At 41.8% G+C, this 72,089-nt stretch overlaps 1 protein-coding gene across 1 annotated transcript; it reads left to right on the forward strand.

The window, feature by feature from the left end:
- Positions 1 to 1,357: 1,357 nt before the first annotated feature.
- On the forward strand, positions 1,358 to 58,690 carry TM9SF2 (transmembrane 9 superfamily member 2). The gene is made up of 17 exons (XM_039532091.1): positions 1,358 to 1,648; positions 8,834 to 8,901; positions 9,919 to 10,012; positions 11,132 to 11,259; positions 20,833 to 20,962; positions 26,244 to 26,368; positions 27,502 to 27,613; positions 34,073 to 34,152; positions 34,262 to 34,370; positions 37,299 to 37,431; positions 37,710 to 37,829; positions 40,464 to 40,521; positions 41,165 to 41,324; positions 42,880 to 43,031; positions 43,340 to 43,451; positions 44,030 to 44,201; positions 57,382 to 58,690. The coding sequence occupies exons 1-17, from the start codon at positions 1,439 to 1,441 to the stop codon at positions 57,447 to 57,449; spliced, it is 2,031 nt and encodes a 676-aa protein (XP_039388025.1). The 5' UTR covers positions 1,358 to 1,438; the 3' UTR covers positions 57,450 to 58,690.
- The last annotated feature ends 13,399 nt before the right edge of the window (positions 58,691 to 72,089 follow it).

Raw genomic sequence — 72,089 nt, forward strand, 5'->3', positions numbered from 1 at the left:
CTGTAGAAGCAGCAAAAGAATGTGGCACACCCTATAGACTAACAGGCGTTTTGCAGCATGAGCTTTCGTGGGTGAATACCCACTTCTTCTTGCATCCGAGAAGAGTGGGTGTTCACCCACGAAAGCTCATGCTGCAGAACGTCTGTTAGTCTATAAGGTGCCACAGGATTCTTTGTTGCTTTTACAATGATCCAGACTAACTCATTGCTAGAAAATGTTTGTTTCTTTATTTTTTGTTGTTTGTTTTTGAAAAAAAAAAAAAAAGTCTCACTCTACAGTCAAGCAGGAATAAATTATATGTACTTAGACTTGTACTCTTGCAAATCCAATAAAGAAAATAACCTACCTACAATATTTTTTTTTTGAGCTAATCATTTTTCAATTTTTTTAAAATGTTTATGCACTGCAGAACCAAACAGCAGGACTTACTACTTGCTCACATGCTGAAGAAGCTTAGAAAAAAAATAATTAAACTATCTAACTATGAGAGATATTTCAATCAATAGCTCAGACAAAAGACAAAATTTCAGTTTTTTTTTTTTTGAAAATCTCAAACTGGCCTGGAACTGAAAAAAAAAAAAAAAAATGAGTAGTCAGTGTGCCCAGTAGGTAGTGCACGTTACTGGCTTTAGAGGATATATATGCTCATGACACATCCCAATATTAGGGGCTTATCTATGCAGCTGCACCCCTCCCCCTGAAAAGTGTCCTGACTGTTCACACTTGCTATCTGGTCACCCCAGTCGCTGCCTGTTGTTAATGCGCCACCAGCCAAATGTAGAGCAGGGGCCGGCAACCTTTCAGAAGTGGTGTACTGAGTCTTCATTTATTCACTCTGATTTAAGGTTTCATGTGCCAGTAATACACTTTAATGTTTTTAGAAGGTCTCTTTCTAGAAGTCTATAATGTATAACTAAACTAGTGTTGTATGTAAAATAAACAAGATTTTTAAAACATTTAAGAAGCTTCATTTAACATTAAATTAAAATGCAGAGCCCCCCCCGGAGCGGTGGCCAGGACCCAGGCAGCGTGAGCGCCACCATGCCTGTGGCACAGGAGCCATAGGTTGCCTACCCCTGAGGTACAGCCAGGAACATACAATTTCCCTACTCCAGCCTCTCACAGGGAAACAGCTGCAAGCTCGGGCAGCCGAGCCACTAACAAGCCGGGCAAGGCTACAACAAGCAACGCCGAGTAACCATCAGCGGCTGCCGCCCGGCCTCCCCCGCCCTTCCAGGGTGCGTTCCGCGCTCGCCCTCCCCCCAGGGCGGGCTAATCCTGTTTCTATAGTAACTGGGCCAGGAGGGGGTGTGACCCGGAAGTGGTCCCTCGGGCCCCCACCCTACTCTCGCGGAGGGAGGTGCCGTGAGGTCAGCGCAGGGTGACGTGTCTGAGCCGGAGAACCGGAAGTCGCGGCTGCGGAAGGAGCTGAGCTGCGATGCCGTTGAGAGACCCGGTACAGGCCGCCAGGCGCCCCCGCCCCGCCCGGTCGCCGCGGCGGGTCCCCGCGGCCATGGGCCTCCCGCAGCGGCTGCTGCTGCCTGTGGCGCTGCTGGCGGCCTGCGCGCCCCGCGGCGGAGCCTTCTACCTGCCGGGCCTGGCGCCCGTCAACTTCTGCGAGGAGGGGCGGGCGTCGGCTGAGTGCAAGGTGAGCCCGGGCCTGGGTCGCGCCTCCGCCTGAGGGCAGGTCCGGCCTGTCTGCGCCCCACACTGGGCAGCGGGGGTCGCTCCCCTGGCCTTGCCCCCTGCCTAGCGGGGCGAGGATCCTGCGGGAAACCTGCCCGGGCCCCATCCGTGTTTGGGGTGGGGCTAGGGTTGCCACCCCTCCAGGATTGTCCGGGAGTCTCCAGGATTAGAGATCAATCTTTAATTAAATATTGTCATGTGATGAAACCTCCAGGAATACGGCCAACCAAAATTGGTAATCCTAGGTCGGCCTGAGGTGGTCCCTTGCCAGGTACTTCTCCTCCTTAAGAGGGACCTTGATGAAGTGTCAGGCTGGTGCCTGGATATGTGCTGAGGGGGCTACTGCCAGGGCCCTTGGTGCCTCTGCGTCAGCCACATACGGGGTGGTAGTGCTTAGACCTGGACTCCTTGGTAATGGCCCCTTCTTGGAAAGTGTTAATTATTACTTTGCAGTTAAACTAAACAGTACAGTCTTTGAGATCTCCCCTCATTTCACTGCAGCTCCAGTGCTAGTGGACTGGCTGTGTACTATGAGCTTTCTGAATGATTGATCCTGGATACCCTGATGCTCCTGTTGTCAAAGCTCTGCTGGGGTGCGAGATTTCCCCCAAAAAGTTCCTGTGCTCCATGTCTTCTGTAGAATTTTTTTCTCCCTTTAATGTGCTGTCTCTGTTTCACTGTTATTTCTTAGACACTAACGTTGTGCTTTGCGCTCCGCAACATTGCCTTTAGGGTTGCTCTGGAGTTTGCACGAATACATCCAACCAAAACAAGCGACCCTACCTAAGTATCAGAGGGGTAGCCGTGTTAGTCTGGATCTGTAAAAGCAGCAAAGAGTCTTGTGGCACCTTATAGACTAACAGACGTTTTGGAGCATGAGCTTTCGTGGGTGAATACCCACTTTGTCAGATGACCCACGAAAGCTCATGCTCCAAAACGTCTGTTAGTCTATAAGGTGACACAAGACTCTTTGCTGCTTTTACAGACCCTACCTAAGAAGCTTACAGTCAGGTGCAATGGGAGACAGCATTTTACTGGCATGGATTTGCAGTATTTGTGAAATAATAAGCAAACATATGCAGTGATGCAGTGCAAAAGATGTACCTGTCACCACCTTGATCACTTTGATTGCATTGAATGAGCTGCAGAATTTAATTTTTTAACTGAAACCATTTTATAGCTGCTATGAGTTCAGCACATGTATTTAAAGATTTTTAACTGTCAAATATTAACACCACAATGGGGCTGTGATGGAAATGGTGGTACCATGATAAGAGTGAACAGATGGACTACTACTTTAGTGCGTTATTCAGGAATATATTTTCAGTTCTGCCTGGTAATTACTAATTTATAAGGGAGTTATGGAACACTTTTTTTTTTAACCATTTTGTTTTTCTTGATTTGTTTTCTCCAGCTGTCCTACAAACTTGCAACAAAATTAATGACATGCTGTATTATTATTCATTGAATTCTTTTATGCATTCCCTTCTAAACTAAATCTTAACAGAAATTAGTAAATTAAAGTGATTTTTTTTTTTACTGGAACTTTCTAAAATACATATACCTGCTTTGTCTCTTCAGCTCCAACTTCATACTAACATCTGTTATCAGTGATCCCCTTTTTGTAAAATTTTTGTTTAACCTATGTTCAACTGTAGGGGGGAGATCTATCTTTATTACAAGTTTATGTTGATATCATGAGTTGAAATTACACTGGTCTGTGTTTTGAGATTATAATAAGCAGACTGAGGAACAAGTATAGGCCTAACATAGTTTTAAAGTCCTGTATCTTACAAAATTTCAGAATTGGAAACTACTGTTTCTTACTAGCTGGGGTCTTGGCTTTCTTATGGTATAAAGCACTAGTCCATGGCCTACAAGGTAGTAAGACTGTTATTTACAACTGCAATTCTGATGAGCATCTTTTACATCAAAAATGTACATTTATTTGATCCAGTAGCTGCTGAGAGTCAGTGGGTCAGGGCGCAAACACATCCTAGCTGAAGTATTCTTGACATACCAAAATCGAATATAAAATTAAATTCAAATGGACTGAATAATTATCACAGAGGTGTAGTAATTTTATATTGTTGATATGCTGTAAAATACAAGCCATTAATAACCAGTTCATAAGGTCTAACAGGTACTTCAGTATGTATCTTTTGTAGCATATCTGTAGTTGTCAAAATATGGTAGGTCCTCTAAATATGTTGTAAAGCAGGACTGTGCCATGAAGAGTTTACCATCTAAGACCCCAAGCCTCTAAATAACTCTAGGCGGACCCCTTTGTCGTAATGTGGAGCCCTTTCCAGGAGGCTCCATGCAATTCAGGGGTCTGAGCACATAGAGTGATTTAGAAGATTGGGGTCAAAATCACTATTAAATGTTACCAGTCCAAACATAACCGACTTACCTATCAGAAAGATGAAATATTGCATAGTTGATCTAAATAACCAACATGCACCCTAAGGACTTGGGGAGAGAATTCATGGCCCCCAAAGATTTCTTTGCTTCCCCGCAGAAAAATGACTTTCTGACAGGGAAGCAAAGGGAAGCTGCAAGAGCAGTCATGTACCACTCCCTTGCAGTGCAGGTACATCATTTATGGCACTGGGAGCAGCTGGCGGAGAGGTAAATCACCGCGGGGCTGGAGGCACACCAGCCAGTGGCTCCGACCCTGAGCTGGGATCAGCTGCTCGTCCTGTCCGGGCTGGAAGTAGGAGAGAATGGGATTTCCTCTTCCCCTGCAAGGAGTGGCTGAGGCTGTGTCAGACCCACCCTCAGACACCTTCCCCAGCTGCAGGAAGCTCAACATCCTCCCCTACTTCCTGCCCCCATTGAGCCTCAGTTGGTGGGGGAGGGGTCACTTTATGGGGAGCTGCTTCCCCATCACCCAACCCCAAGGCATCTGGACCTCCCATACCCAGACACCTCTGCCAAGCCTCACTGAGTACATCCAGCATCCCCCTGGCCCTCCTTACCTGAACGTCAACCCCTGCCTCTGGACCCCCACCCCTGCACCAAGACCACCCTCCATTGAGCTCCCTGCACTCAAACCACCACCCCCTGCCCCATCCCGAGCCCATTCACCTAGACCTCCATGCCACTGACCCCCATCTAGCTTCATCCATACCTCCACCCCACCAAGCCCCACATCCAGACCCCTCCGCTGTGCCCCAACCACCTTCACCTGGAAGCCCCTGCAGATCCCATTGGCCCTGCACCTGGAACCCCACAATGAGCCTCTGTGCATCCAGATCCCTCCACACCAAGATCCCCAACTGAGCTGCCTGCACCCAGATTGTCCCACACAGAATCCTCTCATCCCACATTGCACACTGAGCCCCTCCACACTTGGATCCTGCATGGTTGAACCTGCCTGCCCCACACCTGGTGCAGAGGGGCAGGGCCACAGGGTGTTTCTGGGGCAAGCCCAGGCCTTGTGCTGTGTCAAGGTCAGGTGCAGCCTCCCAGCTGAGTCCGTGTCCAGGGGGTGACAGGGCTGCAGGATGATCTCCCACCTTAGTGAAGCTAGTGGCCTGTGCTCACCACTGCCATTCTGGAGCCTCTGCATTTATTTATTGACAAATAAAAACTTGCAGAATTTTAAAATATTGTTCGCAGAAGTTTTCATTTTTTTGGTGTAGAATGCCCTCAGAAGTAATTCTCCAGATGTGCTGCATTTGCAACACTATACTTGAAATTGCTAATAATTTTACTATAGATCTCTGTTAATACCCTACAGTAAAATTATAACATTATCTTTCATTTAGTTTTATATCTGTTTACCACACATTTTCCATTTGTTTATTCCCTTCATTCCATATTTATAAAAAAATTACACTGAAAACAGGTTAAGGTTGCAAAGTTAGCGATTAGCAAGTGCCAGAATTAAGGCCGTCTCTAACTTCAATTCTGCACCATGTATGTTTACTTTATGATGCAGTCTTCAGTTACAGAATTGTTGCTGTTTTTTTTTCCTCACAGGACTCCTGCTTCATTTAGTGAATTGATAGCTATTCAATATTTCTTTATTTTCCTCATTCAATGCCTGGTTCTAGGCCTAGTTTAATGCAAACCCTGCACTGAATACAAAATTATGAGTTTCCTCTAGAATGTTGATCTGGTGCTCTCACCACACTGTGCTTCACAAACAGTAATACAGTTATCTTCCTGTGAGATTTGATTGGAGTATTCCCATTGTCAAAAGTGTCTACTAATTTTGGGTGCCCAGCATGAGACACCTAGGGCATGGTTTTTCAGAGTACTTAGCATTTTTATAGCACTGCATATATTCAAGGCATAGCTCCAGTCGATTTCAGTTGCAGTTATGAGTGCTCAGCACTTGTGCATATCTAATGCTTGGTATCTCAAGGTGGGTATGCAGAAAATGAAGACCACGGAATTTTGGTTTGTGAGTTGTTCAACATCACATAGGACCTCTGCTTGTTGCAGGAATAGAATCCAGTTCTTCCTTAACCAGGAGGCCATCCTTTCACTTACTGTATTCCCCTGCCTCATTCACTACACATCTTCCAACTTCTGCAGCAAGTGAGGCTGACGTCCTACAAACAGCCTAATTGACTATCCAACTATTCATTCCCAGAGTGAATCTGTACACTGAATGAGGCAGGGATACAGGCTGGATGGATTATGTAATAAGACTGTATCATAATTCATACAAGGAAGTGGCATTAAGGATGCACAGACAACCTTAATTTTGGCACTTCCTAACTTTTTTGAGTTCTTGACTTTGCAACCTCAATATTCTTTTAACATTGCCCATCAACATACATTGCCCGTCAATTCAGATTACAGGGTGTGAATAGCAGCGTGCTAAGTGCTGTGCTGTAATTCTCCTGGGCGGACGCTGCTAGTGCAAACATAAAGGTCCCTTGTTCACACTAATGTAGTTGTATTTGAAGAGGCAAAGTTTACATGGGGGATTTACATCTCAGCACTTTGGTATGTGCCCCTGTAATCTGAACTGTAGAACAGTGTAGGCATACCTATAGTTTCTTGTTTATGTGAATTTCCTAATTTAAAAAACAAAACAAAACTCAAAAAAAGAAATTCTGTCTTGTGAATACGCCACTTGGGTCATCAGCAGGTTTCAGGTGTTCAGATCCACAGCATAGATCTCTAACTTCTAGCATTAGTAGGCTGCTATCATCTATGTGGATGAGCACTAGAGAGATGTGACCCACTTTGCCTGTGAACCTCACAGCTATTTGCTGATAGCAAAGAAATATTGAGACTCAAGTCTCCTGGGTTCAATTCTAGATTCTGTAGGGGGGAGTGTGATCTAGTGGCCACCCACCTTTCTGCTTCTACTCCTGTCTCCCCTCCCAGCTTCTGCCCATGCTCTCCCTCTATCTTTCTTCCCAGGCTTAAATTCTTGCCCCTTTGCATTCCAGTGTGGCTGCTTTCTTCTCATCTTCAATGCCTGGGTGCCAGCTGGGAGAGCATTTCGAGCATAGGGTAGAGCACGGATGGACAAACTATGGCCCGTGGGCTGGCTCCGGCCTGCCAGCCATCTTAATCCGGCCATTGAGCTCTCGCTGGGGAGTGGGGTCTGGGGCTTGACCCGCTCCGACACTCGGATTGGGGGCTGCTCCGTGCGGCTCCCAGAAGCAGCGGCATGTTCCCAGTCTGGCTCCTACATGTAGGGGCAGCCAGGGGGCTCTGCATGCTGCCGCCCCCTCCCCCAAGCACCTCCCCTGCATCTCCCATTGGCCAGGAACCACGGCAATGGGAGCTGCAGGGGCGGCGCCTGTGGATGGGGCAGTTTGCAGCAGACGTGCCTTGCTGCGCCTCCATGTAGGACCCAAAAGGGGGACATGCAGCTACTTCCAGGAGCCGCTTGAGGTAAGCACTGCCTGGAGCCTGCAGCCCTTAGCCTCCCCCCAGCCCTGATCCCCCTCCTGCCTTCGGTCCCAGCCTGGAGCACCCTCCTGCACCCCAAATCCCTCATCCCCAGAGCCTGCACCCCCCAGCTGGAGCCCTCACCCCCCTCTCGCACTCCACCCTCCTCTGCCGGAGCCCCCTCCTGCACCCTGAACTCCTCATTTCGGGCCCCACCCCAGAGTCCATACCCCCAACCAGAACCCTCACCCCCTCCCACACCCCAACTCCAATTTCATGAGCATTCATGGCCCGCCATACAATTTCTATACCCAGATGTGGCCCTCGGGCCACAAAGTTTGCCCACCCCTGGGGTAGAGTCTCTTTGGCATATGTGAAGTCTGCTCAGTGTGTAGGAGCTGTGAGGGGATGGAGCATACTCAATACAAATGGAATCTTCAGAGAATTTAGCTGCCACGTTCTAATAAATCTTTAGTGTGTGTGTGTGTGTTTCTCACTCGCCATCCCTCAGTGGCTTCTAGCTTGGCCAAACTTGGGGGGAGTTTTTATGGGAATGGCAAAAGGTGCAACCCTCCTACCAAATTTGATGTTCCTGCTGCAAACAGCTTTTCAGTGAAACTTTTTATAAGAATTTCTTTAACATGGGCAAAACAATGTACTTCTTCTGTGCCACATTCTTGGAAATGTCTGGTGTTAAGTTGAAACTTTAAACAAACAGGAAAAACAAAGCCCCAATCTCTGCTTCTTGTAGACACCTGGAATGGAAAATTTTAGCTCAAATGGTTAGTTTGGCAAAGTTTTATAAGTACGTGAAAACAGGGTCTTATAATGGAAAGTGTTGGGCAGCCTTAGCTATGGGTAGTGCTTCTAGTTCAGTCTATAATCATGCATGTTCTTTTAAGGGTTTATTCAGCAAAAGTTGTCTTTATGTTCGCAAATTGTACTTCTTCCTGTATGTTGAATGTAATTTGTTAGTGAGATTGGTTTAACTAAGCAGTTAAATCAACATGTACTTGTCATTCTAATTCAGAGGTACCATTCTTGATCATGATTTTCTGCTCCCTTGAACTTTGTGTAGTCACAGCTGTGCAGAGTGGATATGAAATGCTGTCTTTCTGTGATATTGGAGTGTTTTACATCCACTTTGGGCAGGTGTAATTAAATGCAAGGTTCAAGGCAACTTTTTTTTGTAACTTTGATAGTGGTCATTAAACTCAACCCCAAGTCATACCCAGTGACATAATTTAGTGTAACTTTGCTAATTGTCTCTTAACTTTTTCAGTCTGTGATAGAGCTGTTTGTGAACAGGCTTGACTCTGTGGAATCTGTTCTTCCCTATGAATATACTGCGTAAGTGTACTAAACTTTGTTATGTGTAACTTAATTTGCCAGCTCTTGCAAAAGGCAGTCTCTGAATGGTTTTCTGAAAACGCTATGAATAGAGATGTAATTTCTAGCATTTCTCCAGTGCATAGAAACCATTTATTCTGTTGGACAGGTTCCATTTGACTATTTTGTAACCTAAACTATATTTGTGAATACCATTTAGAAAAGAATTTTTACTTTCTAGTGCTAGTAGTCATTCTGTAGGTCAAAGCACTGCTGCTGTCTTGATTAGCCTGCAGCCAGATGAGTTTAAATTGTAGTTACAAATGATATGGGATGGGGATAGCCACAATTATTTTAACAAAGTATTAACTTTAAACACTTCCCTGCTATGTATCTTACTAGTACAGGATGGAAAATATGTGCAAAATGTGTTAATGCCATCACTTCAAAGAATGCAGCAGAGATTATTATCGAAGAGGTTAAGTGTTAGTTATCTTTGTATTTTAATGGATGCAAGTATGGTGCATTGTGATTCAGCCATGGCAATTCTGGGAATTTTCTAGCTAAATCTAGTGGTCAATAAAAGCATAACTTCAATTTTAATTGGTTACCATGTGACAGAGTCCTCCATATATATTTTCAAGTAGCAGTCCAGTGTTGTCCTTTCTTAAAGCAGTTATAGATTTCTAAACGTGTAGATTTCATTAATTCCTGGCTAAAATCCTAACGTGTACACTGACCTTCCAGTGCATTTAAGGAAATGTATTATTAAAGTATCTGTGTTTAATTGAAACTGAATTCTGAAATATTTGAAAAAGGCATTTTTAAAATCGCAGGTGTTGATTTTACTCCTAGAGTCACTCAGATTTTGGTAAGAAATCACTGAACTCTGACCTCCTGCCCTCCCCCCCAGAAAATATTAAATAAAAAAATTTGCAGGTGTTTGCCTTAGATTTGGCTGGCTGGGAAAATTAGTCTTTTTTTGTACTATGTTTACATTTCAATCCTTGATTAAAGCTTACATGTTTTCTAATTTAGGTTCGATTTTTGCCAAGCAGCAGGTGAGAAACGTCCATCTGAAAATCTTGGTCAAGTATTGTTTGGAGAGAGAATAGAACCATCACCATATAAGGTTTGTGCTCTGCTAAAGGGTTTTCTGCAAGATAAAACAGAAAATTCAAAAGTCAATAAATCAAACAGTTGTTCCTGATTTAAAGATATACAGTAGAAATTTGTGAACATAACAATTAAAATACATGCTTATCAGTCAGATTTTTGGATGGTTCTCTTCTGAATTTTTTTTTTTTAATAGCATCATGTGAAAGAAGGTATAACATATCTAGGGATGTAGATAAAATTGTATATGTGGGGATCTGTGTGTGACACAACTCCGTAGCTGTGGTATTCATTCCTTGTGCTCCTGAATCTGTATAATGAAATTTTTTAGCCCTTATGGTTGTAGAGAGAATCTTGAAAACTTGAATCAAGTGTAAACTGAAGAGATGTTCTCTTCCTGTATTTTCAGAGAGCCTGAAACAATAGCTCTGAGGGATGTGACGGTTCTGTTAATCTCTGGCAGGATCTTGTGGATGCCACTTTTGTTGAGCTGCAGAATTTGGCAAATATCTGAGAGATCCCGAGTTCAGGCTTTTTTAAGAATTTGTCATTTTCCTCCTTTTCCTGCTGGGACCTGCCTGCATCTGACTCTCTTGCTCTCCAGCTTTCCTCAAAGGAGGCGTTGCTCCATGGAGCTAGGCATTTGGGGGTCAGGAACCCAGAGCAGGAGTCCTGCTTGCAGCTGTAGAGTGGATAAACTATCAGTGTAGGTTCTGACCTACCTGATCAACATTGCCCCTGCTCAGATCCATGGAACATTAAATAAAAAGTCTACAATAATTGATGAAAACAGTCAACGAATCATACATCAGTGTATATTTTTCAGTATTGAGGGTGTGTGTCTGTCTCTGCAAGGAAGGTAGGAATAGAAAATATTATTGTAAGGAAGTCCAGGGATTCTTACGTAGAGTACACAAAACCCTGATTATATTATATTATATTTTTAAAATGGTATGTGACGAACACATAGACATACAAAATACCAGGATGTTAGGGTTGTCTGCTTGTGGGTTAACCACATAATTATAATACATTAAGGTTTTTATAGGATACATATTGTTTAGTATACTTTTAGTATAGAATGATACAGATTCTTTTGAAAGACTATTCAACTCAAATCCTGTCTTTTTTTTAGTTTACATTTAAGAAGGAAGAGAAATGTAAATCTGTTTGCACAAAAGTGTATGACACAAAAAACCCAGAGGATAAGCAAAAACTGGACTTTTTGAAAAAAAGCATGTTGTTGAACTATCAACATCATTGGTAAGTTAATTTTTTTTTAAGATACTAATTTAACCAATTTAATATTTGTATTAATGACTATTATAAAATGATGGTACAAATTCAGTACTTCATGTTAACTGGTGGAAATCGTAATTCTTCTGGTCTGTTCTCATGCGGGGGTGGAGTGGGGAATTAATTCTACTTTTATTGAAACATGCCACTCATAAATAGAATAGCTCAGCTGTAAAGCTTATGGTTCTCACTGTACTTTGTCTGAAATCTTCATGATAAAACAGCATGATTGTTAGATATGATTACAGGGGAGTCGCATCTTACGCGGGGTTAGGTTCTAAAGTCAGGGTGTAAGGCCAAAATCGTGTATAGTCAAAATCACCCTTAAAAATCCCTTAAATTGCCCATAAAGTACAGTATACTGTATATGTTTAATGTATACAGCAATGTGCAGCATATAATAGAGTACGTATGCAAAATATAATTTTACAGTATTTTTAATTACATGAGAGAGACAGCAGACTGAAAGAATAAAAAAGGAAAACAGTAAACCTAACCACTCACCATTCATCCTGGATATTCTTGCTAGTCTACGACGACGATGATAATGGTGATACGATGACTATGACAATTGTGATGCGACGACGATGAATGATGACGATGATTAGTACAGCGTCCGTATGATGAACGATGAGATGATGGAGATGGGTGCTTTACACACTCCGATGATTAGTCTTCCTCTTCCCCTGATAACACTATTTGGCGGGGGTGTTGTCAGGGCTTGATGTTGATCCAGGAGATGGAGGTGACGGAGAGCTTGGGTGACAGAGAGCAGGTCGTAGACAAAGTGATTGGCTCTGGTTCAGTTCCAGAAGTTGATTGCGTAGGCTCGTCTGCTGGTTGTTTTTTCTTGAAAAACATAGTGGTTGGCAACTGTTGCTGTTGTCTCTTGAGCTGCTCAAACGTTTCTTGATATGGTCTCAAGTCGTCAGTAAATTCACACGTAGTATTGAGGCTTCATTCCATAGAGGGATTGTATTCAGAAGTTAAATCATTCAAGTGTTTCGCTGCTTGGAACACTTCAGCAAATTTATGAGGATTCCAGCTTGCTGGCTCTTCCTGTTTGTCATCGTCATCTTTGTTTTCTGTAGACTATTTTCTCAGTTCCTCTAACTCTTTGTTAGTCAATGTTTCTCTATGGCCCTCAATTAATTCTTCAGTTTCTTCCTCAAGGATGTCGACTAAGCCATTACCACCCACTTGCCTGGCCACCTGAACAATGCCTTTCACTTCTTTGTCAATGGTCGGGAAACCCTTAAAATCATTCACACATTCTTTCCATAAGTTTTGCCAACATGCATTGACTGTTTCAGGCTTGATTGCATCCATTGCCTGCTTAATATAAGTGATGTAATCGGCAATGTTGAAGGACTTCCAACACTCCATCACATTAAGATTGGGATCCGCATCCATAGCGCTATGTATCCATGAGAACGTAAGCCTCGTGTACGTGGGCTTGAAACAGTGAATCATGCCTTGGTCAAGAGGTTGGAGGATGGAGGTGGTATTGGGGGGGAGAAAGACGACATCAGCGTTATGCGGAAACTGGAGTGCCTCAGAGTGGCCAGGAGTATTGTCTACGATCAGCAACACTTTAAAGTCAAGTCCATTCTCTTTGAGGTACCACTTGACCTCTGGAATGAAACACTAATTTCATGAATTAAACAATCCAGAAATAATGCTGCTGTCACCCAAGCCTTTTTATTTGATTGCCAGAACACAAGCAGGAGATTTTTGTTCTTTCCTTTTAGGGCATGGGGATTTGCAGCCCTGTAAAGCAAGCCCGGCTTTATTAAATGCCCAGTCGCATTGCCACAGAACAATACAGTCACATGGTCTTTAGCTGCTTTGAAGCCAGGGTCTTGTCTTTCTGATTTCGAAGTGTAAGTGCGTTTGGGCATTTTTTCCAGAATAGCCCAGTCTCATCAACATTTAAAAACTTTTGTTCCAGAAGATAGCCCTTTTCTTCTATGATTTTCTAATTATTCGGAGTAGGCTTTTGATGCAGCTTCACCAAAAGTCTGCACGTTTTTGAGGTTGAAGCGGTTCCTAAAACTGTTAAGCCAACCTTGGCTGGCTTTGAATTCCTTTTCATCAGAAGGCTGTCCGTCTTTGGCAGGAGGTTTGAACAGCGCTAGAGACTAAGAGCCTTTTCTTGCAACATGTTGCCATCGATAGGCACACGTTTATGGTTCATGTCTTCCAGCCATAAGTTTAATGCCTTTTCAGTCTTCATGAAAGTCCTAGCATGCACCTGGCTCATCACCTTAGCAGTTATTGGAGCACTTGATGCCACGGCTTGATGTATTTTTCTCTCTCTCTTTAATTGGCACGGACGCTAGATTTGTTGTGGCCATATTTACGTGCCACGTTGGAGACCGACATACCATCTCTCAATAAGTCCAACACAGCCAGTTTTTTTCCTTGGTTGAGCACCAGATGAAGTAGTTGGCTTGCGTTTAGGGGCCATGTTGTACGAAAAATACGTATCTTTAAACACTAGAGTCATGCTCAGCGCTGCGAGATGCTCACATTATGAGAGGCAGGCGGGGACTGAGGGAACAGCAGATTCACGTCTCCCATCTCACGCTCACTCCGGGGCATACGCTCATTGAGTGGAATGGTGGGCAGAATTGCCCGCACTTCTGTATTGCAATTTTTTTTTTTTTTTTTTGCGCTGAGCGCGTATAGTTGAACTCACGTAAGTTAAATGCGTGTATGATGCGACTCCACTGTATTGCTTTAAACCTGTAGTACTGTATGCTACTCTATGTAGAGGTCATATTTACTCTTTCTTGAGAAGGCCCTCCACGGTCTTCCTATGGCTCCCTTTTGTCCTGGTAGGGAATACTTGAGCTGGAATCCATGTGTTCTGGAAGGAGTGGATTCTGCTGAGGGGATGAACAGGCGGAAAATATAATTTGTAAACTTTTAATGCAGAGGTTCTCAAACTGTGGTCCGTGGAGCTATATTCAGGTGGTCCGCAGATAGTTCCCTCTAAAGTGAGCGCCTGGGCGACTGCACACGAGACAATGAAGGGCCACGCACCTAATTAGAGGAGCTACGCAGCCGTGGCTCCACTAATTAGGTGCCTGGCCCCTGGAGAAGATGCACATGTAAGGTGAGGTGTTGACCTTGGGGTAATAGGGGGCAGGTGGGAGGAGGTAGTGGGGTGAGAAGAGGGGGTGGAGGGAATTTGAGATATGCAGGGCTGCAGCGGCCAGAGAAAGAGGCGACTTTCCCCAGCTCCAGGGTTGCAGCTGCCGGGGAGAGACAGCCCTCCTTCCTAGCCTCAGCTTTGTGGCTGCTGTGGTTGGGGAGAGACCCTCCTCTTTCCCAGCCCCAGCTTTGGGGATGCTGCAGGGATAGAGAGAGGGTACAGCCATCACATTAGAAAGGTAAGATTATTGATATTAAAATGAGTTTTGTGCTTTTATTTGTAGAACAAAAAACGTTTAACTTTTTTTATATAGCACTTTTATCCAAAGCACTTTACAATAGTTAGCTAATGGTACAAACAACATTTGAAAAGATCATTAAGCGGTTTGCCGAGACCCTTAACAATTTTTAAGTGGTCCACAAAAAAAAAGTTTGAGAACCACTGCTTTAATGACAGGAAATATGTACAGCCATTAAAAGTTAAGTGACAAACAGTCAATGATACAGATTTATCTTTATATTCTATATCTTGGAGGAGGAAGGGGGATCTCTGACTTGGGACAATCACATGGTCTATGTAGCCAGTTGTTTCACCCTTCAGTTCCCTCTGTTTATCTATTTTTTTCTCATTGTGTGTATTTCCACAGGCTCTTAAATGATAGGACCACGATCCTAATGAAGGCCTCTTGGTGCAACTGTAATAATAATGAAACCCTATGCATTGCAGCTATCAAAACCCTTTTTTTTTCTTTAGGAAAAAGTACACTATAAAAGTAGTGCATGAACCTAATGGTTAAGGCTACAGTTTAGTTACAGAGGTCGCGGAAGTCATGGAATCCATTACTTCCAGCAACCTCCATGATTTCAACGATGGGGAGGTGCAGGGTTCCCTGCAGGGGTGAGAGCTGTGGGGGGCTGTCAGAGGTGGTGGGGGAACCCCTGCACAGCTGCCCCACCTCAGGTGGTGTGGGGATCCGCAGATCCCCATTTTGTCACGAATATTTTTAGTAAAAGTCACGGACATGTCATGGCTTCTGTGCATTTTTCTTTTTTGTCTGACCTGTCTGTGATTTTTACTAAAAATATCAGACACAAAATCTTAGCCTTGCTAATGATTACATACCGCTTACCTGGGTTCAACAGTGCCTCCCAGACTCAGAAATCCTTGTCTTGAGGAGCTTACAACTTACATGGACATATTAACAAAAGGGCAGATAGTGTCAAGAGTAAATGTTACAGCTGTGATAGTAAGCATGTTTCTTGTTCCTTTATTACCGTATCTTAAGGCTGAATCCAACTCATAATGAAGTGAACCAGAGTCTTTCATCTGTGTTCATGGGAACTGGGTAGGGCCCCTGTAGGGATGGAATAGGACTTACACAAGTTAGCTTTTAGGCAATATTTGAAGAAAAAAAAATAGGTCAGAACATGGTGGACCAACTCAAGGATGGGGTGCCACATGCTAGTGCAAATGAACTAGGAAGCATACGTAAACTGTGAAAGACAAATTAATGTTATGAAGACATTAAGGCTAGGACTATAACAATGTTTAAAAGGGGACTGGATAAATTCATGGTGGCTAAGTCCATAAATGGCTATTAGCTAGGATGGGTAAGAATGGTGTCCCTAGCCTCTGTTAGTCAGAGGACGGAGATGGATGGCAGGAGAGAGATAACTTGATCATTGCCTGTTAGGTTCACTCCCTCTGGGGCACCTGGCATTGGCCACTGTCGGTAGACAGATATTGGGCTAGATGGACCTTTGGTCTGACCCGGTATGGCCGTTCTTAAGACTGAAATTTTACATTTTTAAAGCAAGAGTACCAAGTAAAATTTGAGAGGGGCTTTAATGTGACTTGGTCCTTCTAAATCTGAGTGTAAAATAAATTATTAATTTGGTGTATAATATTTGCAGACTGGATCTTGCTTTCAAAACTTTATAGGTCTGAATTATGTTGATCTGGCACAATCAAAGATGCAACCTGAAAAAGTGCATTTTGTGTGTCTAAATGAGAGTTCATTTTCTATGGCTGTCATTCTGGCACTTTCTGAAACATTAAATTAACTTGTTGCTAAAACATTTTCAAGTGTTGTCATTTGAGCCATAAGAATGAAGAGCTGCTAAGTGTAATTGCAGACTTTCCTTTTTTCAACTTCAGAGTTTGTTAGCATAATTAGCTACTCGTTGTTCATGGAATCTGAAGTAGGATTGTTTAACAAACTATTTTTCAAGTTTGAATGCAATGGAATGCTTCCCCCTCAGATTAAATATTTGAGTAAATGAACTGTATTCTTCAACTGTAGTGCTGATATCACCAGCATGTTTGATGGTACAAATAACTTGATAGAATTATTTTTAGCCCAAACAAGATGCAGCTTCACTGTTCAATAAATTTTTTCCTTTATAATATTGTGCTCTTTTTAATTCTCAGTTTAGTCTATTGCATGCTATGAATTAATCTGCGGGCCTAGTTCAACCCTCTGTCACTATCTTAGAATTGCAGGGAAATCCACCTGGATATCTCTCATGGTAATGCAAGTTGCCCACAACTCCAACTCCTCAGAAATGGCTAGTACAGCTCCAAATGGCAGTGGCAAAATAAACTGGATTAACATCAACACTGTTACCTTTATCAAACAAACCTGTAATCTCATCAGAGAAAGACATTAAATTAGTATGATAGGATCTATTTTCCAGTTTGAGTTGCATTAATATTAATAGAGTCCCATTTCAGCCAGGCCATTTTTTTTGCATAGGACTGATGTCAGGCTGACAGGACTATAATTACCCCGGGTCACTATGTTTACCTTTTAAAAATATTGGCACAACACTAGCTGTCTTCTGGAACTTCTGCTGTGTTCCAAGAGTTATTGACAATCAGTGTTAACAGTCCAGCAAGCTCCTCAGCCAGCTCTTCTAAAAACTCTTAAATGCAAATTATTTGGACCTTGTGATTTAAGTGTCTAACTTTAGTAGCTGCTGTTTAACACTCCCCTGAGCTACTGTTGGAATGAAAAAGGGTATCATCATTATCATATGTTATGACTATATGGTCTGTCTTTTCCAAATACAGAGCAGAAATATTTACTGAACACTTTTTTGCCTTTCCTGCAGTACCAACAATTCTGATATCCATTTAATAATGGACCAGCACCACTGTTGAGTCGTCCTGTTTTTCGTATACTTAAACAACCTCCTTATTGTCATTACCTCTGCTAGTCATAGGTTTCTCCTTGTGCCCTTATGTTTCCCTGATCAGTTATCTACTTAAGCTCCTTCTGAACGCTTGGAGGTATACCATCCGGGCCTACTGTTTTTTGTGTGTGGGGTTTTTGGTATTTTGTTTTAAATAATTATCAGTTTGTTTCAGTATTGCTACTTCTGACACATCAGTCTTTGAGCCCTCATCTTTATTACCAGAAGAAAGCTAGACTACATCATCTGCAGGAAAAACTGATGTTTCACTTATCCTAGCCCTGTCATGTGAGGGGAGGAACAAACTAAAGCAAAATCTGATTTCTAGTATTCTGGGTTGTGAAGATAACCTAACCTGCCAAATGTGAACAAAATGTAGGAAGATACAGTATTGTCTTCTGAGGTCTGTAAATGGACAGCTTTTAATCATCTGCCACTCATAACTGCCCAGCAACAACATGGTGAAATGAATGGGACTCTGGTCAGTTTCACAGCTGCTATTCAGAGCCTTGTGGGAATCTGCGGAAACTGTCCACAATCCTGCCAAGTACATGTTGTTGCTGTCCCTCCGTCCCTTCCCCCCCGCCCCCAGTCCTGGCTTCCTACCTACTGCTGGAGGTTATTCTCCAAGCTACTAATGGTCTTGCAGGGGGGATGCTGGCTAGTAAGAGTCCTCTCTTGCTTCTGCTCTGTGTCAACAACAACGTGGAGCTGGGGGCTAGATCAGAGAGAACAGGCTGGGAAGAAGAACCTGCTTGGTCTGCTCTTAGGAATGGAGGACTGTGTAGCAGTAAAGAAGAACCTGCTAAGTGATACAGCAAGATAATTAAATTGATTTATTAAGGTGTGGTTTTGGGGAGGGCATGGTGATGAAGGAATTTTTCTCTAGGACTCTAAGGTTTAGTTGTTGGATGAGTAGGTGTTGGTGACCCGTCCTTTTTCCCCCCTCATACCCTGATTACCTTCCTTCTCAGGTTGGGGCAACCTGTTTCTGGTGCCTTGGGAGCAGCAAATTGAACCTCCTGATACAAGTCCATGGGTGAATTAAACCTCAAGTTCTTTTTTCTACCCAAAACAGTTTAATGTCACTAATACTACTACACCTTAATGTCTGTGTAATGCAAAGAAAATATATGGAAGATACTAAAGCAAATACCTGTCCTATTGCCTTTCCTGGGCTTCCTGGAGAACTGGTCCATGAAATCTTTCTTCCATAACTTTTGTTCTACTGGGTATCCTGGGACACTGTTTGTTAGCATTGCTGACCCACTAACAATAAGACACTTAATGGTAAAGGTGATTCAATAACTCAGTGCATTTTGTACCAATATGTAGCATTAAAACACAACAGGAAGTTTTATTTGTCCAATGATGCAAACAAAGTGACTGCAGCCTTGTGTCTTCAACCACTTAAGACATATTAATGGATCAGTAAAACATATCCTGGGGTGTTTTAATGCTGTTCTAATTACGTCTATTGAATTTTTTAAAATTCTTTTAAATGATTTTCTTTTTGGACATATCCTTCCACTATGGAAAAAAACTTCATAGTGGAAAGAGGGGTAGTGGTAGACAACTTCTTTTTTTTTCTTTTCTTAAATGTATATTTTAGTTGTTGACATTTTTCGTTTCCATTTATGTTAGCACTCCTGCCGTATCCTGCTGTCTTGTCATCTTCTCCTGCAGCTCCTCACAGGGGGCTGGGCTGCTTTCAAGATTTATCTATTAAGCCTAAATTGGAAACTTACTGTGCTCTTGATTTTTTAGCCTTTTTAACAATAAAAGAATCTTGTGAAGAGCTGCTGGAGAAGCAGCAGCTGAGCTGTGGAGGGAGGTGTGAAAGCAGCTGCTTTTCACCTAACTATAGTAGCTCTCAACTTTTTACCCCATGTAAACTCACTAGTTAAAATAGTTCGTACCATCAGGGAAGCGCAGCTGAGCATGATGGTCAGGAATGCACTTCAGTAAGGAAAAACACTGCCTACTCTGAGCTGCCATACTTTTTCCCATTTAACTCTAACAGGACTTCCTCATTTGTGGCAAGTTTTTTTACTAGAAAAGCTGAAGTGAGATTTCATCTGAAACACTCAACTCAGCTTTCTTTAGAAAGTAAAAGTTAAAATGTGCCCTATTGTAGACAGTGAGGAGGGGGGGAAAGATCCATGGGGAACAGAGTTAAGGTTGTGCATCATGTACTGTGGTTTGTATCTGAGGTGGAGAAGAGTGTATGTGTTGTAAGGTGACTTAATTTTTCACTCTTCTTTTGTGCGTGGAGGGGTTATCAGGTGTGTAACTGCTTCACTGCAAAGTTCTTTTGTGTACTACCTTCGTGGTACGTGTTAACGAGTAAGCACGATTGAAGAGGTCAGGCAAGGTAGAAGTGAAGCTGCTGCTACTTTTGCCCTTAGAAGCCTTCTTTGTATTTTTCTGTCAGATTTCATCTTACAGACTTCATTGGAGGATGTTATTATCAGATGGAGATGACTTCTGTGCATGCAGGAGGCTTCAACCGTAACTGATGTTTTATACACCAACAGTTATGATGAATACTAGCTAAAACTAACACACTTATTTTTTCCCAGAAACTTGCGTATTGCACCTGATCTACTCGGGATACACCTGTCTACCAAATTTTGTGGTGAAAGGCAACTAATGTCCTTGGCAATACAGCCAAATTTCATGAAGGTCCAATTTCATATGACATATTAATTTTACAAAGAGAAATAAACTAAATTACACAGAAAATTCAAAGGGCATAAAACTAATGCTGTGTGAAATTTCACAGCAGTAGGCTTTCTACTTCTAGAGAAACTGAAAGTTCCCCCTTTTTTAGGATCTGCTTTACCTGTACAGCTGCCACCAGGCATCTCCATTATCTGGAAATTGAGTTAACAGTCATTGGAACAATCCCAGCAATTAAAATCTTAAAGGAATTTTATTGCTACTTTCACACTCATAGAATTGCCAGGAGGAACACACAATAGTCATGTTAAACTTTTTTGCAAGGAATACCAAATCCTTCAGAATTCTAGGAATTTAAAGTAGCATTGAAGATGCAATCTGTGTTCCGCGACTTGTTTTTTTGCTCAAAATGCAAAGAATTACTGTGGGTTAAATTGATTTAGGACTTCTATTTTTATATTACTATTTGCTCTGTCTCTAATTCTATTAGTGTTTTGTTTATAGGATTGTGGACAACATGCCTGTAACTTGGTGCTATGATGTTGACAACAACCAGAAGTTTTGCAATCCTGGATTTCCTATTGGCTGTTTTACTACAGAAAAAGGTCATCCAAAGGATGCCTGTGTCATTAATGTAAGTTTAAAGTATTTTTTACTAATGTGTCAATTTCTGTATTGAGTGATTATCCATATTCATGTTCACCATTAATGGTGAATGTGCATCCCACGTGCTTGAGTTCTGAATCTTTTGGCTAGCGGGGTCCATATGGGGTGTATGAGTCCTCAGTCCTTGTGCTCTGTGCAAAGGATGTAAAAGGACAGAGCAGCTCAACTGCTGCACATATTTTCTCACTGCCTCTTGTTTTAGAGAGAGTGGCTTGTTGTCTGTGCTTTGACTGCTAACAATCTCTTGTTCTTACTACTACTTTTAACTAGTTGGCATTTCCTTTAAATTTTGAAACTTCTGATTTGCCCAAATTAGACTACAGGCTCCAGGGTGGCCTCTACTTTTGTCCTCCAGATTGAAATATTGCCCCTTGTGTGAGGAAGCAGTGCTCGTGAATGGTCACTTCAAATGACAAGACTGCCTGGGGAAGTCTCACATTTTGGAAAAATATGACCTCTGCAGGTCTCACTTCCAGAACCCAAAAAGACAGTGACTGCAGATATTCCTCATGAACCAATCCATGAAATCAGCATCTGACCCAGCTTCTCTGTATCCCCCCTGAACATGGCCCCAAAAGGTGCGAGCACTGGTTCAGTGACTCATAGAGCCTCTTCTTCAATCCTGGCAGTGAGATGGACCAAACCCATCAAGAGACCATCATCTGAGAAGGTACAGGGAGTGAGGGGTTGTAGTGGTAGATCCTCTACCACTAAAAATCTCACCTCCAGCACCACTTTTCCTCTGAGATATCACAGCCTTGTGTAGTTCCTGCCACAGCTCACTACCTCGCTACTGTGCCTCCTCAGTCAGGAACTTGACACCTTCAACTTCCTGCTCCACAGCATTGATGTCATGGAAAGCTATCCAGGCACCACAGCCTCTGGTACCACAGGCTGTGGCACTGTCCAAGTCTGGTGCTTGAATTGTCACCATTGCTTACTGAGGTTTTGTCACTGTTTTTGCTATCCATGTCACAACACTGGCTGGCACCGATGACATTCAAGGCACTGATGGACTTAATGGTTTTCCGGGAGCTTTGATAGTCACCTCCATTTCCCTAGCTGTAGTGGAACTTTCCTTTATCATGGCACCATATACTTCCGTAATCTTGCTGGTTACGTCAACATCTAATACACAACCTAATGCAAAGTCTAAAGCTCCTTTAATTCAGCCTCATCAGTAGCATCAAATAATAGCGGGGACTCGGAGCACCATCATACATACTCCCCAGAACATTTGCACCACCTGCTTCAACCTCATGAGACTGAGCCTCATTCTGAAACAGTTATTTGGATGTTTGCCAGACAGGACACAGACTTTCCTGACTTTATGGCCATCAGGACCATATTTATCCATGCAGATGTGAACCATGCTCCACTCAAAGTAGAGTCAATTACCAGGATAAATGTCACCATCTTAGAGTACCTCTCCTGATGGCCTCAGCTACCCAGGCTGTCCCCAAACCTCCACAATAGTACAGGGATAAACCAGAAGATGTTTCACCTCTGTCGAGACTTTCTAGGGCCTGTGGCACTCTCATCATCCTCTCCTGAGGAGGTAGTCATCCTATTGTCCCCTAGTTGGACAACTTTAGAGGTTTCCAAGAGCTCCTCAGAAGAGTTGTAGAGGCCCTACAGGTTCGAGTGGACGAGGTCCAGAAATAGACCCACAAATTGGTGGATGTCTTACAATTCACCTCACCAACTACCAGGCCTTAATGGCCAGTTACGACTTTCAGATTGACAAAAACTCACCTTTCACCAACAGTCTCCTACCTCTTATTTCCAAGGACTGATTAATGGCATAAACTGGCTTCCAGCCTGCACCAGATGTGGCAGACTGTCTGTATTTTGATGGTCATAAGGCAATCACTGTGGCTACAGAGTTCAGGCTTCCTTCAAAGTACATTCGATGGTAGAGGCCGTGCCCTTTGAGGGGTGGTAGTTATAGCTCAAAAATGGATGAGTCCCTTTGCACACTGAAGGACTCCAGCACAACTGTTCTATACCTTGGGATCTACATGATGCATTTCCTTTTAGGAGCTATCAGTAGTCATATGACCCACATAGGTCAAGTCCATCACTGTTTTTCTGTGAAAGCCCCACTGAGCTTTGGAGAAAAGAGGCAACGCTTGCGCAACTGGAGACAGTCCACCTCTGTTGCCCACTCTTCTCAATTTTCATCAGTCCAGTAACACTCTTCTAATGGTACTCTGAGGCAGTTCAGCCTGACTCCTGTGACTTCATACCTAACAATCTGTTCCATTTGGAAACTGTTTAACTGTTTTCAGGCATTCATGAGCCTCTATCACCATGGGCCAGTTGGTCATAAACATCATAACTTCAAGATATTCCATCCAGTTTCACACAGTGCCTGCACCCAACTGACTTTTCCCATCCTCTTCTGGGACCCTTCTCACGAGAATCAACTATGTCAAGCAATCCTCATTTTTTTTCCGAGCAATAAAGAGAGTCCCTGCTCTATATCATGGTAACTGGTTTTAGAGCAAGTACAGTAGGACTCCATTTATCTGACTTTCCCTCAACCAGCTCTTCATGTTTACCGAACAGCTGGGACTCCAGGCCCAGAAGTAGGCAATCTTTCCTGTGGCTGCTAGATAGCACTGCAGCATCACATTTTTCCATTCTCCAGTTTATCAGGAGGTTTGATTATCTGATCTGGCCCTGGTCCTAATTAGACTGTAAAATGGAGTTTTACTGTACTTCCATATCCCTAAAAAGAAATGAGGTTGGTGATCCATCCTGAAACTGAGGAAACTGAACATTCATATGACATTGAAGTTCAAGATGGTCACCCTCACATTAATTCCCTTTCTGAATTCAAGAGACTGGTTACATCTCTGGCCCTCAAGATGCATACTTCCACATATATTGATGGTTCCACCCTACAGGAAGTACCTTAGGTTCATGGTAGGCCACGACCATTACCCTGAAGAGTAGAGCCCAGTACTGGTATCAGCTGCACTGAGGATATTCACTAACGTGCATGTAGTAGTGGTAGAACACTTAAGGAAATCTTGGTGTGTACCCTTACATGGAAAATTAACTGGACGAAATATTGTCCACTCTTAAAATCTGTTCATCACATGCTTGGTCTGTTCCCTAAGCCTCAAAGTCACTAGACAGAAATCCAACTTGACTTCTGTCCATAGACTCAAATTGATTGGAATGATTCTGGACTCCACCAAGTCTATGGCTTATCTTCCTTAGGATAGTTTTAAGAATGCTATAGCTCTTATTATGCCGTTGGAGTCAAGTCCAAGCATCACAGTAAGGACTTTTTCTTGCTCTGCAAGGACGTGAGGCTTCATGCACCTTTATCATGCTTCATGCCAGACTACACCTTCAGTGCGTACAAGGCTGGCTAAGGCTGGTGTACACCCTGATTTAAGTATCATGTGGACGTGCCCCTCGAGATGCCTCCATTAGTACTGTTACCTCTGAAGTGGTGGAAGGACTCTGCAGACACCTAAAGCGATGTGCGAAAGGAACTCCTCTGCTGTATAAAACTATAGTGACAGATGCCTTGCTCTTGGAGTGGGAAGCTCACATGGAGGGTCTTCAGGTGCAAAGCCTTTAAACAACATGAGAAGCATGGACGCATATCAGTCTCCCAGAATGCAGAGCTGTGTGCAAATAGCATGACCAGACATCCTGATTTTATCGGGACTGTCCCGATATTTGCTTGTTTGTCCCGACCGGTGTTTGTTTTTTGTGTTTTTCTGCCGCCGGCTTTTTTTTTCCCCTCCCTTGCCATTGGGTACTCTTCGGGGGTCTCACGCTTTCATGGAACTGTAAAAACCCTCTGCTCCATCCCATCCATCCAGTTTAGTGATGTCATACTTAACTACATATTGAGAGACTCTCAATGGCTGATAAATTACACTTCTCTATAGCTGGGTAGCAGCAAGTCCTAAAGAGAATTTTAAGGACAATCAGTTTCAGCTTTTGCTTTAGTATAATTAACTTGTTAATTTTTCATTTCACTTCATCTATTAAAGAAATTCTTATAAATAAGGCTTTTTACTTCATAGCCAGCCCACTTCTTGAATGAAATAAAAATGTTATTCTTTAAAGATGCCATATTGCTTGGATTTTAAAATTCTGCAGTGTAGACATCGCCTAAACCCCTGGTAAATGGTCTCCGAATGAGTCTGGCCTGACACTGTCTCTCAAAGGGCCAAAAATCTTTGACAGCTAGGGGAGTCTCAGTCTCTTGCCTGGGGAGTCCCAATCTCTTGCCTAGAGAGTGGAGATCCAATAGTAGAAATCCAGTCATGGAAATGTTCAGAGAAGCAGAACTACAGGAGAATATAAGTATCCCTTTCTGACTTGCATTCTTTTCCAGTAGCACACAAATAGCTATGATATCAGCACAGTGGTATTACTGCGTCAGTCAAACAGGAGGAGAAATGGTGTGGCTGGATAAGAGAGTTAAAACACAAATGTTTTCAGAATACTACAGAGGAAATAGAGCTGTTTGTTTAAATTTTCATGTATTAACACACCACTTCTTGCCAATCTTTGCAGTTGACACATATGGACAGCAGTAAAACCTGATATTAACTAAATAAGTTTGTTACCCTGTTGAAATACAACTGGCAGTTTGAGGCAGCTGTATACAGTCATATGACCTCTGAGAGCAAACAGCTCTTTTAAAGAGACATTTTGAAACCAACTGAAAATGGACCAGTCAAGGTTTCTCTCTAACAGTTGAACCAGGCATAACATTCAGTTCCATCATAATCTCTGGGAGGGATGCACAACTGATATTGAGTTGAGGTGGTGTTTGTGAAGCATTTGTTTAAAAATAGTTTGGTTTTGTGTTCTAAATTGCTGTCACAGGAGTTTGTCTATCTAGTTTATTTGCTCCTATATAAAACCTCTTTGTAAAATTGGTCCACTTGGAAGTCCCCAATAGTCCAATATTTTTTTCTTCAGTTAAGATTCATTTGAGAGTGGTGATCTGGATACTTTGTGTAAAGTTCACATACTCTTGAAGTGTCTCCATTAAAAGGGTAACGCAGGAAAAAGTGTTTGCTTGTGCATTCCCAGAACCCTCAATACACCTTGTAAGAGAATTTGGGGGCTTTTAACTTCGGCAGTATATCCCTTTAAAAAAACAGTGAATACAAGTCTGTCTGACATTCAGTTTTGAGCTTCTGTTTTCTAAATTGTAGAATAATCTTATATCTTTGGTTTCTTTAATCTTGTATTTTGGTCCACAGGCAGAGTTTCGTGAAGAAGATACCTTTTACATATTCAACCATGTAGATATTAAGATATTCTACCATGTTGTAGAAAAGGAGGCGGTAGGAGCAAGACTAGTAGCTGCTAAACTTGAACCAAAAAGGTGAGTGCATTTAAAATGGATTTTTAAAATTACTTGTTAAACAAATGCTTTAGGGCCTATAACAAGAACTAAGTCAGTGCTCTAGTGCAGTTTGTGTTTAAAACTGGGCTTGTTAAACTTGGAAATCCATAGCAACCTGAGTATCAACCACAGGAAACTTATTCCACATCATGGACCTGTCATAGGTGCAGGGCATATATATACGAAGTTCAAATTGGCTTTCCTGGTAACCAGGGTTACCTGCCCTCGTGTGCTCTAACGCAGTAGGTCATTCTACTGATGAGGAACCTTAATCTGCTATTTCTGCCTCCAGCGCATTGAAAACATCTCATGGTAGTGGTATACTCCCAGCGTGGGATTCTCCATTTGCCAGTTGGGAGGGGGTGGAGCGAAGTTGCATTTTATTGTATGATTGAACACATTACCCCTGCTCTGGACACTGGTGAATCAGTATAGTTCAACTTTTGACATCTTAAGTGTTAGTCTAATACAGTGGTGCCTTCTTGCCTCCTCTACACTAGTTTAATTTTCCTGTTTTCTACGAACAGCAGTATGAAGAAACATGTATTTCAATTCTATGACCCTCCCACAACTTAGTGTTCTCTTCTCCTTCTTCCCCTGGTTTATTTTTGTTGCTTTCCTTTTCCCTGTTAATATAATGGAGCTTGCTGCCTTGCAGATTAAATACTTATATATAATATTTTGTTCTGGGCCACCTAACTGTTTTGACAGCAAAGTTAGGAAGTCCTATCTTGTACAACATAACTTTTCTTTCTATTTTCTATTCAGAAAAACAGAATGTTTTGTAAACCTTAACCTCCGTGTGAAAGAGTAAAGAAATGATAGCATGTAATCTTCAAACTTTTGAGTCAGTTTAGCAAAACAGTTTTTAGGTAGTAAAAAGTACTACGCTTGTGTATGTATATACTCGTTCCTTGCAACTGCTGTAACTTATTTATTGTTAGTTTTGGTTTAAAATCTGATTTGAAAGAAGAATCCTAAATGTAGTTGATAATTAAAGGTCTTTAAAATTACAAAATATGTAACATTAAATTAATGTTCTTGTAAGATTGATAATTGGATAAATTTATAAGATATTATGTAAATATCTGTATATATTTTTCTTCCCACAGCTTCAAACATACACATATAGATAACCCTGACTGCTCAGGACCACCCATGGGTATAAGTAACAAGGCTAATGGGGAGATCAAAATTGCTTACACGTACTCAGTTAGCTTTCAGGTGAGTGTTTTTCTGTTTTGGAGGCCTCACTCTATCAGATTGCTTGCATTGATATTTTAGGAGCTCTAAAAGAGGAGTGGCTAAAATTACTCCAAAATATTATCAGGCTCTCTTCAAAAGAATGGTTCAAAAATAAAACTCCTTTCAGATTAGGATCTTGTGGTCTTATTGAGATTTTCATAGCTGACTAGGGGATTTAGCTACCCAACTCCCATTAATTTAAATGGGGATTGAGAACTAAATTCCCTAGTTGGCTTTGAAAAACTCTCATGTCTGCTTAGCTTCACTGTGCAGAAACGTAATCTGCCAAACACTAAATCAGACCAGTCATGCATTTTCAAGAAAGAACTAAAAGTGTGGCAGATATGTCAGGATAGATGGTTCTCTTCTCCAGCTGGCTCTTAGGGCAGGTCTACACTGCAGGGTTAAGTCGACCTAAGTTATGCAACTCCAGAAACGTGAATAGTGTAGCTGGAGTCGATGTAGCTACAGTTGACTTACTGCAGTGTCTACACCACGCTGGGTTGCCGGGAGAGCTATCGGCGGTCGATTTTAGCAGTTCTTCACTAGACCCGCTAAATTGACCCCCGGTGGATCGATTGCCACAGCATCAATCCACGGTAAGTGTAGATAAGTCCTTAGTTTTCTTTCCTCCCAGGCCTTCTCCCACATCTTTAACTGCAAAGAATCAGGCAACTATTTTACGTTACCTCTGCGCTCCTTTGAGAGCACAAGCACAGCCACAGGAATGCCCTTGAGGGGGACAGGGTGATGGCACAAGATGTGGCTTTCAATGTAACCTATTGAAGGAAGGTTCCGCAAAGTATTGGAATGTTAAGGATTTCTAAGGTCCCTCTTACTGTGGTGTGTAAGAGCTAATAAAATAGAGAGAGATTGCGGGGAAGACTAGAGATCATCCTTATCTTCACATATTAATCATCTTAAGTAGGCATTTGTCAAGTTTCATTTTTCTAGCCTTAAATGCCTCTGTTTGGAGTCTGCCCAAATGCACGCACGTTTATGCATTGAAATGGGCAACTATTACTATGTCATGCTGTGGATATCTATTTTAGAATCTTGGAAAAATAAGAGGAAACTTTTTTTTAATTTTTGTATTTTCAGCTATTTATTTTTTTAAAAAACTAGTTATACCAAATTTTTCCTAAGAGCAGCATAATACCTTGGTATATTATACCACTGCCTGATTGAACAAATGTGCTTAAACAAATCTGAGTTCCTTTAAAATTTACACAGCTTGTTGCAGGGTTAGTTCAAATATGGTGAAATGAAGCTGTATATGGAAGTGAGTCCTTGTTCTTTAAAATTTAGTTGAAACGTGGTTTCTCTACCCATTACACATACCATTTTCCACGAGCTTCATGGAGATACATATATAATTAATATATATTAATAATATTCTAATAATAAAGTAGAAATACATGCTCTCTTAAATGGCCAGGTTGGAAATAAAACCCACAAGAACTTTGAAGATGAGGACGAACACTTGGTTTGTCAGAGTACAATATAAACAAATGTATTGGATCACTCTCACCATATATGTAAACATTCTGATGTTCACTTGGTACAGGCTATAAATCAGTAGTTCTCAAACTTTTGTACTAGTGACCCCTTTCACATAGCAAGCCTCTGAGTGCGACCCCCTTATAAATTAAACACTTTTTAATATATTTAGCACCATTATAAATGCTGAATACAAAGCGGGGTTTGGGGTGGAGGCTGACAGCTCGTGACCCCCCCGTAATAACCTCGTGACCCCCTGAGGGGTCTCGACCCCCAGTTTGAGAACCCCTGCTATAAATGGACATTCAAATTGAACTTGAAGTACATTTTATGCTTATTTTAAAAAAGCTGAAAAACACATTTTCTGCTCTGTTCCTAAGAGTTTTAAACATTTTGGCCAGGAATGCTTGATCAGGGCTGAAACTTAATGTCTAGAATTGTCAATGAGGCATTCTCAAACTTTTGCCGTTAGTATGGCTTCCCTGGTTTTGTGTGTGTGTGTGTTTTTTTTTTTTTAAACAGGTTTTTTTAGTGTCAAGAGGCACATGTTTTGCACTCGTTACAAATGGATAGTTTTAAGTTTTGTAGGATTAGTCCATAATACTGTTTTTGAAATGGCTCAGGTCATTGTTGAAAAGCTAACTGAGAGTCTAATTACTTTGAAATTTGTATTTGAGACAGGTAGATTTACCTGGTGTATTTTAAATATGTGCCATGTGTTTAAATAAGATTGGTCCTAAAACCAATCCCTGAGGAACTCCACTACTAACCTGCTTCTAGCCTGACAGGTCACCTTTCAGCATGACCAGTTATAGTATAACCAGTTCCTTATCCACCTTTCAATTAATCCCCATCTTCTCCAGTTAAATTAAAATTTCCCATGTGGAACTGTATCAGATGCTAACTGAAATCCAGGTAGATTAGATCTACTGCATTTCCTTTGTCTAAAAAAATCAATTATCTTCTCATAGTAGGGAGATCAGGTTGGTCTGGCACGATCCACCTTTTGTAAAACCATGTTGTACTTTATCCCAATTACCATTCACTTCTATGTCCTTAACTACTGTCTCTTTCAAAATTTGTTCTAAGACCTTGCATGCAGTTGAGGTCAAACTAACTGGCCTGTAGTTTCCTGGGTCACATTTTTCCCTTTCTTAAACATAGGAACTATATTAGCAATTCTCCATTCATGGGGTATGACCCCCAAGTGTATAGATTCATTAAAAATCCTTGCTAGGGTTTGCAATTTCATGTGCCAGTTCCTTTAAATATTCTTGATGGAGATTATCCAAGCCCCCTGAGTTAGTCCCATTAAGATGTTTGAGCTTGACTTCCACTTCAGATGTGGTAATTTCTACAACCATATCCTCATTTCCATTAGCCACTCTGCCACTACCTCTAAGATCTTCATTAATCTTACTGAAAACTGAGGCAAAATATTTGTTTAGGTATTGGGCCATGATTAGATTATCTTTAATCATAGAGTATCAGGGTTGGAAGGGACCTCAGGAGGTCATCTAGTGCAACCCCCTGCTCAAAGCAGGACCAGTTCCCAACTAAATCATCCCAGCCAGGGCTTTGTCAAGCCTGACTTTAAAAACCTCTAAGGATGGAGATTCCATGACCTCCTTAGGTAACCCATGCCAGTGCTTCACCACTCTGAGTGAAAAAGTTTTTCCTAATAGCCAACCTAAACCTCCCCCACTGCAACTCCTTGTTCTGTCATCAGGTACCACTAAGAACAGCCTAGATCCATCCTCTTTGGAATCCCCTTTAGGTAGTTGAAAGCAGCTATCAAATCCCCTCCCCATATTCTTCTCTTCTGCAGACTAAACAATCCCAGTTCCCTCAGCCTCTCCTCATAAGTCATGTGATCCAGCCCACTAATCATTTTTGTTGCCCTCCGCTGGACTCTTTCCAATTTTTCCACGTCCTTCTTGTAGTGTGGGGCCCAAAACTGGACGCAGTACTCCGGATGATGCCTCACCAATGTCAAATAGAGGGGAATGATCAATCTGCTGGCAATGCCTCTGCTTATACATCCCAAAATGCCGTTAGCCTTCTTGGCAACAAGGGCACACTGTTGACTCATATCCTTAGGTCCTTTTCTGCAGAACTGCTTCCTAGCCATTCGGTCTCTAGTCTGTAACAGTGCATGGGATTCTTCCGTCCTAAGTGCAGGACTCTGCACTTGTCCTTGCTGAACCTCATCAGGTTTCTTTTGGCCCAGTCCTAATTTGTCTAGGTCCCTCTGTATCCTATCTCTACCCTCCAGCGTATCTACCACTCCTCCCAGTTTAGTGTCAGCATGTGTCAGTTTTATCAATTTTGCAACAAAAAACTTCAAAAACAGACTCCAAAAAGAGACTGCTGAACTCAAATTAATATGCAAATTAGATACTATTAACTTCCACCCTCTCCTCAGTGTTTAGCAGTCCCACTTCTTGTTTTCTTTTTATTTATATGGCTATAGAACCTTTTACTATTGGTTTTAATTTCCTTTGCAGGGTCCAACTCTGCTTGGCTTTTGATCATCATAATCTCACCTTCATTCTCCCTCTCTAGGACCAGGCAGAATCCCACTGAAGATCACTTGAGCATCCATTTCCTTAAGTGTTTTCCCCAGCTTGGCATAGTCTCGCTTGATATGTTCCAGTGAGAATTTAGCTGTATCACTTGTTCTCACATGAAGGATAATCAGTGGATTCTTTCCTGCTCCCATTAGGATCCTCTTCAGCCTCAGGTCCACATCCTGTATCTTAGGTCCTAGCAGACAGCACACCCTTCTGTTCTCCAGATCAGCTCTGGTGACAGGCCTGTCTGTTCTTAGGGAGTCTCCAATCATGTAGACCTGCCTTTTCCTGGTGATGGTGTGATTCTCCAGCCTTCCTCCTGTTCTTTCTGGCTGCAAGTTCTCTTGTCTTTTATTCTCCCTTGCAAGCTTCTGCGAGTTGTCCTGCATCCTCCTAGGGTTCTGAGCTCTGGGTATTTCCATTGTCTCTTCCCCTCTTCTTATAGAATTAGCCACTTGTGATAGGTTTCCCCCAGCTCCCCCCCAGCTCTGAGGTAACACCTGGGGCTGGGATACCACTGAACCTGCTTGACCCACCAGCCTGGGCTCCCTTTCACCCTGTAAAGCTGTGGCAAGCAAATGGGAAGGCTCAGCTAAGGATTTGCCCAGTACTCAAGTGCGCACATCCCTCTAGAGAATAAACCCAAAATTATACCATCTTGCACTGCACAGAGAACTACACAGCGCAAGCTCATGAAATTCACCACCTCCCTCAGTGAGGGGAATATACACAGCTTTCTGCCCCAAGTTAGAATTTCCACACACACTAGTTTAAGACAAAACAAAAACAGGTTTAACAACTACAAAAGAGAGATTTTTTTTTTTAAGTGATTATAAGGGATAGCAAACAGATCAAAGATTACACAGCAAATAAAACCAAAACACAATCTAAAATTAATATTCTAAAGGAATTGGTTACAAGTAGCAAATTTGCACCCTAAATGATGTTTTAGGCAGATTGCAGAGACTTACTTGCAGCTTAAAACGCCAGATACTCCTTTCACAGACCAGACACCACCTAGCCTGGGCTCAGTCTCTTTGTTCCTCAAGTGTTTCCAGAAACCTTCTCTCTTGGACAGGGAGTTAGTGAAGAACGAACCACGGTGATGTCACTTCACTGCCTTAAATAATTCTTCCATATGGCGGCACTCCTTTGTATCCCAGTTTCGTCCTCACCCCCGGTCAGTGGAAAAATAGTAGTATTATCATGGAGTCCAGTGCCAGGTGAATTGGTTACATGACCCTGCAGCCATAACTCAAAGGCTGTTTATAGCATCCCCAGGAAGACTTCTCAGTGAGTGATTAGTATCTTCAACGGCCTATTGTTTTCACTAATGGCTCTTCCTAGCCAGACATCTAGACTGATTGCATTCTGCCTAGTGGGTGTTCTCCAGTTGTAAACAAATTTGTAATAGATGCCTAGACAATATTCCTAATATTCCAAATACCAAAATGATACATGCATACAAATAGGATAATCATATTCAGTAAATCATAACTTTTCCAATGATATCAGATGCCTTATTTTGTATAAAATACATCATAGTTATGCTATAATCATAACAATATCTCTCTGAAAAATATGGGGACATAATACCACCACGCTCTTCTCTTCTTTGTCTTCCCACTTTCTGTTACTGCCTGCTGTGCCCCTTCTTTATTCTCCAACTCAGAACACCTATTCCTGAGCTCTATTTCTCCTTCACTTTGCTTGGTTCTCATAGTCATATGCTTGCACTAGCCACTTTCCTTACCCAGCAGTCTCCCCTCAGAGTTCTTCAGTTCAGCTTGCATCTGCAAGTCTTGACTTTTTTTTTTCCTTCAGCCTTCTTCCTCACCTCGAATTCCCTTCGGAACTCAACCATAGTTTCCACCTGCATCTTTGAAACTCAGATTTTCTCTTCCATCAGCTCTGTCAGGAGGCACTTCATACAAATGAAGCTTTTTTCAGGTAACCGCTCTAGGATCATGTACATCCCGCAGCTTCCACGTCTGGTCATCTTCATTTTCTCTTCCATTGCTTGGGTCACAACCACTGTCTGTCATAGCCTTCCCACTTAAAGTCCTCTCAGGGGTTAAAAAAGAAAACCCAAACAAAACCCAAACAACAAAACCTTGAATAGGAAAACAGGTGACTTTGTACTCTGAGCTATAAATTGAAGGTTTTATTAGTTATGGCTTGTTAGATAATTTATATAGCAACCTATGTTTTATATAGTTCTTTTCAAAAAGTGAAACTCTTGTGAAAAAAGATCCTCTGAGGACCTTATGGTGCCAGAACATTCAATCTAAAAATGTTCAGATGAAGTTTGTTAGGAAACACATTTGTTTTCTGTGTACAAACTTACATAATGTTTCATTTTCAGGAAGAAGAAAAGATAAAATGGGCATCCAGATGGGATTATATTTTGGAATCCATGCCACACACCCATATTCAGTGGTTTAGGTGAGAAGAAAGCTTTAGCCTTCAAATGTTACATACTAGACCTTTTTTTTTTTTTTTGAGCAATAGATGTTGGTTTTTTGACAGAGGATTTTTTTTTTCCTTTATGTAGCATCATGAATTCCTTGGTGATTGTCCTTTTCCTATCTGGGATGGTAGCTATGATCATGTTAAGGACACTACATAAAGACATTGCAAGATATAATCAGATGGATTCCACTGTAAGTGTGGCCTTTCTAAAAATCACTATTCTGTGGCGGGGGGTAGGATATAAATTTGTACAGCTTAAATTTCTTCTATCGAATGGGTAACTGCTGTGTTAATACCTGTCATTCTTGAATTCACGTGTTAGCTAGTGGTCTTCTAGGTTTCGTGTGTGTATATAAGACTTTAAATAACACAGGATCAGACGTCTTGAGCAGTGTTTCTCAAACTGGGGTTGCTGCTTTTGTAGGGAAAGCCCCTGACGGGCTGGGCCGGCTTGTTTCCCTCCCTATCCGCAGGTCCGGCCAATCGCGGCTCCCACTGGCTGCGGTTTGCTGCTCCAGGCCAATGGGAGCTGCTGGAAGCGGCACAGGCCGAGGGCTGTACCTGCGGAATGGGCAGGTAAACAAACCAGCCCAGCCCACCAGTGGCTTTCCCTACACAAGCGGCCACCCCAGTTTGAGAAACACTGTTCTTGAGGAATCATTTGCTGTTATAGCATTTTGAGATTGGGGTTGGAACTTTCATCTACAAGATTGTATCTTGGAGCAGTGGAAGTTAGGCCCTTCTCTGAGGGTACGTCCATACTACCCGCCCAGGTCAGCGGGTAGCGATTGACTTCTCAGAGTTCGATATATCGCGTCTCATCTAGACGCGATATATCGAACTCCGAACGCGCTCCCGTCGACTCCGGAACTCCTCCACCGCGAACGGCGGTGGCGGAGTCGACGGGGGAGCTGCGGACTTAGATCCCGCGCTGTGAGGACGGGTAAGTACTTCGAACTAAGGTACTTCGAGTTCAGCTACGCTATTCGCGTAGACCAGGCCTAAGAGACTGCAACTTGTTTGAGCCATGTTGCCTTCCTTGTAAATCTTATTTCTTCTTTGAGTGCTATTCCCTATGTATATTTCACGCATGGGTATGCCTGCACGATATGTGCCTGAGTCTGGAAGTTTTTTCCAAGCAGTATCCATTGACCCACACAAGCCATATTCTCATGGAGAGTTTCTAAGTGGGTTTTGGACTCAGGCGCATGATCTGCATGTATACCCACCCAGATAAGGACCACACATCTCACAGGACCTTCTTGTGAGTAACCTCAAGTAACCTCCTCTTGTAGGTAGGTGTAGGATGACTCTTATCTTTTTAATTATAAATTTTTCTCTTCATGTTGCTGTGCACAACTTTCAAAAATCATATTTCCAGTCCAAATAATTCAGTAACTCTATGGAAAACCATTAATTGGTAAAAACATTACTATGAAAAATATTTACTACCAAAAAAGTACAGAAACTAAATCTCTTTTGAGATGCTTATATTTAAGATTAATTTACATCATTTGCCCTTGTTTTTAGGAATTTGCCTATTTAAAACATTGAGATTCATTTTTAATCAAGGAGACATTTTTCCCAACTTTGAAAGAAAAAAATACAAGATGCAACCCTTAAAATAGACAGCAAGATTTAAAACTTTTAATTCTCCAGTCATCGAGGGCCAGAGTCTAATATTAAATATGACACTAGTGCATGTCTTCAAAAGCATGATGACACTTTATCAGATTGAAATCTAAATTATATACCAGTTTGCTACATTGGCAATGGAATTTTTTAAACAGACTAATAACCTTTCTGTAATTTCAGATACGATAGCCAGCTCACTGAACTCATTTCAGTTGAGATGGATCAACCTTGACTCCTTCCACCCTCATTAATGAATAAAATAACTGAACTATTTAAAAAGGAGAGGTCCTAGAAAATAAACTTTAGTAAAGCATAAATATTTAGAAAATCTTGCCCTCTTGTGTCCTTGTCTGTTTTTGCTGAAACTGAAATTTCTTGGTTTTATATGATTTTGCCAGATTTCTAACTTTTTTTTTTCAATATTGCTGCTGAAAATCTGGCTGAGACATTCCACTGTTGTAAATTATGTAAAGTGTTGTCTCATTGGGGTTTAACATACTTGAAGTTTATATGCAGAATTGCTGCCTCTTATTACAATATTGCAAGTTTAGGGGAACTGTATTTCAAAGCCTCTCATGATTTGGACCAAACTTGTAAAATTTGCCTTTTTCAAAATGGCTGATCATTTTCCATTACTCATAAGGGCTGGAGTAACAATGGGTCTTCAGTCCATGTTGCAGCAAGGATGCCTCTGGTATTGATGGCTGCTGTCTACCATTATTTCCAGTGGAACTGATGCTAGACTGCCTTCAGCAAAGATGGCTGCTTTTCTGCTCTATTTTGGAAATTGGTATTGGGGAATGTAAAGGAACACAATGTAAAAATTGTAGGTAGGGGAAGGAAGTGGTAATAATGGGGGCAAGTGAATGCAGAGTGAAGAATAAAAGCTGAAACCTGCAGGGAGAATGTGAATGGGGATGGAGACTAGGGCCCCAGTCCTGCAGTTTGGCTACAATCAGTTGGTATGTGTGAATGCAGTTGTGAGATTGGGGCCTCAGTGGAGCAGGAAAAAGACACAATATTGATGTGTGGGTTTGGAAATAGGGTAGAATGTCATCTGTCCCCAACCCAGTGGTAGGAAAAGTTTCCTTCCAAGTAACTAAGAGGAAGGAGAACATTTTTTTAATGTTGAGTTTTGAACCTGAAATGATGCATACAGTTTAGTTAGGGATGAATGATTTCCACCTAAATAGTCAAATCAAAGGGCAGATGGAAAAACTATATAATCTTTTTTCATCTTTCTTTTTTAGGTTGCACTTGACTTTTTGAGGGGGGTCTGACCTATGATTTTTGAATGCCTGAACATGTTAATACTGTATTTGTTATTTTTTGTGTTAGTAAATTTGTACTGGTTAGTGCTATGTATTAGTGGCTTATGTTTCTTAGGTATCAAATATGATTTAGACAACTAAATATCGTTTTTTTCCAAATAATATTTTTGAAAGGAGATTTACTGCATTAAACTGGCTATATTTCCTTTTCAGGAAGATGCCCAGGAGGAATTTGGCTGGAAACTGGTTCATGGAGACATATTCCGGCCCCCAAGAAAAGGAATGCTACTCTCTGTTTTTCTAGGCTCTGGCACACAGATCTTAATTATGACTTTTGTTACTCTGTGTAAGTGGTGTGGAGCTGGGGGAAAAGTAAATTTTCAAAAGAAAAATAGCCTTAACTTCTAATTGCATAAAACTAAATGGAGATGAAAGAAACATTTCTAGATAACATTTAAACTGGAATTGGAAAAATATCTGTATTTCCTGGTTGGTGTATACAGTCGATATGTTTCAGAGTAGCACTAAGCTGTATAAAGTTACAGGAGATAAATTATACATTAGCTGTAGAAAACTCAGATATAATTTTAAGAATCTTCTAAAATTGTGCATCTGTGCTTGTAGTTTTCGCTTGCCTGGGATTTTTGTCGCCTGCTAACCGAGGAGCATTGATGACCTGTGCCGTGGTCTTGTGGGTGCTGCTTGGAACTCCAGCAGGTTACGTTGCTGCCAGATTCTACAAATGTAAGTAAAAGTTATTTAAGATGACAGGTCTTAAGTTCATTAGTCTAAATTATCATCACAGTAGTGGCTTTTTTCCCCCCTGTTGTTTGGTATCTGTTTCCCCTCAGGACAAAACAAAAAACAGAACAGGTACATGGTTAGATTGTTCAGTGTTTTGAAGCCTGAGAGTAAGCTGCTTAAAAATATTCTCAAAACAGGTATCCTATGAGTCTTTTCATAACGTGAATTAATTTCGTATAGGAAGGAACACATTACTTTTCAGTTAATACTCAGGTAGTGATTTCTGACAGTTTCATAATTTCATTGTTTTCCTACATTACAGAATTACTGTAGTTGCTTTAATTTTTGGCAGGGGGGGTGATATGTATTTAAAAATACAGAGTTTAGCTTTTACCCCTTTTCAGTTAATACCTGCCCTCTTCGTCAGGGTGTTGCTGTAGTCAGGGAAATAGATGTCATAGACTCTTTGCTGACTCTGGAGATCTTCCCTCTGGTGTTTTGGTGCCTTATGATGATGAACTGGCCCTCTATCTCTCAACTGGCCCTGACTGGCCCATTCAAAGTGCTGAAGGAAAGTACGTGGTTCTTCCTCTGCCTCAGGGGAGACTTGCTGCAGGGCCAAGAATGCCATTCCATCCAAAGCTTTTCCTTACCTGCCTTATTTAGTTTAAGATATGACTTGCTTATGGCTGACTGGTGCTGAGTCTTTACAGGCACACTTTGGATATTAACACTGGTTTTAGGAAGGCATTTCCCCTGTTAGAGAATGGCCTTGAACTTCTTTCATCTTCCAGAAACTCTTTTGGAGTTTGTATTGTGGAAATAGGGTTTCTCTTGTCTCATTTTGTTACAGTTTGTAGGGTGTGTGTTTACTAATGGTGATGGTAAAATAGTCATTAACTAATCCCATTCCTGACTACAGGGTTGCAAGTTGGTTTGAAAGGGACCTGCAGAGACCGTGGGGCTGGTGCTTCATAGTTGAAAACAAATTGAGGAATCTTTTGTCCAAGTCCTGATTCCCCCTTCAAGAGAAGTTATTTGAGGGGTTATGGCATCAAACCTAATACCATGTACCTAGGGAGGTAGACGGTTAATGGTAGTATCCCCTAATGGGTTTAGTGATGATGAGAGTAACTTGTCAGCCAGTATTTGGATACTCTACTGGACTAGCAAACTGCCAGGTGACTATTTGCTAATTCCAATTTATTCTGTCTGCAGTTCTCATCAAATGATGCGATCAGCAGTGTTTCACATGAACTAAAAGCTGTACATTTATTACAGTATTTGTGTGTGCATATATATTGCTGTAAATATGCAGAAATATAAAGCTATATACAGTTTAAAATGTTTATGAACGAAACATTAATTTAAACAATTTATTAGAAGACATGAGCCCAAGCTGAGACTAGTTAGAGTTAATAGACACTACCAATTCCTACCAAGATGCTAAATAAGAATGGAAACTTAAATTAGCCCAATCTAATCGTAATGGTACGTGACTCTTGAAAGAAAAAAAAAATTATTATGACAGAGCTCAGATGAAATTGCCAGCTTTGCTGAATTCAGGCAAGACGTTTGTCCTACTGACTCATATGACTAGAATTCTTATCAATTTGGCACACCTTTAAAAGTCCTTCTAAACTAAGCTGATTTAGTATTTGAATATCACTCTTTTCTTAATATTTCTAGGATTCGTAGGGAGCACTGATGTTGGCTCTTTAATCATTATTGGTAAACTCTATCTAAAATTTTAAACTGATCATTCATTTTTTAAAAGATTACTAGCTATAAATTTTGTTTGCATCAGTATGGTTGCGAATATGTAAAAATATCTTGTGGCACCTTGTAGACTACCAGACATATTGGAGCATAAGCTTTCATGGATGAATACTCACTTCGTCATCACTACATGCATTTGACGAAGTGCATGTAGTGATGCACTTTCACCCATGAAAGCTTATGCTCCAATATGTCTGTTAGTCTGTAAGGTGCCACAGGACTCTTTGTCACTTTTTACAGATCCAGACTAATGCAGCTACCCCTCTGATACCTAAAAATATCTTGAATCTTAACTTATAATGCTAGTTTATTCTAATCAAACCTTCATCTGAATGTTAAATAAGCTAGTGTAAGCCTCGAGTGATCAAAAAGTTTAATTCTCTAAGATGATTTGAGTATGCCCTAAATCAAGTTCCTTTTTTAATGCACTAAGTTAAATACACTGTGGATGACTAAGCACCTAATTCTGCTTACCTTACTTATGCAAGTGTTTCTACTTCACATGGAGTTTGGCCCTTATCCTTAATGCATTTAGCTTTGTAGGGAGGAGGGGGAAAATGTGTATATATAATAAAATAACAATGTTGACACCTTTATTTATTTTCCATTTCATGATTGTAGTATTAAATGTTTCTTTTGATAGGAAGGTGTGTAATTGAGGAACAAAGGAATAAAGCAAAATTATTTTTCCATAACTAAATATTTTAGTGTAATGCTTTGATCTTAATTTACTAGTGTTCAAATAGTGTTCTGCTGGCCTGCCTAGGTATAACTGTTAAATAATATACTATTAAAATAAACTGTAATCTGTGCACTTAATGCACATTTTGATAGCTATCAAATATTTTAATACAGCTTTTGGTGGTGAGAAATGGAAAACAAATGTCCTGCTGACATCATTCCTTTGTCCTGGGTAAGTGAAATCTCTAAATGACTATTCATACTTGTTACATTTCTGACATAGCTAATTTTTAAAGCTTCAGTTATACCTATAAACCTACTACATCTTCTTTTCATTCTAGAAGCCATGTGAACAGCAAGGTGCATTTGACAAAGACAAATGTGCTAATTGCATACACTATCTTTTTCTGTAAATTTTGTTTACTCTCACCATGTGAAAAGGTTGATTATGTAGTAGTAGCATGACGGTAGTAAGTTTTTTGACCAGGCACACTTTTTTTCATGTATTTGTTTTACTCTCTAGGCTGTTTCTCAGACCACACTGTAGTAGGTCTTATATGGTGTCATATACTGTACAACCTTTGTGTTTAAATTTTTCTGCTTAATCACAGCAAGCAGTCTTCCCCTGAAGTGCAGTTGTGACAGGCATATATTTGAAACTGCTTAGTTGGAATGTCAGCTCCTGCTGGAGTTGAATCCCACTAGGCTAAGAAAGAGAGACTAGCTTGACCTCTTCATTTGATATTTTCTGTTTCAGTTGGTCTTAATGCATATTACACTAAGATATTAATACAGTAATATAGTTTCAGTAATGTTAATATAAATATTATTGGGCATTCCTGTTTCTTTTTTTAAGCATGTTGTATATTTTTCAGAATTGTATTTGCGGATTTCTTTATCATGAACCTCATTCTTTGGGGAGAAGGATCTTCAGCAGCTATTCCCTTTGGAACTTTGGTTGCTATTTTGGCACTTTGGTTTTGCATATCTGTGCCACTGACATTTATTGGTGCCTACTTTGGTTTTAAGAAAAATGTAAGTGATTATGTGGGTGTAAACTGCATGTACTGTGGCTATTGTATTGGCGGGATAGAAAACATGATCCACCTCCAGCCCAGCTCAGTTCCATTAGCATTCAATTGATCTTGGGATTCCACTGACAGTTTCTCAAGTCCCTTTAGAGATTTGATAATGAATAGGTCTCTTTTAGTTTACTGTTAGGTCTTAGTGTTACTTACTCTGATCAGTGGATTTGACTCCTGAGGCTTCTTTAGATTAAGCAGTGGTTTGGAACATTCTGGTTGTTGATGGACCTCTCTTTAATTCCTAGTGAGTTTTGTTGATTGAATCAGATATGAGGGTAACCACTTACTGGATTCCTTAATTATTCCTTCCTTGGTTTTTTTCCATGGTTCTTATTTCCATTTCAGAATCTCTGAGGAAGGGATGAGTCCTATGGTGGAATCTTTTGGTATTCCACTTCCCTAAGTGAGACACTCTGGAAGGCCATTTCTCTTGTGGCAAAGATAGATTTCTTAAAAAGGAAGACTTCATGGGCCATAGAGTGTAATCATTCGTGTTCCCTTTATTTTTATGTGGACTTATGCAAAAATAAAAAATGGACTCCTATCCAAAGCTGTTGGTGCCCTTGATGAGTTAATTACAAGAACAAAAATTATATTAAATACCACTCACCCACCCTGCAAAACTGCCCTCCCCCTACGCAGACCTAATTCCTACAGGCCTTATTCACAGCAGATCACACTACTATATTCTCCTTGCAGCATGCCCTGAAAATTGACTGAACAGGGCTATTTTAGATTGGGAAGAACAGTTTATTCCGAAGCTAAGAGTTCCTCCCTCAAATCAAGGGGGTTCTCTTTCAGTGCCTGAGCTGATTAAAAACTGGCAGTCTGACGCAAGGAGAGTAGCAAGAGATCAGTTGCTACATCTTGATTAACAGTAATCTTTCAAGAAATCTATTACCTATTTTTTAGGGCTGTCGATTAATTGCAGTTAACTCATGCGATTAACTCTAAATTAATCAAGTATAAAAAACTAATCGTGATTAATCACTGTTAAACAATAGACTACCAATTAAAATGTATTAAATATTTTCGGACGTTTTCTACATTTTCAAATATGTCAGTTACAACACAGAATACAAAGTGTACAGTGCTCACATTATATTTTTATTACAAATATTTGCAGTGTAAAAATGAGATTTCTTTTGGCGTGTTTACAGTGCAAATATTTGTAATAAAAAATAAATATAAAGTGAGCACCGTATTGTGTTGTAATTAAAATCAATGTATGAAAATGTAGAAAACATCCAAAAATATTTAAATAAATGGTATTCTATTGTTGTTTAGCAGCGTGATTAATCGCTATTAATTTTTTTTTAATCTCTTGACAACCCTACTATTTTTGTTTGCTCTGAGGCTGTTGGCAATTGGGCTGCTAGAAACAATGACAGTGTGGTACTAGGTGGCCACCAGTTTGTTAATAAAATTTAAGTAGATTTTTGCTACTGCTAGTGTCAAATGTATTTAATTGTTACGTATTTAGGAATCTTTTCTTCTCTTTGAAGGCTATTGAACACCCAGTTCGTACCAATCAGATTCCTCGTCAGATTCCTGAACAATCATTCTACACAAAACCATTACCTGGCATTATCATGGGAGGGATTTTGCCCTTTGGGTGCATCTTTATACAACTTTTCTTCATTCTAAATAGTATTTGGTAAGTTAACTTATTTGAACACCCACAACATATAAACCTTAATTTTTCTCTTTGAACCTTTTCTTCTCTAGAGAGCTTGACCCTGCTGCTGAATCATGCATTCCCAGTTTGAAAAACCAAAGGACGAGTTAACTTCCACTTGTGTCCGCACCAATGACACTCCACCCTTGGATAAGGAGAAAATATTGTTTAAGCTTCAGGCTATACTAAAAATGAACATCTTGTGCTAGTGCTGCTTTTTCATATTGAGAGATGCCATTTTCCTCCAAAATGCATTTTCTTATTTTAATCCTCTGTTTTAATTGTAGGTCCCATCAGATGTATTATATGTTTGGCTTCCTATTTCTTGTGTTCATTATTTTGGTTATTACATGTTCTGAGGCCACTATACTGCTTTGCTATTTCCATCTGTGTGCAGAGGTAAGAAATATTCTTCACTATTATACAATATCCAGGACACTTTCACAAAATCCAACTTCTATAACTGGAAATATCATAATTCCAGAATTTAACACTACTAGGATAACTAAGATCCTATTAAGATCAGCTTAAAATGTGATTGGACACTTACTGCTCCTTTCTGATAAGAGTTCTCATTACAAATTATTTTTTTGAATGAGTTTGTACCCAGATTCAGTACAAGTGAGATATAGCTTATCTTCAGTTATCCATCTCACTATTTTCGGTAGAAGTCAGTTGACTAGACAGAAGCCTTTGCTTTGTCAAAAGTGTTTCCTTTTTGGTGCATGTGCTTGACCGGCACAAGTTGATGTTTACATGCACCCTTTAAAATCTGGCTCTTGTTATTTGGGCTTGTAGATTTTTGACTTTCTGATTCATACTATGAACTGTGATTAGGTGATCCAAAGTAATAACATTTTATCTTCAACTTTTTAATTTTAAATAACTTTTCCTACTGGGTAACTTGTAATTTTGCATCTAGTAATTGGTCAAGTTCAGATTTCAGAAAATATTACTTAGTTTTTCTTTTCTTCTAGGATTATCACTGGCAGTGGCGTTCCTTCCTTACCAGTGGTTTTACTGCAGTTTATTTTCTGATATATGCAATACACTATTTCTTTTCTAAACTGCAAATCACAGGGACAGCAAGCACCATTTTGTACTTTGGTTACACCATGATAATGGTTTTGATCTTCTTTCTTTTCACAGGTAAGTATATTGAAACCTTGGTTCTTGATATTGCTAGCTCTAATTTTAGTTGAGTGTGCAGTGGAACACTAAAAATATTATAAATAGAAATATCTGAATCTTTATGTGAAACCATAGCTGAACGTTAAACCCTTGATTTCAGGTCAGCTATTATTATGCTAATATATTTTGCTATAAACTGTGTCGGAAATCTCAGCCTCTGACTTCAAAGGATTAAAATTAGTAACTGAAGAATCATAGTTATACCTAGTACAATACACTAACAAATATTTGTATTTACCTAATACTGCTATTGGTAAATCCTGCTGTTGAAATTAAGATGCATTTAAGCACGTGCCTGAAATTGTCTTCCAAACATTCAGTGTTAGCTATAGTTGTGCAAATTGTTTAGTGTGATATTACATCCCACTTACAGAATGATGTGTACATATTTAACAGGGTTTAAATGGAAGGACATAAGCTGGAAGCTATTAAAGGGTCCATGATCACATGAGTTCTAAAACATGCCTTTATGCAGAGGATAATTGTGAGACATGGAACTATCAAATGTAGTTAAAAACTGTGATTGTGGGCTTAAATTCCAGCAAGGGTGGTTTAGGTTGGACATTAGGAAAAACTTCCTAACTGTCAGGTTAGTTAAGCACTGGAATAAATTGCCTGGGGAGGTTGTGGAATCTCTGTCAATGGAGATTTTTAAGAACAGGTTAGACAACACTTTTCAGAGATGATCTGGATAATACTTAGTCCTGCCTTGAGTGCAGGGGACTGGATTAGAAGACCTCTTGAGGTTCCTTCCAGTCTTGTGATTCTACGATACAAGCATATTTTAAAAAGTTAAACAGGGAGGAGGGATGCATTGCAAGGTATAAATGTTACACGTGTCAGCAGCTGGTCCTAGATTGAGCTGCAGAGCAGCATTTTTATCCTGAAATGTTACTGGACTACAGGGGATGGTATGTTCTAGAAATAAAGGTAAGGTAATGGTGTAGTGGGTTTTGGTTTTTGAAGTGTGATGTTCTTGCAAAATTTGAAGTTTTAAGTATTGAATATCCTGCAGATAGTTCTGTTGCCTGAGTGTTACCTTATTTCTTGGAGATGTGGGCTTTTCAGAGCAGTGTTACGATGAAGTCATATTAATAACTCCCTTGTAAGACTATGTCAATTATAAGCTTTCCAAAATTGACCTTTTTACCTGTTAGGCTTCAGTAAGAACTAAAAACAAGGGTGTGGGTATTTTTTATTTATTTATTTATTGTTCATTTGTTTTACAAAGGTGGAGTTTAATCTTTGTGTTAACTTCCATGAGGTTTGATGCTCATTGAAATGGATCTTTCTGTGTGTCTGTCTGTCTTGTTGCAAAGGTACCCTTCAAAATCTAAACTGACCACTAGACTTGAAGTTCCCATGGTTATTTAAAGGTGGTGCTTTTAGGAAAAAGCTGTCAGCTGCCAGAGCTCTTACCTAAATATCTTGTTACTGGGATCTTTCATCTCCTTTCCCAGTTACTGAGGACAAATAATGGAATGTTTCCCCCCTATGTACTCATTCACTCCCCTCAGATCCCTGCTTTCTCTGTCCACAGTACTACCTCTGGTTCCTGAGCTCCTGCTGCTTTCTACCTCTATTGCTCTGGGAATGAAGTCCAGTAGCAAGGCGTGGTGGCAGAAAGCTTCCTCTATCTTCTTGCACACTGAAAAGCGGGCCTTTACTGACACGTGCTGCTCAGACATGGGGGTGGCTCTTTGGCACCCCCCAGTTCCGTACTGATAGGTACCACCACTGCCTGCTCCCAGAAAGCTTAAAAACTCTGGGCACCAGGCCAGCAGCATTTGTAACTGAATCCTCGTGAACTTCGCAGTCTATAATGGTGACATTTCTAAGCCCTGGTCTATACTACAAACTTACGTTGGTATAACTGTCACTCAGGGGTGTGGAAAATCTACACCCCTAGGCAACGTAGTTATACCGACCTCACCGCTGGGGTAGACAATGCTATTTCAGTGGGAGTGCTTCTCCTGTCAGCATAGCTACCACTTCTTGGGGAGGTAGAGTACGTACACTGATGGGAGACGCTCTTCCATTGTTGTAGGTAGTGTCTTCACTAAGTGCTACAGCAGTGTAAGTGTAGACATACCCTAAGGCTTGAAATGTGGAGGCCTTCCCAAGGTTACAAGCACCAGAAGTTGTGTTGGAGAGGCTTGTCATGGCCTGTGACGTGGGTCTGCTTTTGGTGGATACAAGTTTATAGCCCAAGGGCTTCACAGAAATTAAAGTCCCGGCCATCAGACCTTTAAACTTTTTTAACAAAACTTTCACTAAAGTTGTGAGCAAAGTCATTTCAGCTGTATTTGACTTAAGTAGTATTATTTATTTATTTTGGGGGGGGAATGTTTTTTGCATTTTCAAAAGAAAACTCCTAGGGAAAACAAGAACCAAAGTTTGAGAATATTGTCCTTTTAAAATAACAGAATATTAGTTACAAAAAATTAAAAACCTTCTTCTATTAACTGTACATTACCTGCATTTGTAACCTGATACTCCCTGCCACCTGTAAATTAAATACCTTTGCCTAATCCATATGTATTTCTGTAAATCACAATTTACTACTTCCCTATTCCTATTCTGTATACTAATAGGTTAATCAGTCCCAACATACAGGCTAGCAGTTCTGCTCTCCTTTAGTCTACCATCCTGCTTCTAGACCATACATGAGAGTAGAGACAAGCAGCATCTCAGTCTGAAATAGAACACTCTGGGCTTGGTTATATTAGAAAAATTGCATTGCTCTAACTAGATCAGTTTTAAATAGATTTAATTACATTGATTTAAAATCCTAGTGTAGATGCATTTACACCTGTTTAAGCCTTCCTTAGATACATTGATTTTAAATTGAGTTAGTTGCATTAATTACCATATACACTCGTTCACTAGCCCGTTCGTTTATAAGCCGACCCACCCCAAGATGATTAGGTAAAAATAGCAAAAACTGTATAACCCTTTCATAAGCCGACCCTATATTTTAGGGGTTGGCAAACTTTGGCTCCTGGCCCATCAGGGTAAGCCGCTGGCAGGTTGGGACATTTTGTTTACCTGGAGTATCTGCAGGCATGGAGTGGCGCCACTTCCTGCAGTACCCATTGGCTGGGAATGGCGAACCGTGGCCACAGGGACCTGAGAGGCTCCATGCCTGCAGACAATCCAGGTAAACAAAACGACAATGTATTAGATATTCAATTCAATGATTCCATAGAGTTTAAAATCATCAAATTTTGGTGTAGACCCGTTTATAAGCCATTGATTAGTCACTTTTTTACAAAAAATATTTGGCTTATGACAAGTATATACGGTAACTCTTTTTTAGTACAAACCAGACCTCTGTCTGCCTTGACGATATTGTAATATTGGCCAGAAACCAAAGTGTATCAGCCTCACTGATGGTCTAAAGAAGTTTTTTAACCAGTCCATTCTAGTCATGCTGGCTATAAACCTCAGAATACTGCATACAGTCAGGTAGGGACTTTACTCAGCTCTCTTCTCCATGGAGGGAAGAGGATTTAGTGTGGTAGGTCCAGCATGACAGCCTCTTTGCACCTCAGGCAACATGCATCTGCCAGCTTCCACTTGCCCTCCTTCCCTCAGGTCAGTTAACATGTCATAAACTGTAATCTGAGGGCATCGATATATCCAGTGCATCTCCTGTTCCCTTGCCCACTCAGCCTGGGTCATGAATGTTGCACCAGCAGCTGACTATCAGCAATCAGCTGTGCACTGTCTGATGATAATTATGGGCTCAGGATAGAAGTTACAAGTATCTTACCCTTTATCTGCCATGACACTGTCCCCACTAGCCCTTTGTACCTGGTACTGGGCTCAAGGGTATGCAAAGTATATTAGACAACTAAAATATACTTCTGGAGTTCATGTGCTTAGTTTTATGTGGTACTTGGACAATGTCTCAAACTTCAAGTTCTGTGAGGATACAGGCAGGATTAAAGTTGGTATTGAAACTTTAACTGAACATTTCCTGTTTACAATATTTAGCTTTTCTGAAACTATATAATCCTCGAATGTTGTAAAAGGACATCAAACAAGTCAGCCATATTTCTCAATTCACTCTTTTGGTCTCAAAATAATGTCCCTACTATAATAGATTACAGTTTGCTGTTTCTTCCAAAAATCAGATGCACTCTAAAATCTATGGAGTTACTGAAATATTTTAGGGATAAGTGTTTATGTAAAGAGGGAGAGTTAAGGGATATGTTCCTCTCAGAACTCTTAAATGAAACAGCTATTTACCAAAGTCTGCTCCTAAAGGCAAGTTGCTTCCTGTGCCAAGATGATATACAAGCCAAAAAGAAAAAATTGTAATTGTTGTATCAAAACTGTTCTGCTGCTGCTTACTCATCTGTTAAAAATTGTCAGTATCAGGAAGGGTTTTGACGGTGCCCTGCTGCTATGTCAGTGTAACACATGCTTCAGGCACTTGCTTCCATACTGCATTCCAGGTCATTGATCAAACTCAGCAGGCAGGACACTGGGAGCTACATGACAAATCTTGGTGATTCACAGCTGGGCCCACAACTACGTATCATAGTAAATGAGTCAGTTAAACATCACTAGTTTAGCAAGCGTGAAAAAAATTACCATGATATCTTTCATGATTCTTCACAGGATTTTACAGCATATGAGTTATTGCTGAATTTCCATCATGCTCCTTGTCAAAACTTAAATCAAAACATGTTGTCTTAAATAGTTAATTGGCCCTTACACAAGTTAAAGCTACAATAATACTAGGTATGCTAAGGCAAAATCAGCTATCTGAACGGCTTTTGTCCTGGCCTAATTTTTCTGGGAAACAAAGGTTCTCATAACAGATGCTATGAAAGCCATCTATGTCAACCATTTTTCTGATTTTTAGTTGTAGTTTGAAGGAATAATGTTAAGGTGGTCAGTGTAACTTCATCAGCATAGCTTTTGTGCCCAACAGTATATTTTTGGTATATCTATCACACCTCTCCGAAAAAGGATGGGCAGAACTAGTCTCAATTTCAAATGAAAGAGCTGTCTCCAAGAAATCAAGGAAGTAATCTTTGTCTTTAAACTTCAGTTCAAATGTGTTTTGAGAATTAAACCTCTTTGACTGTATGATTAAACTATCTTTAAAAAACTATATTTGTTAAAGCATGGTGCATGAAAATATTTTTACCATAGCAACTTTGGCAAATACTGAAATTATATAAACTTGTAACTTGCTTAAACAGGACTATACCTGTGACTTTTGGGTGCCTTTTTAGTCTTCAGTGTCTCTGAACATTTTAAACATTATAAACTTAACAGAACAGCAGTTAAACTTAAATTCTGAACTATAGTATCGAAAAATCCAAGCCTCCTTTTTGAACTACAGACGTTAAACAATCAGCTATGAAATCCTTAAGTGCACTCAAGAAGTAGGTGTCAGTTAAGTTTTTCGTAAATAATCTTTATTTATATTAGATCAGTAGTGAAAAAATCCATCCTACTTGATGTTCGTGTCCTGCATGGCATATTTAAATTCTGCATAATCTAAGCTGATGCTTCAAGTGGAATGCCCAGAGGGATACTACTTCAGGCACACATGCACCCTGTGTCTTTTGACTGGAGATTTTTGGTAGCAGTGCCCATTCAGACCACGCATGAGTCCTACACATCCTCGTGCCCCCTACAGAGGCTATATAGGGCTCTTTGGGTGAACCACCCTCAATTCCTTTTCAACAGCCTTCAGCCAGAGATGGAATTTCATGTGTGCCTGTTTTCTCTTTTTAGAGTTAAAATAGTATATAGGGTTAGTTCTTTTGTACTTTATAGTTGTTGGAACAGTTGTTCCCGTCTCTTCTCTCCCCCCCCCCCCTCCCAATTTAGAGGTCTAAAATTGTTTCTTGGATCTGGGATGCCAGGCTCCTTGGGTTTTAAAAGGTGTCTCCAATGTCAAGAAGCCATTCCCGTCAGCAATGGGCATTCTCCACAAGTACGTTGCTTGTGAGACTTGCATATTCCCAGCAAGTACAAGATTTACACTTTGTTTAAGGGAAGATCCCTTAAAAACAGGGGAATGAAGTATGCACTACTGATGACAGAGCAAGCCTTATGACCAGATTTTAGATCTGGGTACAGAGAACCCCCTCTCCAAGAGACCCTCTGCTTCTGTTAGTGCCCCTTCTATGATGAGATCACAGTCACAAAGAGCTTCCAAGGTGAAAGCAGTGTCAAGATGCTAATCTTCAACACTCTCCATGGGTGAAGTACCTTTAACGGTGCCAGTGGTACTTAGAGCTTCTCACTCAAAGATGGAGGGGAACAAGAGGACCAGAGCAGAGTTCCTCAAAGAAGATTCAGTACAGGAGACCTCAGGCCCCAAGAGGAGTGCTATTGAGGCGCTGATTACTTTGGGTATCATGAAGCAATCTAAGACTTTATCTAAGTCCCATACCTTGGTGGTAAAGGGTGTGGTACCAAAGACCACTACTGTCACCATCAAGGGAGTGGCCTCATTGGAATTTGTGGTACCCTTGGTACTGGCACCACTGCCTCAAACAGCAGCATCAGGAGCAACCTTGAAGCCCATGCCAAGTTCTTTTATGCTCCCAGTACTGCAGGAGTTCCAGTTTCTTAAAGACCTCATGATACTGAAGGAGCCTAAGTCTGTCCTTCCTTGCAACCTCCAGACACCTCACCGTACCAAGATCTGCTGGATCACTGACTGCTCATGTTGTGGTGAGACCCACCACTTCTCCAACTTTTACCATTCAGGAAGAAGGGTTGTCACCTCCTGTGCAATACATAAAGGAGCATTTGTACTCAGTGCTTTCAGTTCAAGGTGCTCTAGTTTATTCCAGGAGACATGATTCTCCTCTGCAGACGCAAGAAAGGCAAGATTACAAGACCTCTGCCTCTTAAAACTTGGGATGACCAACAATTGCTACCTCTCTCCCATGGCTTATTGTCCTCCTCCTTTGCCTTATTGGGATCCATGGGCAATGTATTACTAGCAGTTTTGAGGGTACCCAGTGGAATCTCATAAAGAACATAAGACCTCATTCCCTGGTACCAGCCATTCCTCCCCTCCACTCTGAATCAGCAGAGGCAAGGAGGAGGCAGTAATGCCACTACCGTAGTCATTAGCTGATGACTTTTGGCAATTCCAGGACCTGATGAGGCAAGTTGTGGACACACTTAAAAATTCCTCTGGAAGAAGTCCAGGATTCCCTTGAGGTATTCATAGAATCATAGGACTGGAAGGGACCTTGAGAGGTCTTCTAGTCTAGTCCCCTGCACTCAAGGCCAGACTAAATATTATCTAGATCATCCCTGACAGGTATTTGTCTTATCCAGGGGTAGGCAACCTATGGCACGGGTGCCAAAGGCAACATGCAAGCTGATTTTTTTCAATGGCACTCACACTGCCCGGGTCCTGGCCACTGATCTGAGGGGCTCTGCATTTTAATTTAATTTTAAATGAAGCTTCTTAAACATTTTAAAAACCTTATTTACTTTACATACAACAATAGTTTAGTTATATATTATAGATGTATAGAAAGAGACCTTCTAAAAACGTTAAAATGTATGACTGGCACGCAAAACCTTAAATCGGAGTGAATAAATGAAGACTCGGCACACCACTTCCGAAAGGTTGCCGACCCCTGGTCTAATCTGTTCTTTATATTGCATATCTCCACTTCAGCATGGGTGGCACTGATGATTAAAGAAGCTCTTCTTGAGCTAGCAAAGACCAGCTGGCCAACTCCAGCAATTGCAATCTGTACATGCAAGCAAGCTGATTTAAAAAAAACAAAAAAAACCCACAACAAAAACCCCTACATTCTGGCCAAGGATTCCAAAACTTTATTTTCACATCCGGCACCAAATTCTTTGGTTGTGGACACAGTTAATGAAAGGGGGAGAGAGCATATTCAAAAAGCTACCCCATATAACAAGGAGAGGAAGTGTCTGGATCTTTTCGGTCATAAAAACTAGTCTTCGTGGACATTACATTTCAGGGTAGCAAATCACCAGGTGCTGGTATCAAAATATGACTACCTGAACTATGAGAACTTTAATGCTTTTATTGACCCTTTATCCCAGAAACATCAGTTTAATACCATAATAAAGGAGGGTCATCTCTTGATGAAGACTTCTTTGCGGGCTTCACCTAATGTTGCTGATGTTGCAATCAGGTCTGTTTCCACCACAGCAGGGATGAGACAAGCTTCCTGACTTCAGTTGTATGGTTTCCTGTGGGAAGTACAGTCAGTCATTAAGAACTTGCCATTTAATGGCCACAAGCTCTTTGCGTGCTCCACAGACAATGTTTTATACCCTAAAGTACGCTAGGGCTACATTTAGATCTTACACACCTGCAAAGAAAAGAGAAGTTAGCAAGTCTCAGTCACTGCAAAGATGCTATCCTGCTCAATTTTCCACCTTCTATAGGCCATCTGAACTACTGGATAATGTCAAAATTTTCTAAAAAGAAAACAGTGACTACTTCAACTGTGTCATCCCAGCCGTCAACATCTTCCAAATGCTAGTTCAAGTCATACCCTTGGAGCACCTGTAGGGACACATGTATTGAAGAACCAGAGTTACTGTACAGGATGAGTAACCTTTTTGATGGTTTGGTCGAGAATCTAAACCAGGGTTTCTCAGTTGCACTATACTACCCCTCTTCCTCAATTTGTACACGGCCTCTCTCTGTTCCAATAGGCATGGGAGGCTATAACATTGGACAAAAGGGTATTGGAGGCCATTACTTCTGGTTATGTGATCCAGTTTACCTCCCTCCTGCCCACCCCCCCCCTTCCTTGTCCTCCTTCAGGGACCCCTGTCATGATCAATTCCCGAGACAGGAGATCACATCACTCTTAAGTCTAGGTGTCATAGAACTAGTTCCACTTCAACACAGAGGAAAAGCGTTTTATTCATGGTATTTTCTGATACCCAAGAAAAAGAGGGTAGGAGGCCAATTCTAGATCTCAGACAGCTGAACAAGCATGTCAGATATCTGAAATTCCAGGTGGCGTTCCTAGCCGGTCTAATTTCCCTCTCTGGAGTCCAGGGACTGATTTGATCACCAAAGGTGCTACTTCCATGGAGCAATTTATTGTGCTCTCAAAAAGATTTTTGTTTCACATTTGATCACAATCAAGACCAGTATTGGGTTCTACATTTTGGTCTTTCTTCCACCCCAAGGGTTTTCTCAAAAATCATAGCAGTTGTAACTGCCCACCTCTGTCATCTAGAAATAAGTCTTTCCATATTTCAGTGACTGGCGCCTCAAGGATCAGTCTTATTGGGAGGTGCTGTCAGCAGTTCAGACAACTTATTCCATAGTTTAGTCCTTCAAATAATAAATCTCAAGAAATTGGCTTTGACCCCTGCACAGTGAATAATTTTTATAGGAGTGTTTTCTGGATTCAGTGACTGGCAGGGCCTATCTCCCTCCTGTCAGGTTCCTCGCTCTAAAGAACCTTATCCAGAGAATGCACCTCAGTCCTCAAGTTCCTTGCAGACATGTTCTTGCTGGATGTATCTGCAGCTTCTGGGACATAGGGTAGCTTGTGTTTTTTGTAACACAAAACGTCAGGTTACATATTTGATGTCAATAATTTACATACCCAACACAGTCTGAACAAGCCGGTGTTTGTACCCAGCCGGGTCTGACAGTCACTGGTAGAAGGTTTGTGAAGGAATCCCATTCATCAAGAATCCTCCTAAGATCATGATAATGTTGAATTCTTCCCTCTTGAAATGGGGAGCACAATTAGGTCCTCACGCAGCCCAAGGGAAGAACACTTGCACATCAGTCTGCTGGAGTTAAGTTATCAGAAATGCTTGCCTCCACATTCTTCCCCTAATCAAAACCAAGTCAATCAAGATCATGACAGACAACATACCTTGTATATATTATATCAGTGATCAGGGAGGAGCCCATTCCCCCTCACTCTGCATCAGTGATAGAGCTCTGGATTAATGCATAGGTCATTTTGATTTCTTACCTCCTGGGTGTAAAACACCATGGTAGACGTTTTTCGCTAAATTACAAATAGGAGTTGGACTCTGGAATCCTGGACAAAAAAAATTTTAGCTTGGGGGTTTCCTGAGGTCTATCCTTTCACCACTGCAACCAGCAAAAAGTGCAGAAAATCGTCGTCTAGGAGGAGGACTCAGTCCTAAGCGATGCCTTTTTCATTACATGGACAACGGGTCTTTTTATGTATATCCACCAACTCCATTACTTTCAAAGGTTTTAAACAAGATCAAGCAAGACCAAGCCAGGGTCATTTTGACTGCACCAACTTGGCCAAGACAAGTTTGGTTTCCTTAGATCATCAAACTTGCCTCTCTCCCTCTGTGGCAGCTCCCAATCAATTCTCAACTGTTGTCTCAGAATGTGGATTGAACACTTCACCCCAATCTGAATGTTCTGCAACTCCAATCATGGCTCCTTAATGTTTCTTGGGACTAGAAGCATCCTGTTGATTTGGGAGTACAACATGTGGTGTTAAATATCAGGAAGGCATTTACAAGACACACTTACCTCCAGAAATGGAGAAGATTTCATCTTTGGTGTAATCACCATCTTTCACCTGTCCAGTTCTCTTTCCATAGCCTTGGATTACCTGTTGGAATTGAAAACATCAGGTCTTTCGCTGAGTTCCATCAAGTTTCACTTAGTGTCAATAACAGCTTTCTACTTGCCAGTAGAAAGTTTCTCCATTTTCGCACATCTGACCATGATGAAGTTCCTGAATGGTCTTATGAACCTTTTTCCGCAAATTAGAGCTCCTGCTCCACTTAGGGTCTCAACCTTATTCTTAACAGTCTCATGAGAGAGACTTTTGAGCCTTTTGAAGGTGGTCTTTTTGGTGGCTTTCATTTCTGCACAAAGGGTTGGGAAGATTGGGGCTCTGATGGCATGCTCTGTATTTACTGTGTGCTCCAAAGAAAATGTATCATTATGATCCTATCCAAAAATTTTACCCAACATTTCTTCTGAGTTACATGTTAACTGGAAGGTAAATAGTCTGGTTTTCTTTTCGTAGCTGCATCAGTCAACAAAGGAAGCTACCTTCCATAAACTAGATGTTAAGAGGGCATTGGCTTTTTACTTGGACAGAGCCAGAGCGTTCAGGAAGTCCCCTAGACTTTTTGTCCTTTATTCTGGATAGGTCTAGGGCAGGGATGGGCAAACTTTTTGGCCCAAGGGCCACATCTGAGAATAGAAATTGTATGGCGGGCCATGACTTCTCACAAAATGGAGGTTGGGGTGTGGGATCTGTGGTGGGGCCAGAAATGAGGGGTGCAAGGGGGCTCCAGGCTGGGGTGAAATGTGGGGCGGTGGCACTGGAGATGAGGAGTTTGGGGCGTAGGAGGGTGCTCCAGGCTGGAATGAGGGGTTTGGAGGGTGGGAGGGGCATCAGGGATGGGACGGGGGTTGGGGTGTGGGCTCTGCGGTGGGGCTGTAGCTGAGGGGTTTGGGGTGCAGGAGGGTGCTCTGGGCTAGGTCTGAGGGGTTTGGAGGGTGGGAGGGGGGATCAGAGCTGCAGCAGGGGGTTGGGGCGCAGGGGGAGGCTTATCCTGGTGGCCCGGGAGCCAAAGTTTGCTGACCCCTGAATTATAGGGTTGGCTTATGAACAAGCCATAAAATGTTTCCATTTTTACTTAATCTTGGGGGGGGGGGTGTGGATCTTATAAATTAACTGGCTTATGATCGAGTATATATGGTAGTTAAAATTTGGGTCCTGCTTAGTTTTCCCTAACTAATCATTTTAAACTGAAGTGCTACAAAACAGTGTGTTTCTCCGTAGCCCATTACAAAACAATTCTTTAACCATAATCAGGCCCCACCACCTTAGCTGATTTAAATTTTGAAAAATTAATTTAACAGACAAACAATAAAGAATCAGGCAGAGACAATAGACAAGTAGGGACCACAAAAGCAAAACAATATAGATTTCACAATCACAAGTGTTAAGTGGTTTCTTGCCAGACATAATATTAACAAAGTTTTCTTTAAACATCCTAACATCTGTTACTTTATCTGATGATGGTAAGTTCTGTTAGGACAGGCTCGCCTTCTTAACAGCCTGATAGGACATCGTTTTGGTGCAATAGATGGAATGTGAGGATGTGACTCTGCAACTTAGTACATGGCTGCTGTTTCTCACGCTGGCTGCTGCTTTTACTGCAGAAAGAGGCCTCAGACCTTACAACTCACGTTGTGTAGTAACAAGTTCTTTGAGATGTGTCCCTCTGTAGGGGATCTGCTACCTGCCCTCCTTCCTCTCTGCTTAGGAGTCTCCTACTATGGGTCTTAGTGGTAGGGAAGGAACTGAGGGCCATTCGCCCATGCAGCCCTATGAAGCCTGAGTGTGGGGCACAAGGGTGTGTCAGCTGAATGGCCACTGCTACCGAAAATCTGTGATCAAAGGCTTTGGTGCATGTGTACCTGAAGTGGAGCACCCACAGGGACGCACATCTCAAAATCCAGTTATTGCACAAGGTGAATAACCTCTCCTTTCATTTAAAAAAAAATCTTTCTAGCATTTGATTGCCAAATTTTGGAAAGGATTTTTAATGTGTATGTAAATCAATGCAGTACTGTCTTCAATTACCACGTGCTAACTTATGAAGTGTCTACTGAACAGTGTAATGTCATACCTAGCTGATCACTTGAGCAGATGCAGTAGGGAAGGGTGCAGTTGTGAACCCAATAGGGAAATGAAAGACTTGGGGTGGGGATGGGGGGAGAGAAAAGAGAAACGAAGAACAGAAATAGCTCTGGTCTTAAAGGTGAGTATTTTCTTCCACTGGGTGATGCTGACCATAATGAAGCATTAATAAATAAAAATTCAATTAAAGTTCAGTTACTATATAAATACCATATTCTATCTTTATGCAAACTTTCCATTGACACTGGTAGGCGATCAGCTGTGGAGGGTAATATGAAGTCCTAAACTTATATCCTGGTCTACAGAAAAATTTAATTTGGTCCTACACAGAGTGTGAGTTTCTAATTTTTGTGTTAGACCCTATACTAGTTGTGCTAATGTGTAACTCTTTGTTTTGAAAGAAGAATTCTGTCTATGTGTACACTTCCATGTTTGTGAATCTGCTCTTTGAAAAACTTTTTTTTTTTTAATAGGGACAATTGGATTCTTTGCATGCTTTTGGTTTGTGACCAAAATTTACAGCGTGGTGAAAGTTGACTGATGGAAGAAACCCCAGTGTGTGAAAGTTGGCACAGAAGGGATTTGATCTTCATTAACATAATTTAAAGACCTGTTCTTGGTGATGAACTTAAGCTTTATCAGAAGTATTGACATCTTGTTCCCTGGGAATGATACTGAATACACATCCTCCTCAAAACACTTTTTCCACAAAAGCGTTTGTATTGTGATTTAACAATCTGTTTTCATTCAAATCTTCTTAATGAAGACCAGAGTTAAATATTGTATGCATTTGTAAATATAACTATACTGTAATAGAAACATTAAATTCTAATGGCAGAATAGAAGTGGCTGTATTACGCAACTTAATGATCCTGCTGAATAAAATACAATTGTAAATAGGATTTTCTAGGCTTGGTAGGAGGGATGAATTATTTTTCTTTTGAAGGAAATGAGAACTTTTTATCATGCTAACTTTAAGGATGTCTCCACGGTGGGTTGCTGTTTTGGATGTGTTTTTTATTTTGTACTAGTGATCTGTCCATAAATATTCCAATTTCTGTGACTTCATTGGTTTCAGTGTTATTGGCCTTTTAAACTATGTGCCTCTGAGTCTTTGAATTTATAAATTCATAACCTTGTTGTAAAAATATCTTCAATGGGTAATTACATATTAGAAGTTTATGAAGTTATGTAAATACAGATATATTGACAAGGGAGCTTTCAAAATTATGTGGAGTCTTTTATTGCATTTTACTATATTTGATTAATGTATATTGACACTCCTTTTTGATCTGGGAAAATATCAGTTGTTCTAAATGACTAATGCTTAAAATGTGATAGTGGTGCGTGAGAATGAAATTAGACAATTACACGTATGCACTGCAGGATTAATCCAGCCCTTAACCAAGCTACTTTTTCTGAGACTAAATCATATGTGGAGAAGATCTTAATATATGCGCAGCATTCACTGCTGATCTTCTTTTAACTGATCTTAATGATGCATATTCCATAAAGCACCTGTGGCTAGATTTATTTAAGCAAAAAAACCAAAAAACCCACTGTTTTTGCCTCGTGTTCTGAGAAACGAATCAGTTCCAGGTGACTGACTAGAATGACTTATTCCACAGTAAATTTTAACAAATTTGAAATGTTCTTGTTCAGTAATTTAGATTCATAACTGTTCATCTATCCGCAAGGGCAGCATGTTTCCCACAGTCTGATAAAATTTTATTAAACTGCATGTACTAGTTGTCAGTCATAAATTAAATTTCTTTTGTCTGATTTTTCTAATGGTATGCTTTTCTAAAAGACCTTGACCTAATGATGCTCGAATACTGAATCAATAAAAATATTGTTGGTTAAGGTATCTTGTCATTATTAAGATCTCCAAGCTATGTAAAGTACTTAAGATAAAGCAATTTTCCAAGTTTTGTGTTCAGAAACAGAAAAATAAGTTTGGATAACTTTTGTATGCTTGGTTTATCTGGTTAGAGCTTAATTCTGAACTCTAACGTATTCAGACCCCCAAAATCTTCATTTATAAAACTGGATATATTTGCGAAGTGACAAGTGTGCATACCTATCACATCTACAAAACTCAAACATTTTTATTCAGTGAAATTGGCCTCTGCCCACAACAAACATCATTTACTTAAAAGTACAGTTGAACCCTGTTATGTCGCCGGCCTAGGGGTTTGCCAAAAAGCGTCGAGATAACCGATGATCGAGATAAGGCGAAGCGGGGACCAGGTAAGCGGGGCCGGGCGGGCGGGCGGCAGGCGGCGGGACCGGGAAGCGGGCGGGCCGGGCGGGCGGCAGGCGGCGGGACCGGGAAGCGGGGCCGGGCCGGCGGGCGGCAGGCGAAGCGGGGACCGGGGAAGCGGGCGGGCCGGGCGGGCGGCAGGCGGCGGGACCGGGAAGCGGGGCGGGCGGGCGGGCGGCAGGCGGCGGGACGCGGGAGCGGGCGGCTGGGGACACGTGGGTCGGGACGCGGGGCTGGCGGCTGGGGACGCAGGGCTGGGCGGCTGGGGAGCCGGGCGGCCGGGGACGCGGGGAGCCGGGCGGCTGGGGACGCGGGGCCAGGGCAGGAGTCGCGCGGCTGGGGACGCGGGGCCAGAGCAGGAGTCGCGTGGCCGGGGAGGGATGCGGCAGGAGCCGGGCAGGGCCGCCGCCGGAGTTAGTAGTTTACCGGTAAGTGGCAAATTCGGCGCTCTTCTATGCTCGAGATATTAGGGTTCGGCGAGATTAAAGAATCTACATAACCGATGAGAAACCGATAAGACAAAGAGGGAGTTTGGCAGTTCCACTTCTAAAACGTCGACTTAATACGATTGGCAAGTTAACCGAGGTCGAGATAAATGGGTTCGACTGTATAAATACTTGGCTTGTCACAACATAATCCTAACTCTGATCCTTGGATTGTTTATGTATTTTGTTACTTTGATTTAGGGATACTTTTAAATGGATAACTTAAAAGCATTAATGGAAAAAAAATTCTAAAATATTTAAAATTAGAGCCCATCGGAAATTTGCCAGTTTTCCATCAAAAATGCCAGTTCATCAAAAGCAGTATGCTTCTGTGGAACCCAGGTCAGTTTCACCCTGCTATTTGCACCATACAGCAGCAAAACTGTCAAATCACATCAATTTCAGTCTGGGCTGATTTACAGTAGGTGCTACATCAGCACAGCTGCACTGATGCAGCTGTGCTGCTGTAGCGCGTTGATGAAGACGCGCTATGCCGACAGAGCATCTCCTACCGACATAGTGTGATGTAGACACCATTTCAAGTTGATGTAAGTTACGTCGCTCGGGGTGTGTGTGGCTTTTTCACACTCCTGAGAGAGAGAAGTTATGTCGACTTAAGCAGTAGTGTAGATGACCCCTGAGTAGCTGCGGGGGATCCTACAAAGCATATCTTACTTTGGAAACAATGGCATGTTGGTTGTTTTTTAAAATGAAAATCTCGTTGAATTTTCAGTTCCAGGGAAATGTCAGAAATATTGTTTGGTTTGAATTAGAATGAAATAAACTGTGAAATGTTAAAATTTGCTGCAGAATGGAAACTCCAAGTTTTGACCAGCACTCCTTATGATTTTTTTTTCCTTGAGAATTTCAGTTTAATGGAAGTGTGATGTTACAGTGAAGTAATCTTGACAGGATGTAGGCAGACACTGTATTTGAGGCTGATCGCTATAATTTTTTCAGAATAGTATAGTTTCCAAATAACAGCCTCTTAAACCTTTTACTACTCCTGCCCTTAAAAGTCCATTGTATGAGCTAATGTCTCTGTGTTGGATGCTACAATCAGTGCCTTACAATGTGCAATATGTGTTTTAAAATTGAGACTGCCTGTAAAATCTGTTTCAGACTTTGAAACCTTGATTTTAGTGAGCTGATAAGTCCCCCCCAAAATTAAATGCATCACAAGTTTTTTTTAAAAAGCCATTTTAGGGCTGTATAACCTCAAGACTTAACTTATTCCAAAGTTCAAAACAAATTCTACATCTCAATGTGATTTATTCAATCTAAATATCTGAAAGCCTGACGCTATGTTTTGGAGTTACAGGGCATCACAATCGCTCTACTCTAGTGAATATACCATGTCTCCCTAATATACTTGGAAGAACTGGGCCTAGAACCCTTGTCCACTGCTCAAATATATTTGGTTCTGCACGTGAGACAAAGGGAGATTTAGTTCACGGTTATGGAAGTGTTTCTGTTGGGGTGGCTGATTGCAGGTTAGAAAAAACAATGTGCTCATACACCTGCACTGAGTGAAATAAACAGCAAAAAAACCTTACTCTTTATAGCACTTGGAAGTTACGGGGCCAGTGCTACTCCATTGAAATTAGGGGGAACAGTATGTGGTTCTAACCTATCTACAACAACAAAAATTCAAATTTGCTTAATACCAGGCTATCTTGGAATATATTTAAATGAATGGAAAGGTTGAAGGAGTAGGAACAAGCTGTTGAGCTATCACAAAACAAAGCAATGTTGGACAAAACTCAGTTTCAAATCTTTGTCAAATTGTAGTGACTTGGGTACAAACTGATTGCTTTCAGAGTTCAAAGTAGAATTTTGTATTGCTTCAAGCTTCACAATCTTCAAGCCAAACCCCTTTTACAAGCCAGTTATAGGGATGGCTAAAATAGAGCTCCATAATGGAAACTTTGTTCTACTCTGAATTAGACAGAGGCTACCTCTACATAGAGGTCGTTTCTCTGTACAGTTTTCAGGTGCATGTTTTGCTTGGTATTTTGGTACTATATGTCCAGCTACATATAAGCAGCCACAAGTATCTTATTAAGAAACCCCCCATCTCCCACAGTTCTGAACATCTGGGCTGCTTTCGAGTCCAGCCCCCTGCCTTCACTATCAGGACCAAGTACTCTCAAACCTTTCTATGCAGCTTCACAGAGGTGGATCAGTGGTTTGGATCTGCATGTTCTGGCCAGATTCTCGGCCTGCATGGCAGCAGACAGTGGTGGGATCCACAGAAAGAGTGGTGGTGCTGTAATCTGAACTCTTTCTGTGCAGCTTTTGGGCAGTGAGGAGCAGAGTTCTCTCTCTCCAATGCTCCTCCTCCTCCCAGGGTCAGTTAACCACTCAGGTGTGTAACCCTCCCTTTGACTCCACTGCAGCATCTCGCTGTGGGCCCCTCTGTTCCTTGCAGACATAGCAGAGCAGCCAAGAAGGCACAGGGTTAAATCCTCCCTACGTGGAAGGTAGCCTTCCTAGGCTTTCCAGATCGTGAGTTGTCCCTAGCCTGCACCCACCTTCTATGCCTAATTCTGGTAAGGTACGGAAGCTGTGTCAGACAGGCAGCTGGGGTCCCCAACCCCCCAAAGCAGCTGTGACTCCAACAGGGGGGAAATGGATCAGGAACCCCAGTACTCTACTTGTTTCTGCCCTTTCCACTACTGAGGAAGGTGGACCAGAAAATAAGATGAGTAATTCTTATAACTCCTCAGTGGCCAAGGAGACCTTGGGTCTTGGACCTGTTGGAGCAGTAACTGGAATTCCCCACTCCAGCTTCCATGGAGACTGGACATCCTCTCACAAGGTCCTCTTCTTAATCCAGATGCAAAATGGATTCAACTAACATGTATTATTCATGCACACTATACCCTTTTTGGATACTTGCAGAAAAGGGTGGTAAAAGGGGTATTGCTGCACCCATATCTCCCCTGGTAAATCTCACTTAAACACTACCCTTCCCTACGATCCATCTCTCATTTCCTTTCTCGTCTCTCAACATTCTGCTGTCTTTCTTATGCCATACCCTGTGCGACTGTCTATTCCCTGCTCATCGTCTGCTTACCACCACCTCTGGAATTCATTATCATAATCACCTCACTTGGTCTCTTATACGAGGGTTTTAGATGGAGTTCACAAGAAACTTTTCTTGTGGACAGATTGTTCTATAGTTGTCCACTATAGGCTTTCTTTCATTTTAATCGGAATCACCGGGAACTGACCCCTGTTGCAGAGAGAGTGTGGTGGTCAAATCATGTGGAAGTCAGACATGCCACAAAATCCTAGAATACTACAAATTAAACTTGTCGGGTTGAATTTCAGTTCATCCTTCCAACTCTATGATATTCCAGCACTTTTTAAAAATGTGCAGCGTAGGTTCTGTCTTATCCTTAACAAGTGCTCTAGCATCGCCTGTGGGCAAGAGCGCTTCCCAGTTAGTGTAAGGCATTGGAGCAGGGTTAACTGTAAGGTGAGACGCTAAACTGTTTCCTAATTACCAGAACTTTCTGTTAATGTAGATTTTTACCTTGAACATATTTACTTTATACACTAAATTATTACTTACTACAGACACTAAATTTCTGAAAATATTTTTAACCAAAAATCTCTAACTACCAAAACTAGAAACTAATTTGTAACATGATGGCTGAACTATCACTTGTGCTGGGTGTGGGGATACAGCTACACAAGAGCCTGTTTGTATGAAATATAACTTTCACTCTTACGGTGTTGCTTTAGTACAGATTGTGTGTTCTGCTAACCTGGTCTACGTGCACATCTTCCGTTTTTTAAGTTCACAAATAAAAGGGTGGGTTCAGAGGTGGACTTGCACAGTGTTCTGAAGCGTTTGCAGCCCTGGGCTGGGTGACTGACTGAATGCAGCACATACACTGCTGCTGGGCTTCTGGCCTCACTTTGCAATAGTAAATCAAAGTCACCTGAGATTTACTACAAGTTTGCTGCATTTTTTTTTAAAAAACCTCAAGAACAAAGGGCCCATATGTTTACTTTGAATTTCCTACTTATTGCAGGGCATTTTTAGGCAGTCCTGTTATCTTTTTCATTATTAAATTAATTAAAATATTACTTGTGATGCTTTTCTATCTGTATTTCTCTCTGAAGTCTGTCCTATCATATTTATTGTGATTTGTCAAAACACACCTATTTAAATTCTGGGCACTTGCATAGTATCTATAAGAATACATAAGTCAGCATAAATGTGATTGTCAGGGTGGAGTGAGGAAGTGGCCTTGGTGAGCTCCTACTTTCCCCTTCCTTAATTACCAGAGAGTGTGTTTATGTTTGTGGTGTGCTTGCTTCTTGACTGAAGTATATAGTGTGATCTGTTTGTTTGGGGGACCATGTGCTGAGCCTAGCGGCCTGCTAGGCAAGGCTGAGAGCTTCTTAACAAGGCTTTGATCGCTAAGCCCTTTAGCACCCTTAACCACAGGGTGGGGCTACTAAGGGATAACAGGGGTTTAAAAATGTGATATGGAGACTTCAGAAGCTTAAAGCATCATAGAAAGTATGATAGAGTGGTGGGTATGCCACATTTACTCCTCTAAGGGTATGTCTACACTACAAGAGTAGTTCGATTCAACTTAAGTCGAATTTGTGGAATCGACCGTACAAAGTCGAATTTGTGTATCCACACTAAGGACACTAATTCGACTTTGTGAGTCCACACTAACGGGGCAAGCGTCGACTTTGGAAGCGGTGCACTGTGGGAAGCTATCCCACAGTTCCCGCAGTCCCTGCTGCCCATTGGAATGCTGGGTAGAGCCCCCAATGCCTGCTGGGGGAAAAAATGTGTCGAGGGTGCTTTTGGGTAACTGTCATCATTGAACCATCAATCACGCCCTCCCTCCCTGAAAGCGCCTGCGGGCAATCTGTTCATGCACTTTTCTGGTCAGTGACATCGCGGACGCCACAGCACTGCGAGCATGGAGCCCGCTGCAGTTATGGCCGTTTTCACCTCCTGCACCTTATCTTCCACCTCTTCCACAGTCAGCTGCTGAGAAATCGGGCTACTTTTCAATGGTGCTGCAAGCACTGGTGGACCATAGAGGACGTTTTACCAACATCAACGTTCGGGTGGCCGGGCAAGGTTCATGACGCACGTGTTTTCAGGAACTATGGTCTGTTTAGACGCCTGCAGGAAGGTACTTTCTTCCCGGACCACAAAATAACTGTTGGGGATGTGGAGATGCCTATAGTGATCCTCGGGGACCCAGCCTACCCGCTAATGCCCTGGCTCATGAAGACCTATACAGGCGCCTTGGACAGCGATAAGGAACTCTTCAAGTACCAGCGAGCAGCATGACCTGTGACTGTTCAGTTTCTTTACAGAGAAGCTGAACCTGCCCCTGTTTCTTTACCCAGTTACTGTTGACTATCCTCTGCAGTTACATACCCCGTTCACCCCTTTTCCCCCACTTCCAACACATGTGTAAAAATAAAATACACGTTCCATTGTTACTTAACAAAGGTTTATTTATTAATGACTTTGCGTTAAAGGGTTGAAACTGGGATGCAGACTGTGCTGGGTAGGGTGTGCGGTGATGTAAAGACCGCCTCTAAACTCGAGGAATGACAGGCTCCTGCTCCTAGAGCAGTACGCAGTGCCGGACTGGTTGTTTCAACGGAGCCTGCCATCCCTCCTTTTTGGGACTCTGTGTGCGGGGGCTATGTGACCTTATGGTGGGGGAGGACGGTTACAGATTCCCCTGCTGCGTGGCCCTGTGGTCCAGGACAAGGACCGCTGCATAAGATCTGTAACCGCCCTCCCCCGCTACAAAGTCACATACCCCCCCACCCACACAGAACCTGGAAACTACCTCCCATACCGACCAGGGTGCCTACTGACTGCACTGTGTGTGTGACCTGCTGCTGATCCTGCCCCCGTGTCTGTACCCTGGTAAGGGTGACTGCCCTATACAATTACCAACCTCCTTCCCCACCCCACCCCACCCTTCAAACACAGTCTTCTGTAAAAAACATGATGGAAACAGTAATTAACAGCAAAGTATTTTTAATCATTAACTAGACAGTTAGGGGATGAAACTTGGATTGGGGCTTGGGTGAGTCAGAAAGGGAAGGACTTCTCAAAATTGAGGGTATGAGAGCTTTTGGGTACTTGAGCACTCTGCTGGGGTGCAGTGACAGTTTTCACGGCCCCTGGTGCCCCTCCTTCTGGTTATTTTGGGTGAGGGGGGTATGGGACTTTGTGGCGGGGGAGGGCGGTTGCAGATACACTGCGGGGGGGCTCTGTCCTCCTGCCTGCGGTCCTGCAGAACATCCACAAGGCGCCGGAGCATGTCCATTTGCTCCCTCATTAGTCCAAGCAGCGTTTGAGTCGCCTGCTTGTCTTCCTCACGCCACCTCTCCTCCCGTTCGCGCTGTGAGCGCTGGTACAGAGAGAGGGTCTCCCTCCACTGGCTCTGCTGGTCCTCCTCGGCTCGGGAGCAGCCAAGAAGTTCAGCGAACATTTCATCCCGTGTCTTTTTCTTTTGCTGCCTAATCTTTGCCAGCCTCTGTGAGGGGGATGCTGGGGCAGGTCTGGAGACAGTCGAAGCTGTGTGATGGGAAAAAGCGAGTGAATTCCTTGCAAAGATACATTTCTGCGAACAATGAACACAGTCTAGTCTGTTTCTGTGAACAGGACCATGCACAGCACTTATCTCGTGCTCACTCCTGCTGCAGGCAATCCGGAAAGCATAAACTCTGCCCCTGTTCCACCCCATCACAGTCTCCCCCGACCCTTGGCATTCTGGGTTGAGATCCCAGTGCCTGATGTGGCAAAAATAATTGTCGCGGGTGGTGCTGGGTAAATGTTGTCAGTCATTCCTTCCTCCGGGAAAGCAACGGCAGACAATCATTTCGAGCCCGTTTTCCCTGGAGTACCCTGGCAGACGCCATAGCGTGGCAACCATGGAGCCCATTTTGCCTTTTGTCACTGTCACTGTATGTGTAATAGATGCCGCGGACAGAGGTGATTCAGCGGCGCTACACAGCAGCATTCATTTGCTTTTGCATGACAGCAGAGATGGTTATCAGCCATACTGTACCATCTAACATGCCATTGTAAATTGGCAATGTGATGACGGTTACCAGTCGTATTGCATTATACCTTCTGCTGCTGTCATAGGTGCTCCTGGCCGAGATCAGCCGGGGGCGCAAAAGACAAAACTGGGAATGACTCCCCGAGTCAATCCCTCCTTTATGGTATGTAAAAATACAATAATTCCTGCATAGAATATGGGGCAAGTGTAGTAGAGATCCAGTGTATCAGAGAACCAGAGAGCACAGCCGCTCTGTGTCAGATTATGCAGGAATGATGAGCTGCATGGCATTCACAGGGGGTGCTCCTGCAACAACCCCACCTGTTGCTTCCCTCCTCCCCCAGCCTTCCCGGGCTACCGTTGCAGTGTCCCCTGATTTGTGTGCTGAAGTAATACAGAATGCAGGAATAAGAAACAGTGACTTGTTAGTGAAATGAAATGAGGGGAAGGCAGCCTCCAGCTGCTATGATTGTCCAGACAGGACATTAAGCAGTGTGGGGGAGAGGAGAACAGCATCCTGCTGCTATGACAGTCCAGGCAATACAGAATCTTTTCTTTACACATAAAGGGCGGGGGCTGATGGAGCTCAGCCCCCTGTTGCTATGATGAAGACGGTTAGCAGGCCGTCTACTTATGGGCTGATGATGAGGATGGGTACCAGTCGTATTGCACTACACCATCTACCACAAGGCTGATGATGATGACGGATATCAGTCATATTGTACTGTCAGCCACCCATGAGGTGGGGGGGGGAGAGGATGCTACAGTACAGTGCTGCAGCATCGCGTCTACCAGCAGCATTCAGTACACATAGGGTGACATTTAAAAGAGTCAAGAGACTTTTTTTTTCCCTTTTCCTTCTGGGGGTGGGGGGTGGGTGTACATTGACGAGCTATACCCTGAACCGCCGCGGACAATGTGTTTGACCGTACAGGTATTGGGAGCTCAGCCAAGAATGCAAATGCTTTTCGGAGACTGCAGGAACTGTGGGATATCTTGCGTCCTCAGTCCCCCCTCCCTCCATGAGCGTCCGTTTGATTCTTTGCCTTTCCGTTACGCTTGTCACGCAGCAGCGTGCTGAGTCTCTGCTACGCCGTCTGTCTGGAGATTTTTTGAAAATACTCTGGACCAGGCGTAACATTACAGTAACTCCCCTAATTAGATGCAGGAGTCTCCGAGTGAGATCACCCTGAGGACGGTCACTGAAGGAGATAGAGAGCGCATGCTGCGTGAAAGCCAGCACAAACCAGTGGCCTATGCTGCCATGCTCGGGGAGGCAATGCTCCCTGAACGCCTCATGAAAGTCTGGCACGGAAAAGTGTGCTACCACGGAGCACCCAATAAGGCAGATCTCCCCAGGAACCTCCTGCGGAGGCTTTTCGATTACCTCCAGGAGAGCTTCGTGGAGATCTCCCAGGAGGATTTCTGTTCTATCCCCATATATATATAGACCTCCTTTTCACATAGTTCAGATTCCTGTTCCATTAATAATAAAAGTTTACATGTTTAAAGCACTTACAGACTGATCCTTCCCCTGATTCAGGGTCCGGGTTAACGGCCGGGGAGGGTTCGTAGGGGATCTCCATGAGGGTGATGAAGAGTTCCTGGCTGTCGGGGAAACCAGCGTTGTAAGCGCTGTCACCTGCCTCGTCCTCCACAAACCCTTCCTCATCTTCCCCGTCCGCGAACATCGCCGAGGAACTGGCCGTCGACACTATCCCATCGTCAGAGTCCACGGTCACTGGCGGGGCAGTGGTGGCAGGCTCTGGAGCGTCCGTTTGCCGCTTTGGTCTTCTGGTAGCCTTGTCTCAGGTCCTTGATTTTCACATAACTTCTCATGTTGCATCCCGGCTGTATCCTCTGTCTCTCATGGCTTTGGAGACCTTCTCGTAGGTCTTTGCATTCCGTTTTTTGGAGCGCAGCTCCGAAAGCACAGACTCCTCGCCCCACACACCGATCAGATCCAAGACTTCCCGGTCAGTCTATGCTGGGGGCCCTCTTTCTATTCAGAGATTGCATGAACTCCTCTGCTGGAGAGCTCTGCATCATTGCCGGTGCTGCTGAGCTCACCCCGATGTCCAACCAGGAAATGAGATTCAAACTGGCCAGACAGGAAAAGGAATTCAAATTTTCCCGGGGCTTTTCCTGTGTGCCTGATCAGAACATCCAAGCTCGGACTGCTGTCCAGAGCGTCAACAGAGTGGTGCAGTGTGGGATAGCTCCTGGAGCTACTAAGGTCGATTTCCGTCCACACCTAGCCTAATTCGACATGGCCATGTCGAATTTAGCGCTACTCCCCTCGTCGGGGAGGAGTACAGAAGTCAAACTAAAGAGCCCTCTATGTCGAATTAAATAGCTTCGTGGTGTGGACGGGTGCACGGTTAATTCGAATTAACGCTGCTAAATTCGAATTAAAGTCCTAGTGTGGACCAGGCCTAAGACTTCTTGAACTGTCTCTTTTTTCATTTATCCTTACGTTACGTCAAAGCACGTATTTTACAGAGTGTAGGGATTTGAAGCTAGCAGTGGCTGTGCTCAAAATGCTAGTGCCATAGGACTAAATTAAATTTTAAAACCATAGGGTTAAAAAAATGAAGAAAGGTTAAAAACTAAGTTTTACAAGCTTTTAGTTTAGGATTAAGTAAAAACAGGAGTATTTCTTGAAAGTCCATCTTAGAAAGCTGGGAGCAGGGAGTACTAGTCAAAGTTCACAAGCTTTATTCCAAAATTTTCGTTCAAGTTTCAAAGACCTGATTGTCTGATTCTTAGAACACAACATCCTTCAGAGCTTAGCTGCAAGGCTTTCAAATATATTTCCACAATCCCTACAGACCTACAACTGAAGTTTAAAAATATTAATGTTTCCATTTTCAAAACCACTATCTGGTGTTACAGATAGTGTGACAAGTTGATGTCACAAGTTGTGCCCATGTGCATCATGATTTCATAAGCTTCTTTAACAGGGCTGGCAGGGAAGGGCAGTTTGCCCCAGATCCCTCATTTGCGAGGGTGCCTTAAATTGAGTGACATTGTGACCTGGAATGCAGGGTTGCAGCATTACTCAGGTTTGGCCTGGCCATCCCTGTATCACAGTGGAAGGAGCAGCTGGGCCAAATTTGAGTGTATGGTCTTGTGACCTGGTGCATGGAGTCACAGCATGGGATGACAGTGCCTCTGATGGAGGGGTAGCTGGGCCAAATTTGAGTGAATGGTGGTGTGACCTGGCATATGGGATCATAACGCCTGGAGCACCCATGGGACAGGAGTCACAGCTGCGGGGGTTAGTGCGGGTGGGCTGTCTTTCCAATCCCTCTCCCCCTTCTCGGCCTCCCCTCAGTAGTAATATTTTTGAAAGAGTAGAGACCTCAATTTCACATTTTGTCCTGGGCCCTCAAAAGCCTCTGTGCAGCCCTGTTTAGAAATCACAACATCAGATGTACAGCGTTAAAAAGAGTGGGAAGTAGATCTTCAAACTTGCATACCTCAGAGCTTAATGAAATGAGGTATCGTCCAACAGGAGAGACATTTCTAATGTTTTAGCTTTCAAAGACTTAATTTTATTTACTTTACATAGAACTATCTAGACCGCAATTAGTCTTTCCAGTATAAAAGTATGTCATATGGGAACCAGGGTGGACAGTGGTTTTCAACAATAAGTCCGCATGGAACAGGAGTTGAAAACAGCTTAAGTGTTAGTGTAAGACAGAACACAACTGGTTTCAATGTCATTTATAGCATGACTGAACTTTGGTTCTGACAAGTTCCTTCTTGGAAAAAATGACTTGAGTCCATTCAATCTATATCAAGCATTCTAAAATGTTATTGCAGATGACTGGGTTCTCTTCACACTAGCACTTAAATTGTTTTTATTAATGGTTCAACAAGAGTCAATTTCCAAATAGAGGCAGGGCTTTAGAAACAATTATTGGGTGACTGACTTAAACAAAACCAAGTGCCACATCTATCCCTTTTATATGAATGCAGTTCCCTGCCCGCCCCCCTCCACCTCATAAACAGCTTCTGGCTGCAGATTTGGTCCTTCGTAAAAGAGATTTTGAAGATCCCAGCTGACTGTACAGCAGCCTGGTAATCCTCTAATCATCTGTTCTCTGAACTAGTATGGAGATGTCACTGAAAAGGCTTGTTGACAACCTTCTGTCTATAGCATTAAAGATAATTCTGGCAAAACTGTGAATATCTTAGTCGGTTGGACTTTACACATGGCTGACATGTCTTGGTGACAAATTCAAAAAGACTGTTGACAGAAAAAAAATTGCATGGAAAAATACTTCTATTTTCCAGTGTGCTTTGAGTTAAACTGACTAAATCAGGTTACTGACTAAATCTTTGTAACCTCTGTTGAATCTATTTCCAATTTTGTTTGTGTTTTTTAGAACAATGTCTTATTTTAAAGAGTTAGATACACAATTGTACTTTCCATACTGATTGCTATGCTGTATGATTGCTATTTTCGTATATGTGTTGAACTATTATTTCTTGTATAAGTGTATATTCATAAATATTGTAAGAAATAATACAGATTTAATTAGTTTAAGTTTTCACAAACACAGTGATAGGCTTTGATTTGACAGGAAACAAAATGGAAAATGAAATGATCAAATACATTAGTAAGTGTCTTACAAGTTGTTATATCAGCCTCAACCAATCCTTGCTAGAATAGTTAAAATGTGTTTAGTATTGTAAAATGAATACTAAGCCCAACTACACTGTTTTGTTACATATGGAACATAATCTGATCCTGAAGAGCTGCTTAATCCACTATTTTAATACTAGTCAGTAGATTAAGAGATCTATACTCCATAGTGACACAATATATTGAGTTAAAGATCTAGAGGGGAACATTTATATGATCTATTGTAATAGCAAAAGGAAACATCATAATGTTGTAGTGTCAACAGTCTGAAGATTACCTGCAGGGTTTCAATGCATGCTACAATGAATCAAGCCTTAATGAACATCCTTAAATTTAAAAGCACTGTAAAATTTACTGAAAGAGAGGGATCTGAAATAAAAGGGGAGGGCAGACAAATACAAAGTAACATTTCAACAAAATGTACTGTTAAAGACCTAGAATGAATTAAGTTTAAAGGTGTTAAAATAATGTTTGTGACACAAGCTAAAAAAGCCAAAGTATTCCAAATTGAAACCCTCTCACCCAAAATGGTATTTGCAGTTTTGCAAGCTAACGTTATTATAAAAAGATCATCAAACTTCAGAACATGGGGGTCTCAAGCGACTCCCTCTCCCCCCCCAACCAACCCTCTCTTGTCCTCCACAACTACTAAGCACCCATGTTTTTATCTTGTGGCCCTAATTCTCACTATCACAGTTGTCAC

Source organism: Mauremys reevesii, linkage group 1 (assembly GCF_016161935.1).
Source record: "Mauremys reevesii isolate NIE-2019 linkage group 1, ASM1616193v1, whole genome shotgun sequence".
NCBI classification, from domain to species: domain Eukaryota; kingdom Metazoa; phylum Chordata; order Testudines; family Geoemydidae; genus Mauremys; species Mauremys reevesii.

Bases quoted from the DNA above. Each gene is read 5' to 3' on its own strand.
- TM9SF2 (XM_039532091.1), top strand. From the start codon at position 1,439: ATGCCGTTGAGAGACCCGGTACAGGCCGCCAGGCGCCCCCGCCCCGCC. The intron at 27,614-34,072 runs GTGAGTGTTTTT...TTTCATTTTCAG, and splicing joins CGTACTCAGTTAGCTTTCAG to GAAGAAGAAAAGATAAAATG. The intron at 37,830-40,463 runs GTAAGTAAAAGT...ATTTTAATACAG, and splicing joins TGCTGCCAGATTCTACAAAT to CTTTTGGTGGTGAGAAATGG.